The following is a 72,089-nucleotide window of genomic DNA, read 5'->3' on the forward strand; positions in this document are numbered from 1 at the left end:
TCTACATCTTGGTTAGAGAATTTTCTTGAACAAACTCCCAACAAAATTGAATCTATTAAGTAAGGGAGCCGATGTTACAAATGTTAGGTGTGTGTTCTGTAACGAAAAAGATGAAACAACCAAGCATATTTTCCTAAACTGCAAATTTACATGTTCTGTGAGGAAGATGTGTGATAGGTGGGTGAATTTAACCTCTATAAATCACAACCAAATCATAGAAAGCTACCAACACTTTTACCTTATATGTCAAAATGCAAAGCAAAATGAGGCATGGAAGGGGGTTTGGTTAGTAATAGGGTGGGAAATTTGGAAACATAAGAATAATATTATCTTTAGGCAAGAGAAGGTAGATATGGATGAAGTTTGATGTTTATCTCAATTAAGAGTGTGGTTGTGGATTAAACACAAGATGAGAAATGTGAACTTCTCCTTCCTTGACTGGTGCATATGTCGTATTAGTTGTCTTAAATCCATTTGATTATTATGAATTTATTATCCTGTGGTAATGCTTGGTTATGTTTGTTGAATCAAGTGTGATCAAAAGCTTTGAAGAATCCAAATCCTACCGTTTGATGGAAGGCTGAAGTTGCTTGAAGTTGCTGTTGTGTTTTAGAGTAGGATCTGGGTAGTTTATCTTTGTAATCCATTCTTTGTTGAATCTAAAGCTTAAGTGTTTTCAAATCTTTTAAGTTTAAAGTGTTTTTCAAACTAAGTGAAAAACAACCTGTTGTTTTGTCAAAACAACCGATTGTTTTACACTTAGATGTTTTTGAAAAGGTTGAAAACTGTTTTTGTTGGTTGACTTGCTGTCAAACCAAAACAACCAATTGATTCGCACTTTCAATCGATTGTTTGTTTGAAAATCCTAACAGAAACTGTTTTGTTAGTTAAGTGAGCTTTAAATGATTTTATAACTGAATACGCTCCTGCTTTAAATGCTTTGACCATTCTTTGAATGCTATAAATAGTTTGTTTAAGTTTTATAACAAACAAGAAGATAGAAAAACAAATTTGAGTTTTTCACATATTGCTTTTCAAATATTTGAGTTTTCACCTTTGAGCTTTGGTTTATCAAGAGAGAGTGGAATAGGATTACATCTGTATTGATTACAGTTCATTCTATAACAAGTGTAATTCGTTCTGAATAGTTTGTACATTTTGGTGTTGTAAAGCCAAGAAGGGTTGTGTGCTCTTGAGGTTGTCAAGATCAACATTCTTGGTGTGTGTGCTGAGCCAAAGGAAGTGTGTGTCTTGAGGGGATCAAGGTCACTTCTTTGGCGGTGTGTGTATGTAATCTGGTTTTGATTATTTAGTGGATTCCCCAGTGGTTTCTGGGAAACTGGATGTAGCTCTTGGTTTAAGAGTGAACCGGTATAAACTGTTTGTGCATCTCTCTCTTCCTTAAACTCTTTAATTTCAGTTGTTGTGATTTTTTAACTGGTATAAACAACCGATTGTTTTTCTGGTACTGTGTTGAATTGTGTTGTGTTCTTGCCTAACTGAATTTCCAATCTGGTTTCTTGCAAAGAATTTCGTTCTAGCTTAAAAAGTTTGCGAAAACCTCTTTAAACAATTCACCCCCCCCCCCCCCCCCCCCTCTCATTTAAAGGCATACATTCTAACAATTGGCATCAAGAGCTTGGTACTTGAAAAATACTCAAGTTTGATCCCAAAACCTTTTTTCAATGGCTGAAAAACTACCTTTTGGAGATGGTGCTTCAATCAACAAACCACCTCTATTTTGTGGTTTGAATTATCAATTCTGGAAAGTTAGAACGAAAATCTTTGTTGAATCTCTTGACAAGGGAATTTGGGATGCAATTGAAAATGGCCCTTTTATTCCAAAATTTGAAAAAGATGGATCTTTCATTGAAAAACCTTGGTCTCAATGGACTGATTCTGAAAACAAGAAAGCCAAATTTGATTGTATTGCTAAGAACATCATAACATCTGCCTTGAATTCGAATGAATTTTTCAGGATTTCTCAATGCTCATCGGCCAAGGAGATGTGGGACACTTTGGAGGTGACTCATGAAGGAACCAATGATGTGAAGAGAGCTAGAAAGCATACTCTAATTCAGGAATATGAAATGTTTAGAATGCTTAAGGGTGAGTCAATCGCTGAAGTACAAAAGAGGTTCACCCACATCATCAACCACCTTATGAGCCTTGCGAAAACCTTTGATAAAGAATAACTAAACATCAAGATCCTCAAGTGTCTTGATAGATCATGGCAACGTAAGGTGACAACAATTTATGAATCAAAAGATTTGACATCCTTGACAACGGCTTCATTGCTTTGTAAGCTTAGAGAACATGAGTTAGAAATGAATAGACTCAATGTTCAAGAAAGTTAAGACAAGCATGTGAGAAGCATTGCCTTGAAAGTTGCTAAGCACAAAAGCATGCAAGAGTCAAGTGATGAAAGTGAAGAAGAAAATCTTAGTTTGCTGTCCAAGAAGTTTAGTAGATTCTTGAAAAGAAATTGCAACAAAGAAGCCAACAAAGAAAGGTATGGCAACAAGGAAACTAGTGATTTCAATTCTAACAATTATACTTGCTTTGGTTGTGGTGAACAAGGGCACATAAAAGTTGATTCCCCAAACAAAGAAATCAATGAAAAGAAATTAAGCCACAAGGAGAAAAAGGGGAAATCAAGAAGAGCATATATTGCTTGGGATGAAAATGAAGTCTCCTCATCAAGCTCCTCATCAAGTGAAGATGAAAAAAGCAAACATATGCTTGATTGCAGAAGGAGATGATGAGTCATGTAGCACAAGCAATGTAAGTTCATGTGCTTCCCTAATGGCTGAAGATTGTAGTAAATTGTTTCAAGCTTTTCAAGAAACTCATGAAGAAGCTAACCGATTGGTTCTCTCAAATAACTGATTGAAAGGGCTTAACAACTGGCTTGAAAAGAGGGTTAAGACACTTGAAGAAGAGCTGGAAAAATCAAAAATTGATTTTGAAAAGCTTGAAAAACATTGCAAAAACTCTTCTCATGTGTGTGACTCTCTTGTTTGTGAAAATTGTGAAAATCTTGAAAAGAAAGTTCATTATCTTGTTAGAACTGTGGATAAGCTTTCAAAGGGAAAATTCAACTTTGAGAATGTCTTGGCATCTCAAAATTGTGTTTTTGAAAGAGTTGGATTAGGTTTTAATCCACAGAACAAGCAAGATAATTTTTCAAAGAAATTTTCAAAACTGCCAGTAAAACAACCGATTGTTAAGTCGAAACGACCGGTTGTTACATGCTTTTATTGCATGAAAAGAGGTCATTCTGTCAGATTCTGCAAAATAAGGAAATATTATGTTCCCGGAGGCTTTATGAAATGGATTCCCAAAGGTTGTGAGGTTTCAAACAACAAAAATAAATCAAATGGACCCACATTTGTAAGGGGACCAAATCTTGCTGCTTGAATTCATTTTAATGCAGGGAAACTAGAAGTACATGAAACTCTGAGTCATCTGATCAGGTTCTTGGAAGAAAAGGATTGTGACTAATACTGAGGTAAGAGTGTGTACCAATCCAAGCCTTTTCAAAAGTAAAAAAAAAAACTCCTTGATCACAAACAAATGACTCATTGAAGGGACTTCATAAAAGGATAAGACCTTCCTTATCTCTGTCTTTAATTCTTTTAATTGCTGATTCATGCTTATTTTCTTCTTGTTAAATGATCAATTACATCTATCTTAAACCTTTCTCTACTTATTCTCAAAATTTCAAATTCTGTTTTATTGTTGTAGAAAAACAACCGATTGTTTGTTCTCTGATAGCACTGTGAAAGAATTGAATTAATGCCTATATTCTTTTTGTCTATTGCAGATCTCAATAATGAAAGGATCTTGAGTCAATAAAGCAGTCTTGAAAGCCTGATTGTGTTTTGGAGGAAGTTACAACATGTCATAAAGGAATATATTTCATATCTTGAAATTCAAGAGCCTTTATGTCTAGTCAAAGATCACATGTGATGACCATGTGATTTTCTGCTCTTTTTTGACATTTTTTGTGCAGGTCTTGGTCCAGTCTTTTCTTCTTGAAGAATGAAACCCACTAATACCAATTGATCACTGTAGGGTTATGTTCTGTTATAAAATCTGGTACTACAGTAATCATTTACAAAAACAACCAATTGAGCCATCTCTTGCAACATCTCTTTCTCTCTTTGTGTGTGAGCCTTTGCCTATTTTTTCTGCTATCATGGAGTCCACTCCACCTACATCAAAGAGGATCAAAACAAGGGCTGTAAGGTCTGGAGGGAGGCTTGAGGGCTGGTTTTCAGGGGATAATGAGCTTATTGAGAGGTATCGCTTTGAGACAAGCACAAAAGTGATCAACAATCCAAAAGTTGTCTCTTTTGATTGGTTGAAAAGCCAAAAGCTGGACAATGTTAGAAAGCTTCTCAGGGATCAGTTGCTGAGAAGATTCTTGGAGATGAAGGGAAACATATATCCAGATTTGATTTGGGTATTCTACACAAACCTAAAGTTTGAAGGAAACAACCTTGTTTCACATGTTAAAGGTATAAACATGAAGATTACCCATAATGTATGGGCTGCTGTAACTGGATTGAAATATGTTGGTCTTAGAATCAATAAAGGTAATCTTGGAGTTGTGGAAGATTTCAACAAAGTCCAATACTACAAAAGTTGCTTGAAGAATCAACAAGCACAAGTGAGAACTTGTTCTGTTGGAGGGTTAAAGTTAGATGAAAGGGTGTTAGCTCTCATTGTCACTTGGATCCTAACTCTAAGGGGGAGCAACCATTCTGTTTTAACAGAAGAAGATCTTGTTTATATCTACTGCATCATGAAGAAGATCAAGATAAATTGGATCCATATCATCAAAGAACATATGCAAAAATCCATGAGGTTAAGTGACTACCACTATCCCTATGTTGTTTTAATCTCTAAATTCTTGCTCTATTTTGAAGTGAATCTTGAAGATGAGACCTCTGAGTTGGTTAAATCAACACAAGAAATGAACAATGGTTCACTAAGCAAGATGGGATTCACCAAGATAAATGGAAGATGGGTGAGCAAAGATGGTGATCATGGTGGTTCATCAAGTGCTGCAGTTGTTGATTTTAATGAAGAAGATCAAGCTGTTGAAATGGATATCCACAATGAAGAACAACCTGCAACTAACTTTGATGCTGGAACAAGTGCAGGACATCAAGCGAATGAGATTCCTTCTATGTCTTCTTTTGAAAGATACATGGTGGATAGGCTTAATGGCTTTGCTGAAAATCAAAGAAATCTCCATGATCTTTGTGTGACCAATTTCCAGAGCATTGACAACAGATTCCAGAGCATGGACACTCGCTTTCTGACCCTGGATGAACAGATTGAAGTTGTTCAGAACCAGATCTTTGAGCTGCAATATGCCAAGGATGACTGAATAAAAACAACTGGTTGAATGCTCGAATTAACCGATTGTTTTTGCTTTGTACCAGTTTAAGTGCTATTTCTTTTAAATTTTCTTTTATCTGGAACAATTTCTGTTTTATCTCTTCTTATAGTCTATTTGTGAAGACAAATAGGGGGAGATTTTATGCTGTGTTGTCTTTAATTCTGCAAACTCTATCTGTTTATGTGATTAATGTTTCTGTTGTTTGCTGCTGCTGATGCTTTATGGTGTGCTGGTTTTCCTGCTGTTTTGGTTAAACAAAACACAAGCTATATGTGTTATTCTAACCTGCTGCCGTAGATGTTGTATATTGCTTAAACTTTGTTTTGCAGGAACTGCTTCAGATTCAAACAAGTCCAACACAAGAAACCAGGGATTTGTCTTCATCAAATAGGGGGAGATTGGTGAATCTAGCGTGATCAAAAGTTTTGAAGAATCCAAATCCTACCGTTTGATGGAAGGCTGAAGTTGCTACTGTGTTTTAGAGTAGGATCTGGGTTGTTTATCTTTGTAATCCATTCTTTGTTGAATCTAAAGCTTAAGTGTTTTCAAATCTTTTAAGTTTAAAGTGCTTTTCAAACTAAGTGAAAAACAACCTGTTGTTTTGTCAAAACAACCGATTGTTTTACACTTAGGTGTTTTTGAAAAGGTTGAAAAATGTTTTGGTTGGTTGACTTGTTGTCAAACCAAAACAACCAATTGATTCGCACTTTCAATCGATTGTTTGTTTGAAAATCCTAACAGAAATTGTTTTGTTAGTTAAGTGAGCTTTAAATGATTTTATAACTGAATACGCTCCTGCTTTAAATGCTTTGACCATTCTTTGAATGCTATAAATAGTTTGTTTAAGTTTTATAACAAACAAGAAGACAGAAAAACAAATTTGAGTTTTGCACAGATTTCTTTTCAAATATTTGAGTTTTCACCTTTGAGCTTTGGTTTATCAAGAGAGTGGAATAGGATTACATCTGTATTGATTTCAGTTCATTCTGTAACAAGTGTAATTCGTTCTGAATAGTTTGTACATTTTGGTGTTGTAAAGCCAAGAAGGGTTGTGTGCTCTTGAGGTTGTCAAGATCAACATTTTTGGTGTGTGTGCTAAGCCAAAGGAAGTGTGTTTCTTGAGGGGATCAAGGTCACTTCTTTGGAGGTGTGTGTATGCAATCTGGTTTTGATTACTTAGTGGATTCCCCAGTGGTTTCTGGGAAACTGGATGTAGCTCTTGGTTTAAGAGTGAACCAGTATAAACTGTTTGTGCATCTCTCTCTTCCTTAAACTCTTTAATTTCAGTTGTTGTGATTTTTTAACTGTATAAACAACCGATTGTTTCTTCGAAACAACCGATTGTTTTTCTGGTGCTATGTTGAATTGTGTTGTGTTCTTGGCTAACTGAATTTCTAATCTGGTTTCTTGCAAAGAATTTCATTCTAGCTTAAAAAGTTTTTGAAAACCTCTTTAAGCAATTCACACCCCCCCCCCCTCTCATTTAAAGCCATACATTCTAACAATGTCTATCTATGTTCGTTAAGGACCCAAAAATGTATGACTTAATGTTGCGCAAGGTATATATGTTATTTGGTGGAGATTTTCTATTATGATAGGAATCCAAATCTATGTTGGGGATCACAATTTCTTGGCTGTCTCAGGGTTCCCTCACCTATCTATTTTTGATCAGAGGAACTGCAGTGCGGTGGTTCCGGATAACCGAAAGGAGTAGGGGAATGGATCTTATGCTTTGGATTCTTTAATTATTATTCAGACTCATGCACAACAAATTGTTTCTCACATTTGAATTCTTCAACAACACTTGCTTAAATTTCTTTCTTATGCTCTATAACTGTAAGAATAATACAATCTAATAGTGAATAAATCTCAACGGTATGGTTTCCAACTTGTGTTGTTTGTGAACATATTAGTCATAGGTTAGAGTGTGATGACAATTTTATGGCAAGTGCATCGAGTTAAAAGTAATAAATTGTCCCTAAGGACAAATATCGAACTCACAAGGAACAATTCTAAAATCTTAAGTATAATATTCACTAAATACAAGACAATATGTAAAAGTTTGTTTGAAAGGTTGTTTGTATCATGAATTTCTAAGAAATTAAATAAAATCAAAGTAAATGATTTGGGTGAGTCAATTTGGAAAATTAAGATTTGGGTTCATCCTTCCCACTCAATTGTATTTTCAATCAATAAAAACATATAACATTCCATCATGATTGACATTAATGCACATATAAAAATCATTCATATTGACTATTCTAATACAAATTATTAAGAATGTTTCCTAAACAATACAAGAAAAACAATATATTTTGTTGGCCAAAAATGGACAGAATGAACCAAACCAAAGAATAAACGTCAGATTTGCGTCGGCCAACCATCGGACGAAAAAGTCGTAGAAGGGAAGTTATATTTTCATCGGCTAGCACGAGTGACGCATATTCGTGGGCCAAGTTGACCAAAAAGGGACGCAAATGTCGTCGACTAGGCCGACGTAAAAGCAACATAATATCGTCGGCTTATGCGTGGGCCAAATCAACGCAAATGTATAAAAAACGCATATGCTTTAGTTTGGCCGACAAAGAAGATAAAAAAATTTGACATCAATTTTTGCGTCAGCCCAGCCGACACATAACTTATGAAAAAATAATTAAAAAAAACGTGCATGGGCTTGACCGACGCATAAATTGTAGTGAGAAAAAAATTAAAAATTGTTTGCGTGGGCTTTGCCGACGCTTTAATGGTTTAAAAAGAAACATTTTGTTTTTTGTTCTGACCATTTTTGCCTGTAGCAGCTACAGAATAACAATTCAAAATAATAAATCCCCATCATTCACACCACATTCACAATAGTAAAATCATCCAAATAGTTAAACAAAGTCAATTAGATAATTTCATCCATCCAAATCATTCAAACTGAATATTAATACGTAACATAGAATTTAGAATTAAAATAAACCTTAAAATAAAATTCTACTTTAAAAATTAATTAAAAGTACTAAAACTTTAAATGTTCGATAATACAATTACATAAAAAGAGTGCAAATGAAAATATAAAACGCATCCCATGAAGTAGAAATAGCAGTGATGTGATCTGTAAAACCCTGTAAAAAAAATACAAACAATGTGAATAGCTAAATATAAATAACTAAAATATTTAGTATATAGTAAAAATGTGAATTAATCATTCATCCTCAATGTATTAGAACATAAGTCTTTAAAGAATCGACTTAAGTTAGCAAGGACACTCCATAAAAATTCTAGTAATGACCGAAAACATATTGGGAGTAAACACTCCATGAAAACGTGACAGACATGACTTTTCATGCCATGCATACTTCCCTTGTCTTCATTTGCACACCTTGCAATGTTAGATACATAACCATTGGCCTAGCATCTTTCATTGAGAATGTGTAGTTGGCATTTGGCTTTGCTACCTTTCCATTTAGTAATTGAACCAACTCCAGGTCTCCAAGGACACACAATTCAGCAACATTCATTCTCGCCTTTTAATAATCCTTCATTTTGTTCTTAACGTCCATTAAACTGTTGAAGACATTATCAAAAAAGTTTTCTTATGTGCCTAATATCAAGGTTGTGCATTAACAAATTATCCTTCCTATATTGTACACTAGTACAAAAAGGTAAATTAACAACGATTAAAAAAAGCATATAAAAATGGTTCTGAAACCGTCGTTATTGCGGGCGTCATTATAAAGTGATGATTTTTAATGATGGTTCAATAACCGTTTTTATAAACAAGTGTTATAACGACGGTTGTGTTAATCGACTTTAAGTGGGTACTAACTTACTTTTTTAAAAAAATTTAAAAGTCTTTTAAAGACGGTTCCTGTACCGCCCTGGTGGTCGGGAGTGATGACGTGGCATCCTGCTACAGCATAGGCGTGTTGACAAGGCGCCAGGTTGGCAGAAGGGAAGGAAGTCGGGGGGCTCGTGTAGTCGCCAGTTGTTATATTGGCGTGTTCCGATTTCCAGCTTACCAGAATCGGCGATCACCAGGTTAAAGATGAAGTCGCCAGATGTAGACCCAGGCGACCAAGCAGTCGGAGATCGCCAGAGCGAGCACATCGCCGAAGATGAAGGAGAAGCAGATTATGAAGGCGGCCGGCGAGACCACAGGGAAGGTGTATGAGGACCCCTAACTCGCCAGTTCCAGTAGAGATCGCACTCCCAAGTTAGCTATGCACTGGGCAGTACCATGCATAAGTAACTTAGCCAAAATGAGAGTAGAAGCAGCGCCAAGTCAGGGAGCCTCCAGATGATGGCACGTGTACAGTTGGATGCGAGCCACGTGTCCAAGTCTGTAACTGCCAGGAGAGAGAAAGCTACCAGGTATATAAGAGTTCTTAACAAACTTTCTGAGGTACGCACGTTCAGTTTATACACTTTACGCTTGCGAGTGATAGAGCTGACTGTGAGAGAGGATTTGCACGGTTCTTGTTCTCTTAGTATTTGGTGATACCGTCACTGACTTGAGCGTTGGAGTGCGATCGGCCGCAGCGGCGCCGTACTGTTTCTTTGCAGGTTCTTGAGGTAGATCCCGAAGAGGAACGGAGGTGAGAAGCGGTGCGCACGTCGATCCTTTGACGAGGCAGTTTCCAGCGTTCCGGTCAACAGGCAGGATCAGTTCCCATGGGAACCGTCGTTGTATGTATGGCTCTTTTAAAGACCGTTCCACGTGGAACCGTCGTTATATGTAGGTTTTTTTAAACAAAAAAAATTTGTTTTAATAAACCTCAAACCTTCATAAAATATCCAATTCCAGAAAATCAAAACATTTAAAATCATAATTTAAATATGAAAAATACATACAACAAATTATAACATTCTACAAAAATTTTGCTAATATATGAAAAAGTATGTCATTCTAATGATTTATCTATCCTAAGGTGTTAGAAAAAACGATAACTGGGGAAGAAAGGCGCCAAATCGTCCGGGAAGAGGCCGAAAAGTTATTGAAAGCAACTTTCATCCGAAAAGTTCACTATACAACGTGGCTAGCCAACGTCGTAATGGTCCAAAAATCCAATGGTAAGTGGTGAATATGCATAGACTACACCAATCTCAACAAAGCGTGCCCCAAAGACTCATACCCCTTACTGACCATCGATTGACTAGTTGATGGGGTCGTTAGCTATAATATCTTAAGCTTTCTATATGCCTATTCAGGATACAATTAAATCCAGATGCATCCGAGCGACAAGGAAAAGACAAATTTCAAGACTGACTCAGACAACTTTTATTACATAGTCATGCCAACGGCTGATGGATAATGTTTTCTACGGCATGATCAAAAGAAGTGTCGAAGTCTAAGTGGACGACATCGTCGTCATGTCTGACTCGTTCGAGCAACACATTCAGAATTTGCAGGAAGTATTTCAAGCACTACGCCGCTATCAAATACGTGTCAATCCCGATAAATGTGCTTTTGGAGTAGAAGGACGGAAGTTTTTGGGCTTTATCCTCACGCATCGAGGTATAAAAGTCAATCTAGAGAAGTGTAAGGAAATCACCGAAATGCGCAGCCCCATGGTGGGCGGCAAATGTACCTGTGAGGTTAGTGAGGGGCCCAGACAGTACTTATACTTGTTGGTGAGTGGCTATGTGTCGGTAACCTTCCTTCAATCTCCTTCTTTTAATGTTAACGCTCGGTCGGCTGGGGGTACCTGCGATTGCACTTCGACGCTCAAGTCAATGTTTCGTTTCAAGTGTGCTATATTGGGATATGAAAACGTACCTTCCTCTTTTGTCTAGCCCCCCTTTATACGAGTGTCATTCCTCTCTCTTATTATTACCATTGGGGACATTCTCCTTGATTCATTCAATGCCAATTATTCTTATTAATGACACTTCATGACTACTAATGACAGTCATTAATTATTTAGTGTTAATGGTAACTATTAGTAACAATGATTATTTATTGTGCTCACCTTGATCGGTCAGTCCCTGATCGTCCGGTACCGACCAGTACCGACCACTACAGTAAGTTACTTAAAAAATAAGTATCTAAATCTAAATAACAATGACTAAAAATTTAAGTCTCTAATAATATAATAATTAGAAACAAAAAAACATAGCCTTTAAAGTAGATTAAAAGTACCTAAAAAAATATTTCTAACTACATCTAGACAAAAAAAATAAAAAATAATCTCTAAATAAACAAATATTTTTTAATTACTAATTATTACAAATATTATATTTAATTATATTATAAATTTTTATTATTAATATAAACTATTTTAAACATCAATAATTTTTAATTTATAAAATAATATCTAATTTAATTAATATAATAATTAATTATTTTTTAACATGCATGCACGATTACAGAGGAAACTGTGTACTTGGGATATGATGAATAAAATGGACATGATCAATAAAGGCTTCTTCTTACTCTCAAGTCTTCTTGTCAACCATTATCTCTTCCTATAGTCAACTTTCCCATGTCTTCCACTCCCTCCAATCTCATTCATTTCTTGGTGAACCAAGCCAATGGAGTAAAGGGTCTTGCTGATCTCAACCTCCCAACTGTTCCTCCCCAATACATTCAGCCTCTCCAAGCTAGATTAGATCACACCAAAATTGTCCCTCGGGAATCAATTCCCATCATTGATTTCACCAACTGGGAAGACCCACATGTCCAAAATTCCATTTTTGATGCTGCAGTCGAGTGGGGCTTCTTCCAAATTATCAACCATGGGATACCCTTTAAGGTTATTGGTGATCTCAAGGCTTCTGTGCACAGATTCTTTGAGTTGCCAGCTCAGGAAAAGAAGAGCATCAAAGAGAACTCACCCCCCGAAGTTGTCAGATTGGCCACTAGTTTCTGCCCCCATGCTGAGTTGGTCTTGGAGTGGAAAGATTATCTGCAACTTGTGTATGCCTCAGAGGAAAAAATTCATGCTCATTGGCCTGCTATATGCAAGTAAGTGATAGTTCTTAACAACTGTGAGTTGGTTGAGAAATGCCACCAAAACACTATGAAACACATTCTGTATCATCGATTGAAGTTTACAAAAAAGTATTGATCTTTTATGAACTCAGTTGTGGTTTTACAGTTTTCAAAACATTAATAAATAATTTGTTAATGAGTACGTTACTAAAAATCCTTGTCTTTTGGTTTGTTAATTATTTGCTTAGCGCATCTCTTGATTTTATAAATTCTATGGTCTGTTAGATGCAATGTGGAGATTTCATAACTCATGTAACTAGCATCATCTAGAAGGAAAAGACTATAGTTTCTGTAATCGTAAGCTTTATAACATTTAATTTTAATTCACATATTGGAATGAAATGTTATTTCTAGGAATACAGGATGACAAGAAAAATTGACTTTTAATTTTATTTTATGCAATGTTGTAGACAAGAGAAAGGAATGTGTTATAAAAGAAAATTGAGTTCTTCTTGAATCATGAAAGGTAGTCTCAAAGCTATTGTGTGATTGTAGGTTGTGGGATAAAATTGGTATGCTTAAGTACATGGTTTAGTTAGTTGGAAGTATTGTGTCTCACATAATATAAATCCATCATGAACTACGTGTTGATGAGCACAAGAGAGAAGAGAAATCATGTGCAATTTGAATTGTTGCTCCTTTATTATGATACAAGTGTTTGTTTTTTTGTCATAAATATGTGGTCCCTTTACTGCTGCCTTTCATGCAGGGATCAAGCAGTGGAATATATGAAGTATTGTGAAGTTTTAGTTAGAAAATTGCTAAAGGTGCTTCTTAAGAAAGTGAATGTGAGGGAGTTAGATAAAGCAGGAGAAGACACTTTAATGGGTGCAATGACATTGGGTTTCAATTACTACCCAGCTTGCCCTGAGCCTGAAGTTGTATCAGGGGTAGCCCCTCATTCTGATATATCATTAATTACTGTTCTTCTACAAGATGATATTGGAGGGCTCTATGTTAGAGGCAGTGATGGAGGAGACAGTTGGATCTATGTTCCTCCTGTTGAAGGAGCATTGGTAATCAATATTGGGGATGTGCTACAGATAATGAGCAATGAAAGATACAAAAGCATAGAGCATAGAGTGGTTGCAAATAAAAGGAGGACCAGAATCTCCATTCCAATATTTGTCAGCCCAGCACCTGATGCTGTTATTGGTCCTTTGTCAGAAGTGCTGGAAAATGGTGACAAACCGAAATATAAACAGATTTTATACTCCGACTATTTCAAGTATTTCTTCAGCAAGGCTCATGATGGGAAGAAAACTATTGAATTTGCCATGATATGATTGTATGAACTTGAAGGTGTTGGAAGTGCAGCTGCTGATCTTTTTTAAGGTGTTTGAAGCAGAAAATGCAATAACTTGGATGTGATGTGATCAGACAGAAAAAGTTTTAGCAGATTATGTTATAGCTTTATTGTAATCATAAACTATGGCTTCTACTCCAGTGACCTCCGACACAGATAATGTGGGAAATGAATAAGACTTCTTCTGCATAAAAGAACTTGAAAGAGAGAAAAATATTAAGAGTTTTAAAAGATGAACTTCAAAAAATAAGTAGCAAACTACTTTGATCCTAAAGTAATGAACAAGATTAAGAGTTTAATACCGGAATTTTGAAAATGAAGTAGGAAACTATTTTCATCCTAGTACACATAGACAATAAAATATTTTATATTTTAAATTTAGGACTTTAACTACACTACAAAAATTAATTTTAAAAATAATAAATAATTTTAAATTGATATATAATTAGTTACCAAAATTTTAGTTACCAACTTTAAAATTTAAATAATTGATGGATAAAAACTTAATGGCTAACTAAATACCAATTTAAAAATAATTTATCAATAATAAAAACTAATTTAAATATCAATAATTTTTTTAGTTTATAAATTAGTATTTAATTTTGTTAATATAATAACTAATTTTTTTTTAAAATTAATTTTTATTTAATGATTTTTTAGTAATGACAAAATATAATTAAATTTTTAAAATTTCTAAATTAATATAGTGATATTAATATATATTTAAGTTTTCAAAATTGTTAAGAGAGACAAGTAGAAGTTGTTATTTTTTAGCTCATGTAAAGTTTTTGTCGACCTAATCTACTGTAATTATAAAATATATTTAAATTTTAAAATTAAGAGTTAGTGTTTGTTTCACTTTAATAAAGTTAAATACTATTTTTTAACTCTTTTTTTTGTTAAAAGTTGATCAAATTTTTATTAACATCGACTCGAAAAGATTTGATAATCTTTGAGAAATTTTGTTAGCCAGTATTGATCGAAAAGTTAATTAAAAATAACCTCAATAACAATGTTGAAAAAATAACATTAAGTCATGAGTCAAAATAATTGTAACTGATATTATCCAAAATAGTCTTAACTTATTATATCATTCAAGAAAAGTTGTTTTCAATATCAAGTCAAAAATCTTGATGGACTCTATCTAAAAAATAACATCGAGAACGGATTGTTTTGAATTATTATAGGTTTTCAATGTTAAAATAATTTGAGTGACCACTTAAAGATTTTATCTGCATAAGGAAATTAAAATTTAATAAATTTCGAATTCTTGATTGAAACAAATATTTAAAAATAAAATAATTTAAATTGAAAGGAATTAAATAAAATAGTGATTCAACCGCTTTTATATGCAGTTATCAGATTTATATAGTAGTTGAATTTATATTTTGACAACCCTAGATACAATAATAACATCATTTTCAAACCATGTACCCTAAAACCTTAGGTTTATTATCAACCACATGAAGCCAATGTGAAGCCCTTGGGAGATGTACTTTAATTGTGGCATCTCTCCTTGTTCTTTTCTCTATTTTTCACAAGCACATCTAGGGGAGGTTTCTAGGCACATATATAAGACACTTATTTTGTTTGTCTTTGATTCTTTACCATAACAATGTTGAATCGTGTGCAATTTGAGCTCTACCTGTACTGTTCATTTGGTCTGCTATGGAAGTCAATAATTGAGATTTATTTGGCATCTATCTAAACTCCAAATACACATAATCAAATTATCACTACAAGAAAAAATGGTTTTAACGAGGGTTTATTTTTACATTATCCAGGGTTAAAACCTCCATTAAGTCATTTACCCAGGGTTGTAGTTTCCCCCGCTAAATCATCTCTGGGGAATGTGTTCCCCAGGGTTTTTTTAAACCTCAGGAAAAGCCTTTCAAAATACCATGGGTTTCAAAACCTCCGTAAAATACCATGGGTTTCAAAACCTCCGTAAAATACCATGGATTTCAAATCCTCCGTAAAATACCATGGGTTTCAAAACCTCCGTAAAATACCATGAGTTTCAAAACCTCCGTAAAATACCATGGGTTTCAAAACCTCCGTAAAATACCATGGGTTTCAAAACCTCCGTAAAATACCATAGGTTTTAAAACCTCCGTAAAATACCATAGGTTTCAAAACCTCCGTAAAATACCATGGGTTTCAAAACGTCCATAAAATGTTTTAGAACCTCCTTAAAAAATACCATAGGTTTCAAAATTATGAAATTTGTTTTTTTTTTTATTCATTTACCATTTAGGCATTCATGTGTTTTTTAAACCACAATTATTTACATCTATTGTATTTATTTATCTATGTTTGTTAAAGTATTTTTTTTTTCAATAAATAAAAGAAATAATTGGGACCAAGTTTTATCTTCAACAATATCTTAGGATGAAGATTAAGCAAAGATAAATTAGTGTTTAGCAAGCACTAAGGAAATGACTTTTCTATGTAAATTAGTACAATAAATAGTTATAATTGTTATAACATTTACAACTTTTAATTATAACTGAAAAAAATAGTTATAACTAAAACTTAAAAATATTATATTGTTTTTGTATAAAACTGAAAAGAAGATTGCGGCTGAGATAAATTCTTAAGGAATGAATTCTGTGAATTGTAAAATTGTGCAGGATTGGAATGCTAATAGAAATGGTAAGGTTGAGCAATATAAAAAAAAATAAAAAATAAAAGACAATAAAGAAATGCCTTGAAAACTGGTTCAACTTGTTTCTAAATAAAAAAAATTACAGCAGATAGCTTCTCCAATATTAAATACAAAAAGATAACTGAGTGGTTGATGCTATAGAAGTTGGAGAAGGCATAGAGAAACTATGAAGCTACGAAAAATTGAGAAAAAGTAGAAGAGATACATGAATTTTCAAGCTCTGGATACCATGATAAAATTAAAATAAAAAGAGTACATGTTTACAACCATTTCATAAAAAGAGTAGAAGGATAAAAAAAAATGATCCTCACTTTTGAGAAAGAACTGGCCCAGATTTCATGCATCCAATGTACACCCGTTGTTTTGATCGGTGTCTCACTAGAGTTTGTCCTAGTGTTGCTGAAAAAGGAGTGAATAGTATAAAACAAGAATCCATGTGGAACAGTTTAAAGAATCCTACAATATTAATCACAAACACCTCAAGCAAGGTTAGTTTATGAGAAATTGAGAAAGCTTAAATACCTATATTTACATGAACATCGTCATCAACTTTGATATAGAAGTCAGCATCCCATAAGTTAACAGCAGTAGCAAAGTAGGTCTTTGTCTTTGCTGACAATTCAAGGTATCCTTCAACATGATCCTGCAGAATCAAAGCACTCAGATTTGTTGCATTTCTTTTAATTTTACCTTTAAATAAATGAATTCATGCTATTTTGTCAAGTGATTATTCAAGTAGAGACCAAATAAGTGAAGGGAGATTGGGGCAAAAATGCAGTAAGACAAATAGGACCATTACCAGTCTCAGAAAATCTCCATGCTTCTTATCTTCTGCTTCAATAGCTCTGTCTAGGATACCCCCTGATGTGGCACTGGTGAAAGAAAGGAAAAACCAAAAAGCTCAAGTTACAATTAATTCAATATATGACTAACGGATGAACCGCACGTTATTTCTATCAATTAATATATGATACAAGTTGGATGCATAAAGACAATAAAACGATGGTATTTATGCTATATAATCGTTGAAAAAGAGTTGAGGTATGCACCTATGACCAATTACAAATCGGATGATAATGCCCTTCTCTTCCTCTAGCTTCTTTCTTTTCTCACCTATTTACCGTTTTATCACAAGAACACATTATAAGAAAAAGTACTAACAAAAAATAACTGGGAAGAAAGAAAGGATGAAAAATAATGCAATTATGAACTTTGTGGCATCCATGTCTCACGAATTGAGTCTCTTCTTTTTCTGTTGCTGAAAGCAGTGTTGATTCCTACTACCATTAGGTACCTACTCCTACCAGATGATTCACTCATCTTGATATCTTCTGGTACTGGAGCACCACTTCGTATAGACTCCTGAGCTGCCTTTGCAGCTGCTAATTCCAACTCCAAGTTTGAAATTGTCTAATCAAGGGTTCTACATTCCATTCCATGCAGTTACACATTTTTAGTATAAAAGCAACAACAAAATAAAATTACTACAAATGGTAAGATAAGTATAACTTACTGTATGGCATTTTGTGTCTTGAAAGCCTCTTTATAGATGCCTTTAGTTTCACGTTTCACTTCCTTCTCTTGCAACTAAGGGAGACAAGCACACAAACACAGGAATTTCAAAGGATGATTTACATCATAGCCGAAACATTTAATTGAAACTATGTAGTGCCTTTGATAACTACCACGTAATTATTAAAACTGATCAAGCAGGGAGGAAATGTAACAAATGCTTAGAATTCTTGAATTACAATCCTCTGAAACTACATTCAATTTTTCAGCTTCCACAGCTGTTGTCCTTCCAAGTCCTTTAGGTTCAGGAATAGTCCATATCCAGCTATACATTTAAATTTCTTATAAGCAAAGCACCACAATAACTGTGTAACAAAGTACCGCAGTAGGTACATAAACATGATGCATTATTGTCAAATCAGAATCTGAAAAGAAATTAATGTCAAGTTGTTATAGAAACTATGAACGTTGAATTAAATTTCTTTAGTGACCACACTTTCATTGATCCTTCATGAGTCTATTATGATGTGCAAATAGATGCAATTAAAAATACTAAAGCACCCCCAAATATGTTGGACCATCGCTATTTAATAACAAGGCAGATCCCAAAATAAAAGGTCCATTTCCACCAACTTGTAAATATAAAAATAAGTGCTTCAGTTGCAACTACCCAGTCTCTTTTTCATAACCATGCTCTTCTCCCTGTTTAATTTAAAAGAATTATGGCCTAAATCATAGAAAAGTTAATACCAGTTGCTACTTTGCCCTCAAACTACCAGTTAGAATTTTTCGTATGACAACTGAACAGGCACACATATGCTGTGAACTGTAATAAAAGACCATTATTTTCAGCGTATCTGTAAATTAACAAAGGCATGTTACCACAATGAACCAAAGCATAATTTCTTTTCAAGAGCTGAAACATGTTGGAAGGGTTCTGAAACTTAGGGGGTAATGGTTTCCAAGCATGCAGGCATTCACAAGGCATGTTAAAACCGGTATAATTTTCTTATGTAGTTAAGAAGGGATAAAAAAGTGCATAAGATGCCATAAATTTCATACACTTCCACACAAAAGTCAGGTACCACACCACATACATGATTTCTGAATGAATAATGATGTGCATGGAAATTAAACTGAATTAGATAAAACCTAGAACTGAAGCGGAGAACCAGGCAGGGTCACGTTCGCGGGCGGCGCGGAGGTTGGTGATAGCTGCTGACCGGAGGGAGGAATCAGAGGAGAATGCGTTGAGGAAGAGGTCGCAAGAGCGGCATTGACGACGGAGGTTGCGATATTTTCGGCGAGGAGAAGCTCCGGCTATGACTTGGCGTCAACGACGAGGAGAAAGAACGAGAATGTGAAAAGACAAAGATGTAGATGAGATAAAATGAGAAGGTTGAGAGTTTCTCCAAGAACCGATTCTGTGGTGGAGCAAAGGCGGAAAGAGCTTCTCTGGAGCAGCAAATGAAGAATGGGTTTTGTGACTTTTTTTATGGAAGTGTGGCTTAGCAGATGTAGTGAGTATGTGGTGGAAAACTAAGTGTATAAGGAAGATAAAAAAAATTAATTATATTTATTTAGGGATATTTAGGGATATTTAGGGAGGTTTTAGAAAACCTCAGGTATTTTACTGAGGTTTTAGAAACCTCAGGTATTTTACTGAGGTTTGTACGAAAAACCTTAGTAATTTAACAATTAAAAAATATTTATTTATTAAATTTATATTTGAATTATATTAATATTTTTCTAAATAATTTTTGTTAAAATAATATTTTTAGTGATAAAAATACTAGTTTTTCTTATAGTAAATTTTTAAGAAAAATATCTATATAAAATAAATAAATAATTAATTAATTTTAATAAACTTATTTTGCAGAATTTTTAAAATAAATTTTTGTAAATATTAACTAAGATTAAAAAAATCTCTCTTATTTTACGGAAGTTTTAAAATAAACTTTAGAAATTAATGAAGGTTAAAAAAACCTCCGTTATCTTTGTGGAGGTTTTAAAATAAACCTTTGTAAATTAACGAAGGTTAAAAAAACTTTCGTTAATTTGCGAAGGTTTTAAAATAAACCTTTGAAAATTAACGAAGGTTAAAAAAATCTCCGTTATTTTGTTGAGGTTTTAGAATAAACCTTTGGAATTTAACTAAGGTTAAAAAACCTCCATTATTTTGTTGAGGTTTTAGAAAAAAACCTCCATTAGTTAAATCAATTCCTAAGGTTATATTAACCTCCGCTAAATAACCTCCATTAAAACCTTTTTTTCTTGTAGTGTATGAAGGTTTACAATGCAACCAAACTTATGCAAAACTCTCATGATAGACTAGTGTACATGCATGCGTGAACCAAAATGTAGAAAAGTGTTTTGCATGCATAGAAAACTCTTCTTTCTATATTATTTTCCCTTTTTATTACATCATATTATCCTCTTTTCTCCATTCCTTTTTAATTAGGAGGGTTGATTTATTGAATCGAAGAATATCTAGTATGGAGATTTAGATAGTTTTAAAAGACTTACCACGGCTACTAATTGTTGTCTATCAAATTGTCATTAAAAAATAATAATTATACACAACAATTTTAACTGTTATTTATATTTTTTGTATATAAAGGACGATTCATAATAGATGTCGTCGTTTGTATCCAAAAAATATAGATGAAATTTTCGTTCAAACTCTCATTTTAATTGTGAATTAGTCAAAAAAAAATTCAGAAAGATATATGACAATTAGGGTTAAAATCATTGTCTATTAGCACACAAACGATGTTTGTGGCTTTAACTATTATTTATATGAGACATAGAAGACGGTGTTGGTTTGAATCATCGTTTATGTTGTGATTCCTTTTAGGTCACTTGGTTTGTTAAATTTTACCTTCTTTATTAACCTGTATAGAGTAAATCTCAACCAAACTGAACAATAAAGTACAAAAACGTATAAAACATACAAAACAATAAGTAATACATCAAATCAAATTGTAAATTAATGTAATGTCAAAATTTTCTAAAACTAAAAGCATATTAACTAAAACTAATATTAAGAAACATAAGAAGAATAAATAAAACAACAAATGAAATTGAAAAAGAAAAAAAATAAAATAAATCTAATGTCATTTATCCTATAGTGTTGTAAAAGTTGATATAGTATGTCGTCCAAGTTATCCTTACATAATCAAGTGATTTGGAATTGAGTGGTTGACTATCCATAAAATACTACAACACAAAATAAGTTAATATTAGATGATAAAGTAGACATAGTTTGTGATATAAATAATTAGTTAAACATTTACCTAGTCCCAACCTCTTTCAGAACCGGCTCATACAATGGATATCATCCATTGCATTACATGATAGTCACACTCATACCCTCTTGTTTGTTTATTGCACAACAATTCAATATCAATTACCAACTTAATTAAGATATTTATATTACAAACAAAACACTACAACAAATATTACTTTAGGCAACAACATAAAATCGTGGCCTAAAGTTTAGGCAACGCTTTGTTAGTCGTGGTCTAGGTAAGTGTGGTCATTTGTAATAGGCAACAATTTTTATAAAGACGATAATTTTAAATCATTGCCTAAAGTACTGATAACAACCACAATTTTAAAAGCGTTGCTCAAAGTATTGACCAAATTTGCAATAATTTTTTTTTAACTTTACAAGAATTACTCATACAAAAGTTCAAGATGGAAAGAATAAGTATTGTTATTTATGTGTCTTTAAACCACAGCATTACATAACTAAGGCCACATATCTCCAAGTGAGAATATCACTTTATACAACATATATAGACCAAAATAAATATAATTGAATCCATAATTTGTGTAGAAACTATAAATAGTGAAGATAGTAATATGAAGTAAAGGATGATTTAGTGAGAAATTGGTCCATGGAAATAGTGGGCTGCAGATAATGCACCATCAAGCACACAACAACACACAAAGATCCTTAAGGAGAGAGAAAATCTAACACAATAACAATACAAGGGCTATGTATAGTAGTAGCCTAACAAGAATTCTCACATGTTTCAATGGATATGTTCAAACTACATAATCAAAAAATTTATCTTGAAGGATAATGATAAAATTAGTTAAAAAAACATAATTTATTGTTTCTTTACTACACATCAATAAGTTCATTATTCTTCACAATTGTCTTCATTGCCTTCAATATGCAAAAAATACAAAAATATATAGTAATTAAGTTTAAGTCAAACCAAATAAATATAACAACTATCAAGATATAATCACTAGTACAAAATATGTAATTGATGACTCCTTATAAATATGGTTCGTAAAGAACAATTGTCATAAGCAAGGCGGGGGCAGTTTCGTTATTTTTTTTCAAATTTTCGGCATTTATCACGACGGTTCTCTTTAGAACCGTCTTTATATGTATGGCGTGTGTGTTTACAAAGACGATTCTCCTTGGAACCGTCCTTATATGTTAGTGTCAAATTCCTGCACCCTAGCTTCCCTCACTCACATTTCACTCTGATTTTCTATTTTCACTCACTCACCACTACTGCACTTTCCCTCTCACTATTCCCCTCACCCACAACCGCGTCTCCTCACCCACAACCACTGACTTTGCGCCGCCCTTCTCACTCACCGCTGCCACGAATTTCTTCGGTTGAGAAGCTTCTCAAAGGGTGTAGTGATGGGAAAACAAGTAGGAAGCGATGGAGGGATGGATATGAACAATAAACTCAGTTTTATGCTCGTGTCTATCGCATGTTCTTAAATGAAGAATATGAATCTGCTAACAACTTGCAATCTTTGGAATGTACTTGGATTGGTTTTGATTCAATTGGATAAGGCTAAGGTGGTACACGATCAAGAAGAATGCATGCCTAGAAGATATGCTACTGGATTTGGTTGCAAGGATTTTTTCTTGGGGCTGTAAACACATTTATGCAGTGACCTTGCATCACAATTCAGTTTTTTTTTTTTTTTTTGCAAACATGGTTGTAGATGGAGCATTTAGTTTTAAAAGTCATGCAACTTTGGAGGTGGAAGCTGGGTGCTGCAGGAGCTGTTGGTATGGGGTAGCATTCAGAAGGATTATTTTTTTGGAAGCATGGTTGTAGCTTTTAGAATGGGGTGGAGTTTTGAATTATGAAGGGAAAGCTAATGCAATTTTAGAGAGCTTAAGTGAGTCAAAGGTGTGCTAGATTTGAGGTGGTGACGGGGTCACTGGCAATGCAAGAATGGTCAAGAGGGCTAAGGGTTGTGGAAAGCGTGAAAAAAGGCTTGTGTAGGTGCCAAAATTCATTGGTTTTGGTACTATCTTGAGTAGAAGCCATGAGGTTTGGTTGAAATCACAGTGGTGCAGATCTGAGGCAGCCGAATATTTGATGCGGGAGTTTATTATTGAGTTTTGTGAGATTCTGTTACTCTGTTTTTCTATTTTAACAGAGCCTATATATACCTTGTGTTCCTTTCTCATTATACATATGAATATAATACAATTTTTCTTCCATCTTATCCTTTACCCCTTTTCTCTTTTCCACCGCATAATCTAATGCGTCCACCGCACAATCATAATTCAATACATGTGTCATCTGTCACACACGATTAAGCAACAAGGAAGATCATTGTGCTGCATAGTGTGGGTCATGGAGACCATATTCCAATATGGTATCAGAGCGGGTTAAAGTCCCGCTCTGCTTTCGCTATTTCTTCTGTTCTTGTTTTTGGTTCTTGTGTTTTCTTTACATTTTTCTTCTTGTATTTTTGTGTGTGATTCGTGATGGAAGCTAACACTAGCCACAGTAAAGATCCCACCCAGAATCCAAGCATTACTCAAGATCCCCTCATAATCCAAGCAGTCCTTACTATCTGCATGCTAGATAAAACCCAGGAATCGTTTTGATCAATCTTCAGCTTAACGACAACAATTATCATCCATGGAGTAGGGTTGTGCGTCATGCACTTCTTTCAAAGAACAAACACAAATTCATTGATGGCACTCTGCCCACTCCAGAAACAGGTACTTCTCTTCAAGAAACGTGGGAACGGTGCAACATGATGGTTATATCATGGGTAACACGAACCCTCAGTGAACAGATTGCGCAGAGTGTGGTTTACATAGAGGATGCAAGGGAACTCTGGGAAGATTTATGTGAACGTTTTTCAAAAGGAGATCTTTTCAGGATTTCAGATCTTCTTCAAGAAATACATTCCATGAGGCAAGGTGAACGAACAGTGACTGAATTTTACACTGATTTGAAAATCTTATGGGAAGAGCTTGAAGCACTACGACCAACTCTTGATTGCGAGTGCAAGATCAAATGCAGTTGTGCATTAACCAAACACATCTGAGTACGCCTTGTGTTTATTAAAAGGTCTTAATGATACTTATCTTACTGTTAAGACACAAATCTTGCTAATGGAGCCTTTACCCAGTATAAATCGTATTTTTTCCCTCATCCAACAAGAACGGCAACTGCCAGGCAATGAGATGGTGAATAAAGGTAATGTGAAGATGAATAGCAAAGCCCTATTTAATTTTTCAGACAATCAAGGAAATTGGAAGACGTTTCGCAGCAACACTAGTAGATCTCAAGGAAGAGGAAAATTCAGGTATCAAAACAATGGTAAGCAGTGTACACATTGTCATAGACTGAATCATACCATAGATGAATGTTATTTCAAGTATGGGTTTCCCCCTTGGTATAAACAAAAAGGTGAAAAGAATGAAAGAGTTACAAACAATGCTGTGATGGATAAGAATATGAAAGTTGAAGAGGAGCAAGCAAATAAGTCAGACGCATATAACAGGAATCAATTCACACAAGGTCAGATATATCAAATCATGCAATTATTCTATAAATAATTTTTTGACTTTTCGCAGAATAAATCCTATTCGTATTAGTTTTCCAAATGGTTCACATGTTGTTGCTTACTATGATGGAACAATAGCATTATTTGAAATTTTTTTCCTATATAACGTATTATATGTACTATAATTTTCTTTTAATCTTGTTTCTGTGCAAAAACTGGTTAAAAATCATAACTGTAAACTCACTATTACTTCTGAGTTTTGTCAGATTCAAAATGCGGAATCATTAAAGATGATTGGATGTGCTAGCCTGAACAAAGGAATAATATCTTATAGATACATCAAAGCATGAAGTCACTATCAATACTACAGGAAATTTGAACCATCCAGACCAAAGTGTTACGAAGAATAGTTGGCATCAGAGGCTGGGACATCCATCTGATAGAGTTTTACAGCATATGAGTAACATTTTTCCTTATATTAGTTTCTATGAAAATAAACCGTGTGATGTATGTCATTATGCTAAGCAACACAAACTTTCTTTCACTCATAATAGTACTCGTACTAAAAACATGTTGGATATGATTCGTGTGGATATATGAGGCCCTTTTGGGACTGCTTCTATGCCAGGTCACAATTTTTTTCTTACCATAGTGGATGATCACAGTAGGTTCACTTGGGTTTATCCTATGATAGCAAAATCTGAAACTAGGGATGCCTTAAGTAGATTCATTACTCATATATAATCAGTTTAATATTGTCATAAAGGCCATTCGTTATGATAATGGAAATGAGTTTGCTTGTGCCACGTTGTATGAAAGTTTGGGTATCCTACATCAAATTAGTTGTGTGGAAACACCACAACAAAACTCTATTGTTGAGAGAAAACATCAGCACATTTTGAATGTTACACGTAGTCTTTTATTTCAGTCTAATTTTCCTGTTGTTTTTTGGTCCTATGTTGTGACGTATGCCACAAATCTAATAAATAAAATACCTACTGATGTTCTCGAGATGCAAACACCTTATGATTTGTTATATAAAGAACAACCCAATCTTCAAAATTTAATGGTTTTTGGATATTTATGTTTTGCTTCAAGTTTGCAAAGAAATACATCTAAGCTAGATCCAAGAGCAAGAAAATGTATTTTTCTTAGATATAAAACCGGTATGAAGGGTTATGTTGTGTTTGATGTTCATAATAAGGAGATTTTTGTGTCAAGAAATGTAAACTTCTATGAATATGTTTTTCCCTATACTGAAAATAATAATTGTAACAAAGAAAATGGTAATCAGCAAATTGATGCTTTTGATTTTAATTTTGAACCTGTTGACACGAATGAGAGTTATCATATTGATCAAACCGAGGAGAATACTACTGATGAAAACAGCTTGCGAAGGTCTTATAGACATAGGAGATCTCCTAGCTATCTCAAGGACTATCATTGCCAACTTTCTAGTCACATTGACACCAAACGACTAAATCATTCTAGTAAAGTCCTTCATTCCCTATCTACATATCTTGATTATGGCAATCTAACTACTAAAAACCTTAACTATGTTTTAGCTATATCTTCTAATGAAGAACCACATAATTACAATGAAGCTATACAAAAACATGAATGGTGTGAAGCCATGAAAAAAGAAATTAAAGCCTTGGAAGAAAATGAAACATGGATTATCACTGACCTTCCCCACGGTAAGCAACCCACTGGATGTAAGTGGATGTACAAGATAAAATACAATGCGAAGGGTGACATAGAAAGGTACAATGCAAGACTTGTCGCGAAAGGGTATACACAACTAGAAGGAATAGATTACCTGGAGACTTACAACTATAAGAATGCTCCTTGCCATTGCTGCCACAGAGAACTGGCACCTTAAGCAACTAGATGTGAACAATGTGTTTATGCATGAGGATCTAAATGAGGAAGTCTACATGCTACCTCCACCTGGCATCAAGGTGGACAGGTTTGCAAGCTAGTAAAATCATTATATGGTTTGAAACAAGCAAGTCAACAATGGTTTGCTAAGCTTACTTCTTCTCTTAACAAAATTGGTTTCACTCAATCTGTTTATGATCATTCATTATTCATAAGAAACTCTTAAAACAATTTTACTATATTACTGGTATATGTGGATGACATTATTCTTGCAAGAAAATCTATATCAGATATAGAACAAGTTACACGATTTGAAGTTCTTTCTTGGTCTCGAGATAGCCAGATCTAATAAGGGCATTCATGTTTCCTAAAGGAAATATGCTCTAGACATCATCAACAATGTTGGTCTACTTGCTGCTAAACCTTGTGCCACACCTATGATGAAGGATACAAAGAACATGTTTCAAGAAGGACTTCCCATAAAAGATGTTACTACTTATCAAAGACTCATTGGGAGGCTACTATATCTTACAAATACCAGGCCCGACATAAGCTATTGTGTCCAGTTTTTAAGTCAATTCGTGCGGGCACCAACTTCAGAACATCACAGTGTTGCACACCGAGTTCTACGTTACATTAAGGGAACTTCTGGACAAGAGCTTTTCTTCTCGGCCAGTTCTGATCTCCAACTTAAAGGTTACTGTGATTCAGATTGGGCAAGTTGTCCACAAACTAGGCGATCAACAACCGGTTTTTGTGTTTTTCTGGGCTCTTCGCTGATTAGCTAGAAATCCAAGAAGCAGTCTACTGTGTCGCGATCATCATCCGAAGCAGAATATTGTGCCCTCGCTACTTTAACCTGTGAGATTCAATGGCTAAAGTATTTGATCGATGAGTTCAAGATAAAGGTCCAAACCCCAGCTGTTGTCTATTGTGATAATCAATTCGCAAGGTATATAGCTCACAATCCAAGCTTCCATGAAAGAACGAAGCACGTAGAGATAGATTGCCATGTTGTACGTCAAAAACTACAATCCAAACTCTTCCAGCTGCTGTCAATCTCCTCCAACCATCAAACTGTTGATGTTCTCACAAAACCACTTGAACGTGGTGATTTTATTTCTGCTATTTCCAAGCTTGGGTTGATCAACATCTACCACTAAGCTTGAGGGGGGATATTGAGTTTTGTGAGATTTTGTTACTCTGTTTTTCTGTTTTAACAGAGCCTATATATACCTTGTATTCCTTTCTCATTATACATATGAATATAATACAATTTTTCTTCCATCTTATCCTTTACCCCTTTTCTCTTTTCCACCGCATAATCTAATGCGTCCACCGCACAATCATAATTCAATACATGTGCCATCTGTCACACATGATTAAGCAACAAGGAAGATCACTGTGCTGCATAGTGTGGGTCATGGAGACCATATTCCAATATTTATGACCAATTATGCATAATGGTGATTAGAAATCTGAGAGGATTTGGTGCTGGTGCTGATAAGCCTACAAGTTTACTTCCAAGAGTGATTTGCAGTTGAAGCCTGTGGGTATATTAGAAGTAAAACTTGTGCAAGCAAAGGAATTAACAAACAAGGATATCATTGGAAAATCATATCCATATGCTGTAGTATACATACGGCCTCTATTTGACAGAATGAAGAAAAGCAAGACAATTAACAATGATTTGAATCCAATTTGGAATGAACACTTTGAATTTGTTGTTGAAGACTTGACCACTCAACACAAAAATGTTAAAGTTTAAGATTCTGAGGGATTACGATCATCTGAATATTGCTGATAAAAAAGAAAAACGATCATCTGAATTGATTGGTTGTGGTTAGCTACGACTTGATGAACTTCAACCTGGCAAAGTGAAGGATGTTTGGTTGAAGTTGGTCAAGGATCAGGAGATCCAAAGGGATAATAAGAACAGAAGGTAGGTGTGGTGTGGTGGAAATCCTTGCTTATAGGAGGTGCAAGGGAACAAACGGTGAAGATGGAATTGGCTGTCATGTGAGGGGAACAAACTGGTGTATAATATCCTACTGCATAACATGGGGGCGGCATCTAAGTGGAGGGGAATCATTAAAAACGAAGCTACAGAGGTTGGCTATGGTATCCTGTTCTCAAAGGAGAATAACATTAAGAATTCAATAGGGGAGTTTGGTGTGGAGAATGGGAGATGGAGGAAGAGTGAGTTATCTAAGGTGCAAAATCAATAGGAGTTTACTATGGAGTAATCGTTGAACATCCACCTTTAAGGCAAGAAATTGTTGAATTGTACAAAAGCAATGGCAGAGGGATAGAGTTGATCATAGACGTGGCTAGGGGCTTTCCTGAAACTACGAAAGATCAAAATGCGGCCACAGTTTGAATCAACATATCTTCAAGGTCAAATCAAGGTATGGAGATTGAAAGTTGAAGGAAGAGTGAATGCATGGATACAAAGGCCCAGAACCGTTCTTTTCATTGCCATCAAATGTTGAGGCAATGTTGCAACTCAGGTTTATAGAATCTGAAGCCTTTTAGGATGTAGGAGGCAAGGGTGTTCTGTTTCTGAGCTCTTTTCCACTACAGAGTTTTGTTTATCAATACAAACCTTAACACGGACATTGATACGACACGGACACGAAGATATGTATAATCTTTAAAATGTAAGATACGGGGACACGAATCTATATATTATATAATTATGAATTATATAAATTGACAATAAAAATTTATGTACACAAGTATGTTCTAGATTATTTTTTGGAATAGAAGGATGTTTTTAACAATTGATTCAAAAAGTATTTGTTTCTTATTTTTATAATCATAATAAAAATTTATACAAAATTTGAGTTTAAAGTTTGAGTTTTTAGAAAATTAATGTATTTTTCCTTTTTAAAATTATCTTAGAATTGGACTAGAATTTTCAGAAATCCAATAAATACTTTTTGAATTGGACATTTCACGGATACGTGTCTTACAAGTGTCATACGAGTGTCGATGTCCGATACGAGTATCCGACACCGACACACTATTTAAAAGAAGTGTCTGAGCTTCATAACTGCTAGAGATGATTTTAGGCAGGTCTATTTTTTTTTTTTTTTTAGTAATTTAACAATTTTGAATTACATGGTGTTTTACATAGTATGTTTTAAATTGTGGACATCTTGAAGTAAAAGAGAAGTTTGTGTATAAGAGTTAAAACATTCTTAAAGTCTTTTCTATTAATTTATTAATTTATTGTTAAAGTGTCTCATATTAATTTATTAATTTATTGTTGATAAAAAAAATTATATAAAACTACAACTTTCCAAATATCAACTTTTTCCATTTCTGTATAAAACCACACTATTAAATATGAAGTTAATGTAAATAATTTCCTCCTTTTATGTGTCCAATATTATTTTAATTTTATATATAATCTTTATTTTATTCATTAAATTCAATTAAATACATTTAATAAAATAAAATTCATAACCATATAATATTATTTTTATTCAAAAAATATAGCGTTATTTCAGTTACTTATCACTTACCTGATTCATTTTAAGATGAAGGTTGTTCTATAAGAATAATAGGTATTAAAAAATTTATTTGAATAAATTAAAAAAAAAATTATAGAATAATAGATATTAAACTTTTTTTATTAAATTGTAAATATTTATTAAAATTATTGATTAAAATAAATGATGATACAAAATAATAGAAATAGGTTTTATAATTCGACATTTTTTTAGATAATTGGTAAAAAAGAAATTTAGGGATTTATATTTTTATCTTTAATGAATTTTAAACTTCTAAATATTTAAATACAGACTGACTATTTTAATTAATTTTTTTACTTTCAATTTATCACGTTTTGTATTCTACGACTTATATTAGATTATACCTGTAATGAATAAAACTTAAAAACTAAAATAAAAGTATTTTACTCCTAAAATTTTAGGAGTGTTTGTGATTTTAAATTAGATTAGTTCCATTTATAAGAAGAAGAAAAAACAACTCTCTCTTAACCAATTTAATAGTAAAATATTAATTTTTTAGTATAATATTTCTTATACACGATCTTTTACTATTTTTCATGTAAAAATAATTTTCTTTTGTATTTGCAAAGAATACTTGAAAAATAAAATTTTAAATAGTTAAATTTAATTTCAATCTCTAGAGACTTGAACACTTCCCTTAAATGTTGTGTTTACACACGTATTAGACACTGACACTCATAGAATACATATCGTTGATGTGTTCAATTCAAAAAGTATTTGTTGGATTTCTGACAATTTTAACATTGGTTCTAACATAATTTTAAAAGGAAAAATACATTAATTTTCTAAAAACTCAAACTTATTATATAAACCTTTAGTATGATTATAAAATTAAGGAATAAATCATTTTAAATCAATTAAGAAAAACATCTTTCTGCTCAAAAAAACAAAACTGAAATATACTTGTGTACATAAATTTTTATTGTCAATTTATAAATTCATAATTATATAATATATAGATTTGTGTCCCAATGTTTGATATTTTAGAGATTATACGTATCTCATTATCCTGTCTCTGTATCGTATAAGTGTTCGTGTCCGTGTCTGTGCTACATAGCTAACACTTTAACTAGTGTTCTTATTTTTTAAAAATATTTTTGAATGAAATTTATGTTTTGAAACATAAATGAGATCTCTTATATGTTTTTCTAAAATAAGATTTTAACTGTAACTTATTTATCATATATTTTCTTTCTATGTGATCCGGTCGGTCATCGGTCTAGGGTGACGTCAGCGACTGATGGCCACGTGGGCCGTTCTTAGTGGGCCATGTGGGATGGGGAAGCTGATGTGCCTTGAAGAGGGTCACCTGCAGGGTGATCGATGATCAAGCGGAGATAGGTGATCAGAGGGCGATCGGTCGTCGTATCACACGCAGTTAAGCTAGGAACGAGAAGGGATTCCCGGCAAGAGCGTTGCATACGAGTCTTGGGTGGCAGAGTATCAGAGATCAGAGAGGTTAGGCGCTTTGCAGTACCATGCATGAGAGTGGTCTAAGGGAGCTAGCAGTCGGTCGATGATTGGTGCTCTCTTAGCCCATAACGTGCATGGGGCAAAACAGGGGTGATCGTTCACGCGTTAGATGAGGCCTGGTATGTGCGCTTGTCCAAGTCGCACTTGGTACTCACGCTGAGGCTGCCCGAGACGCCCAATGAATGAAACACGCTAAGTTACTTCATACACGAATAACTTGGGCGCGCGACAGGGTATATAAAGGCATTCCACGCTCATTACGAAGGTACGTTTTTTCATACTGACAAGTGACTAGTTTTCGCACAGAGGGGAGAGAGAGAATCACATAGTGCACGAGTCTCACTGAGATTCAGAGTACACGATTCTTTGGTGGTCTTGTTTGACTGACTTGAGCGTCGGAGTGCAATTGGCCGCTAGAGGCACCGTTTGTAGTGTTTTCGCAGGTTCGCTCGGACTAATTGGAACGTATTTGCGAAAGACGGAGTTTGACGTGGCGAGACCTTCAGCGATCAAGTCACCGGCAAGATCATTTGGCACCCACCGTGGGACCCGTGTGAAATTGTGATCCCATCCACTGTGCTGCCAGATTTCGTGTGTTCTTAAGATTCTTTGCTGCAAGAATGAGAAAGACAAGGCAAACTTCACCCGCGCCATCCGTCGAAGAAGGAGCTGTGACGATGGCGCAAGTCTTGGAGATAATGCGCGCGCTACAAGACGATGTGGCGGCGTCAAGAATGGCGCAAGAAAGGATGCAAGCGAACTTGGTTGCATCGCAAGGCAGGAACGATAATTTGAACCGGGTTAATGAAGAACTGCGCAAGTCTTTACAGGCGCAGAAAGAGGGGGTGGCGGAGGAAGGAGTGGCGCCACCACCATCTCCCCCCAGGACCTTCCCCATGCCATTCTCATCTGAAATAATGGGTGCAGTGGTGCCACCAGGTTTGGTGGGGGTGAAGGCCTCGTTCACGGGGGTAGAGGATCCAGAAGCGCACCTGACGGCGTTCCACACCCAGATGATGCTTTCTGGAGGCTCAGATGTCGTATACTGCAAGCTATTCATGAGCACCCTGAGCGGGATTGCGCTAGAGTGGTTCGTGAGCCTGCCAGACGGCCACATCACTTCGTTTCAACAATTCTCAAAGTTGTTCATGGAGCAGTATATCGTGAACAAGGCACCCCCAGTGGTGTCGTACGATCTCTTCGATGTGCACCAGAACCAAGGTGAGTCCCTCTGGGATTACCTTAGCCGTTTTGGGGCGCAGGTGGTGAGGCTGCCCAGCAAAGATGAAGATATGCTGGTGCATGCGTTCAAGAAAGGGGTTCTTGCAGGCCCCTTTAGTGAATCTCTGATCAGGCATCGTCCCAGCACTTTCGCGGAGATTAGGCGTCGTGTTGTGGCGCACATCACTTCAGAAACAGCGGTTTCTGAGAAAAGGGAAAGCGCGATCCCTAACAAGTCGCGCGCAGGACCAAGCAGGACTCAGCAGCCGATGAGGGTGCACGAGGCCAAAGAGGGAAAGAGGGCTCAGGGAAAACCACGCCCTTACGAGCCTCGAAGGGACCAGAATTGGGGGCGCACGAGGGAGAGCAACGCACCCCCAAGGTTTGATTTTGTGGTGGAGCTGGCAGAGCTGATCGCCATTCCAGCCATAGCAGCAAGGCTGCGAGCACGGGAGAAGACCGACAGGGAGCTGGGGCGAAAGAAAGACGTATGGTGTGAGTTCCATCAGGCTTATGGCCACCCACTCCGCACGTGCTTGGCGTTGGGACACCAACTCGCGGAGTTGGTGAAAAGTGGTTTTTTGAACGATTACTTGCGAGAGCCGCAAGGTGATCAGGCATCGGGGGCCCCAGCGGGGGATCCACAGCACGAAGTACCGGTGCACGGGTAGGTGCACACGATCGCGGGAGGTTTCTCTGGGGGAGGATGTACGGCCTCTCAGAGAAAGAAGTACGCGCGGTCGGTGATGGCAGTCGACTCGGCGGAGGAGGATCACTCCCCCGACGTTGACATCGTCTTTACCAAAGCCGATCTCCGGGACGTTATGCCTCACGACAACGACCCAATAGTTATCTCCCTTGTCACGGCAGGGAGGAAGGTGCACAGGGTCCTCGTGGACCAAGGAAGCTCGGCAGACGTGATGTTCTAGCCGACGTTCAGCAAGCTGCAGTTGTCCCCTGACCATCTGAAGCCATACCCGGGGTGTTTGTATGGTTTCGCAGGGGACCAGGTAGAGGTGCGGGGCTATGTGGAGCTGAGGACCACATTCACGGATGGTGCCACAGCCCGCACTGAGAAAATTAAGTACTTGGTGGTCAATGCTCCGTCCGCTTACAACATACTGTTGGGAAGACCGACGCTCAACAGGTTAGGAGTCGTACCATCGACAAGGCACATGAAGCTAAAGATGCCTTCGATGGAGGGGGTAGTGGTTACCATAAAATCGGACGAAAAGGAAGCCCGCCGCTGCTACGAAAACAGTCTCAAGTAGCGGAGAAGCGTGTGCCATGTTACCACGACGCCGCCACCAAGGTTGGACGAAGGAAGAGCGGAAGTCGCGACGTTGGTAAGAGGCACGCACGGCGACGTGGAGATGGAAGAAGCAATGCTTGGGGGCTCAGGAAGTGCCCAGGATGAAGCCGAGAGGGCGAGAGAGGTCGCGCCTCGCGAGTCTGGGATAGCGAGGGCGGTCATCGCCAGAGAGAGAAGACCCCACCCGACTGAGGGTTGGGTGGAGGCGTTGGAGAACGCCGCTTATCGGCTGGAGACCTTGGAAGGAGGGGCGATCCCCCGGACATGGAACGCCACGCACTTGAAACTCTACTTTAGTTAAAATATTGTAGTGAAGTCGCGCTTTCGCGCCAGGGCAAACAATGTGAACAAGTTCAAGGGGATGCCCTTTTCCTAGGAATAAAACGAGGTTATCAGTATAAAATTTGCAAGTTTTGAATTTGAAATCCTCCTCGCCCCAGGCGCGAGCGCAGGTGATCGGTTAGGCCTCCCTCGCCCCAGGCGCAAGGGTAGGCAACCGGTTCAAGGTCCTCCTCACCCCAGGTGTGAGTGCAGGCAACTAAGGTTCGAAACGCCAGGGGCGCTAGTAAGCCCAAAGAAGGGAAAGGAAGGATTCGAGAAACACCTTTACCCAAGTGGCATAGCGTCAATATTGGCTCGGTAGAACTCTTAGTCAAACCCCTTCTCACCCAAGGAGTGAGAAGGTGGGAGTACCACCCGAAGTTCTGAGGGTCGATGGCCTTGGGGCAGGCAAGAGGGTTTGTCGAGAAACACTCTTCCTCCCAAAGCAAGGCATCATCCTAGACCTATCGGTGTGGAAGTCCTCTATGCATTTAGCGTTGGAGCGACGAGAAATCCATAAAGGTATAAGGAGGGAAAGCAGAGCAGGATGACCGGTCCCTGGTCGGCTATCGGCGAATGGGGCATTGCTTAAGAAGTTTTAGAAGAAGTTCCTACGCGATAGACCTAAGCGGGCAGGCCCAAGCCAAGAACAGTCGTCGAGCGTTGTTAGAAGCGATTAAAGACAGAAGTAGAAAGTGTGAGGGAAATCGCGCTAAGTAAACAACTATAAACATACATAGCAAGAGACGAAAAAGATACCCCGCAGAAGGAAGAAAGAAGGCATTGAATATATGCAGTAAAAAGTCCTTTACATTAGAAAGTTTGAAGAAAAGAGAAAGTAAAACAGCAGGTGGTCAGGGACGAACGACCTTGCCGTCCACCACCTCAAATTCTATAGATAGTTGGGAACAGTCGACCTTTGGGAAGGCACACTTGAGTTGCTCGAGAGCGAAGTCAAAACCCTCAGCGAAGGTGTCGGTCGCCTCTTCCCATAGCTTGGCCTTCTCGGCCTCGAACCCAACCTTGTCGGTCTCAAGCACAACCTTCTCGGTGGTCAGGGTGGCAATGGCCGACTCGGCTTCTTTAAGCTTCTGATCACTCGCGGCGAGAGCCTCCGCCAAATTCGCATTCTGTTGGCGCATATAGACGTTCTCAGCCTCGAGTTGGATGGTCTTACCAGTGGTCTCCAGCAGCTCGGAATCAAGGGCAGCGACAGCATCCCCCATCAGCATCTCAGTTTTTATGGTCTCTTGGACTTGTTGGACACGCGCCAATTTGGTTTCCTCTAGCATGTCTTTCAGCATGCCATTGGTGTCTTGCAAAGCCTCATAGTCACTTTGCAGCGACTCCTGTTGGCCAAGCAGCTCCTTTACCTTGCCCTCTAGCTTTTCGAGGCGGCGATGTTGCGTGGAGAATTCTAAAGAAAGCACCATCTGACGGGCCAGATGGAGGTCCACCTCGTTGGAGCTCCACTTGACCAGCTCTTGATTCTGGAGCAATTGTTTAGTCAGGCGGAGAACCTTAGGGAGCCCCTCAGAGCTGGGGCCCGTTGCTTGGAAGGAACTCTCACCACCGCCCTCAGTTGAGGTGGCAGAGTCTTGGGGGCGCGGTGATGGCGGGGGGCGAGGTGTTCCCTCCGAGCGCACGACCCCGCTCCCAGCTGCTTGAGTTGGTCGGGGTGACTTTGCTGGGGGTGGGGAGGAAAGGGGGGCTGGTGATGGAGGGCGCTCAGGGGAGGCCTGTGCCTGAGGGATCAGGTTGACATCACCCTCAGGGCCCTCGGTTCCCCTCCTTTTTCGTTGGACCAAGGGGGATCCAGAGCTCTCCTCTTCAACAGTTATAACGGTGGTGGGGGCCTTCATCAACCGTTTTCTCTTCTTGTCACCCCTGGTCTCACGCCCTTCAGCTGGCGCGACCGAGATGGGGGAAGCGCGAATAGGTGCGGCGATCGCCTCCCCTTCAGAAGGTGCCTGAGCAGCCCGTCGACTCCTGGCTAGAGCAAGCAGCCTTTGCCACCTTTCCTTATCAGAAGTCATATCTGCATCAATCCGACATAACGAAGGGTTAGCATACCAAGGCTCAAGAAAGCAATCCAAGCACATAAAGGTAGTTAGCAAATGCATGCATGAGGGGCATGTTGGGAAAAAGCGAAGTTGCATGCCCAGGAGAGTGCCAAGTAGAAGAGGAAAAGAGGAGACAAACCGATGTATTTTTCGAGCTTTTCAGCATCGAACTCGTGCTTAATAAGGGTGGAAGAACCGAATTTGGCGCCCAAGCTTGAGAGGAGGCCGCACAGCTCGCGCTCGTATGGGGCCATGGTCCAAGCCTCGGGGTTTCCTAAACTCCACTTTAGGGACCCAGTAGAGAGGAAAGCCCTCGAGAAGGGCGGGGCTGTGTCTGTTGGAGGTGATCATGTAGAATTTGCCTTTCCAATCCTTGAAGGACTGCTGGTACAGACCCAAGATCACCCTCCTTGTCACTCCATTTAAGCTGACCCACGACCTATCACCCGGGTTCTTAGCCTCGAAGAAGTAGAGGAAGACGTCGGTCGATGGAGGGTGCCCAAAATGGTTGCATAAGATTTCAAACGCCCGGATGAAGCCCCAAGCATTCGGATGGAGTTGGCAAGGGGCGACGTTTAGCTCAGTAAGGAGTTCCTTCACGAAGAAGGTGAAGGGAAGGTGGAGGCGCAGCCTCTTAAAGATTGCTGAGTAGATGAAAGTAAAGGGCACCCCGTTGGTGGCCCTGTCATCTACGCAAATGGGCATGCCTTGGGGGGGGATGCGCACACCCAGGTTTCGGTCGTCCTCCCCGTCGATGGCGCATGAAGGCTCATCTGCAGCACCCTTCAGCAAGGTGGCGAGGTGATCGGCTGGGAGTTGGTTGGATGTTTCGGCGAGTAGGTGGAGGGGAGCCCACTTGTACGTTTGCGCGTAGCCTTGTGGAGGGAGCGTCGCCCTGGGTTGCGTACTCGCCGAGGGAGTCGCGCTCATCGAGGGCGATGAAGGTGCACTGGCGGAAGGCTGTGCACCAGAAGATGAGGCAAGGCGCGCAGTGGTTTTTGTGCGAGCCATTGTCCGTCACTACAATGGAGAAGCAAAAGGTGAGGAATCAGTAAAAAACTAGAAAAAGACGAAGGGAGCAAATGCTATGGTTCGAAGGGGTAGAGAAATGACGGCGATGAAGAGGAAGAAGAAGCGGAACATAGAAAAACCAGAAGGGGTCTCGGTACAGTGCAGAAGAGGAAAAAGTGACCCATGATGCATGTACGATGCGGTTTTTGAGCAATGCAATCGGTAGAAAATATTCAAATACGCCATAGATGAAGAAAGGGAGTACCTTTTTGTGATCGCGAACGATTTCTGGAAGCCTAGGAATGGAGAAGATGAATCGCAGAAGGAGGGTTTGAGAGTTGCAGAGAAACGTGTTGGGGAAGATAATGAAACAGTAGAGGCGCGTAAGTTTTTGAATAAGGGAACTGCAAACGACGTTTCACGCTAGCCATTGATGCGCACACGTGTCGCAAGATTAGGGAAGGAAAGCGTAACGTCACTTAAAGCACAACACGTGATGTGGCACGTGACGTGGCGTCACTTACCACGTGGCCACCGAGAACGAGCACTTAGTCTCTTCGCTGAGAACAGGTGCGCAGCTCGAGACTGGGGGACTTGTGATCCGGTCGGTCATCGGTCTAGGGTGACGTCAGCGACTGATGGCCACGTGGGCCGTTCTTAGTGGGCCATGTGGGCCGGGGAAGCTGATGTGCCTTGAAGAGGGTCACCTGCAGGGTGATTGATGATCAGGCGGAGATCGGTGATCAGAGGGCGATCGGTCGTCGTATCACACGCAGTTAAGCTAGGAACGAGAAGGGATTCCCGGCAAGAGCGTTGCATACGAGTCTTGGGTGGCAGAGTATCAGAGATCAGAGAGGTTAGGCGCTTTGCAGTACCATGCATGAGAGTGGTCTAAGGGAGCTAGCAGTCGGTCGGTGATTGGTGCTCTCTTAGCCCATAACGTGCATGGGGCAAAACAGGGGTGATCGTTCACGCGTTAGATGAGGCCTGGTATGTGCGCTTGTCCAAGTCGCACTTGGTACTCACGCTGAGGCTGCCCGAGACGCCCAATGAATGAAACACGCTAAGTTACTTCATACACGAATAACTTGGGCGCGCGGCAGGGTATATAAAGGCATTCCACACTCATTACGAAGGTACGTTTTTTCATACTGACAAGTGACTAGTTTTCGCACAGAGGGGAGAGAGAGAATCACATAGTGCACGAGTCTCACTGAGATTCAGAGTACACGATTCTTTGGTGGTCTTGTTTGACTGACTTGAGCGTCGGAGTGCAATCGGCCGCTAGAGGCGCCGTTTGTAGTGTTTTCGCAGGTTCGCTCGGACTAATTGGAACGTATTTGCGGAAGACGGAGTTTGACGTGGCGAGACCTTCAGCGATCAAGTCACCGACAAGATCACTATGTTTCTCAAAATTTTAGTCATGATTGAATGAGTTCAAATATCTCAATGAACATAGGACCATGCTTTAAATATGTATGATTTTTAATTGTTTTAATTATATTAAATTATTTAAATCATTTTTTCTTATTAGTGAAAATTTTGAATATATTATTTTTGACTTCTCAAACTTATTCATCAACATCCACTATTGCTAATTCTTATTTATTTTATAAACTTGATGTTAGACATCTCTATCGTACATAAGAAAATAAGAAAGAACTTCAAAACATGGGATTTTAAAACCTTTTAAGAAAGAATCCAAAAAATATGGAGCAAACAAAAGAACCAAAATATCACCTATATATAAAGATTCCAAAATTGGTATAATAGGTTTCTATCTAGTTTGTTCTTATAATTCTTTATGGGTAGATATAGTCTATCTATGTATTGTTTTTATTAACATATGATTTTTGGTCTAGTCCCCCATTTTTTATTTTTTTAATAATAATTTATTTATATGATTACAGATGATTGTTGTTGTTTAAAGTGTCAGTCTAATTAAGACGTCAAATTGCATATTAATGCCTAACATAAAAGCTTTCATGTAAAACTAAATAAATACAAATTTCCAAAAACCAAGAACTCTCATTTATCCTTAGCAGACATCTCATAACTTTTCTAGAACGTTCAAATCTCTTAATAATTTAAACATCTTCTCTATTATCGCTAAAAAATTTCAAATACTTATAGTAACAATTTCACATTCTTTCTTTCAGAAAGTAAATTATGTACTGAATATTTTCAAATAATTTGTTTGCAAGTATTTTATCGTAATTTTATTCGGAAAGATATTTTTTTATTATATTTATTAATATATATATATAGTTAAAAATTTGAAAAATTACACTAATTAAGTTTTATGTGAATTAAATATATATATAACGATCAGTTTTAAATATTAACTCAGAAAATATTAAATAAATATTTAATGCTATTTAATAGAAATATAAATTATATTAAATATGTACGTTACTATATATCAAATAGTATAATTTATTTATTTGTATAATATATAAATTACATAATGCAATAAAATTTGATATTATTACCTATCAAAGTTTTAGCTACTAATATTTTAGATTCTAAATTATTAATTTACAAAGTACTTTATAAATTTTTATTAATAATAGAAACTATTTTGATATCAATAATTTTTTAGTTTATAAAATGGTTTCTAATTTAATCGTCACTAATTATTTTAGTTTTTAAACTTAATTTTTATTTAATGATTTTTTTTAATTGAGAGTTGACTTGAATTCTTTTGTTTTTTAGTCTCTTTGAAATTTTTTATTTTTTTATTTTTTTGTTATTGAGGTTGGCACTATATAAGAGACACCAAGGTTAACCTTCATTCCTCAATCAAATCTTCTCTAACATTGCTTTATTCTACACATTAGAATGGTTGTGAAGGTGTATGGTCCAGACTATGGTAGCACTAAGGGAGTGTTATTGTGTCTGATTGAGAAGGAAGTTGAGTTTGAAACTGTGCATGTTGATGGCTTTAAGGGAGAGCACAAACAGCCTGAGTACCTCAAGATGCAGGTTCTTTTTCTTTCTTTCTTGCTGTATTTTTAGGTTTCCATTTCATCCCTCAACAAGAACATATATGTAACATAAACTTCAGGTCCTTAATGCTTGTTTGTTCTTGTTTGCAGCCCTTTGGATTGTTTCCTGTTGTTCAAGATGGTGATTATGTTCTTTATGGTTAGTCCCTTAACCTATTTTCAGATTTTGTTTTATATACCTTGTAAAATATAACATAAAATCACCTTGATTGTGCAGAATCACGGGCAATACTTAGGTATTTTGCAGAAAAATACAAAAATCAAGGGACAGATTTGCTGGGGAAGACCGTAGAAGATAGAGGTCTTGTGGAGCAATGGCTTGATGTTGAAGCACATAACTTTACTCCACCAATCTACAGCTTGGTCAAAATTTATTTTGCTTCTGTACTAGAGGGTGTTCCAGCAGACCCAAAGGCTATTAAAGAGAATGAAGAAAAGATTGAAAAATATCTTGACATTTATGAGAAAAGGCTATCCCAGACAAAGTACTTGGCAGGGGATTTCTTCAGTCTTGCTGATCTTAACCATCTTCCATTTACTTCTTATTTGATGAATGAAATGGAAAAAGGGTTTATGGTTAGAGAAAGGAAGCATGTCAGTGCTTGGTGGGATGATATTAGCAGCAGACCATCTTGGAAGAAGGTTCTCCAGGACTACAAAAACCCTTATGATGTGCTTAAAGAGATGAATTTAGTCAATTAGGTTGTTCTATCATCTCAGAATAAAATGTTCTCTTTTCTTCTTAATTAGTAGTACTTGACCATATCCTAAGAGTTTGATTGTGTATCAAAGCTATGTAAAAGGCTTTCAGGGTCAAAATAAAAATAAAATGTCATTTTAATAGTTTATTATGTTTCTTCATATATCACACCTTACTCTACTATACTGAATTATGATATTTTAAGCCTATTTTGTCAATAGTTGGAATTTGGAAAACTTACCTAAAATTTAAAAAATTAATAAATTCTGTGTAGATAAGAGTTTGTGGTTAATAAATAAGTTAAAGTATTATATTTAATAAATATAACAATTAATACTAATTAATATTGATAGAATACTACGTTAATATCACTAAATATATATAGAAAAAACGATTTTAATATTGGGAGTAGTTTTCTTGCTAAATCATTTCTAAAAACATAATAAAATTCTATTAAAAATCTCGATTTAATATTATGAATTTCAAAATTTCTATAATTTAAAAACTTTTAATTCTATTTTTCATTATCTTTAACGATCCTCTTATATTAATTAATATATTAAATAATTTATTTATTATATTATATTTAATAATATTAATATTGATAGAATATTACATTAATGACTGCTAAAAAAATACTTAACAACGATTAAAAAAAACTATATAAAAACAATTTTAAAATCGTCGTTAATTATTTGAATGTCGTAAAAAATCAACTCTTTATAACAATTATTTTAAAACCATCATTATAAAAATATATTCGACGCGTATAAAAATCTTGTTATTTTAAAATTTAAATAGAAAAGAAAACTTTAATTTTAAAGATGATTTCAAAAAACCGTCGTGTTATAAATGGTATCATTCAAAAAAAGTCTCCCGACCTCGATGATATTCGCAGTGTAAATTTCAATTAAAAAAAGTCATATAGAATTTTAATCACGGACATAACCATAATAAAATCTTATCTTTTATTTAAACACAGACAAAACTTTCCTTAAAAGATAAAATTGTCCTTTTAACTCTATCAACGTATTTTTATTATTTTAGATATATTCAATCATATATTAAATATTTTATTCATTTTCACACTAATTGAAACGCATAAATTATAGTAAATCATATCATTGCATTAATTAATTATAAATTGATATAAACAGGGATGAATATGTTGATTAATAAAAGAAATGCCTTAAATGTTAATCTGGCGGTGCATAAAAGTTAAATTTAATTATTGTTAAGTATTTAAAATCAATATCTTATCTTAGTTAAATTAAAACTACTTAAGATAAATTATTCTACGCAGTGTTCTTTGTTGATATAAAAGTTGTAAAAAACAATAATATAATTACAAACTAAATTTCAAGTACTTAGGTTCAGTATATATAATACATATTCATTGAGTTTGGATAACAATACCAATGATAAATTTTCTTTATAACTGAATCAAACCCTATTCAATCCAATCATCTTTTATGTTACTACTTTATTAATTAAATATATATTTTTATTATCTCACCAAAGTCAAGATCCAACCTTACTAAATGGAAAGTAATATAAATCCAAACAACCCAAAGCTAGTTAAGATGTTATTGACAGCGCGGGTGTTGCGACGTTGGTGTAGGAGGGGAAGGAGGAGAAACATTGGAAGAAAAGAGGAAGAAGAAAACAAGAAAAAAGATCAAGAAGTGTTGGTGTAGCAAAACAAAACCGGATTAACTCATTTCGATACCTTACTAGAATCCATGATTCAATCAAGAAGAAATAAAGAAGATGACGAACAATAAAAGAAAGAGAAAATGATTATCATGTTAATGTTAGAAGCTATTGTGAAGAGAAAGAATTTTATTTGATATTTGTTATTGATACAAGAGTGTATATATATATATAATTGCATATATGTAGAGGCATGCATACATAATTATCTAATATCTCCTTCTTAATGTTATGGTTTATCAGTAACCGTAAGTTTACTACGAAAACTAGTGAAAAAAAGTTCCAAAACACTGGTTTTGTTAAAACATCCGCCACTTTAAATCTAGCTATGAATTAACTTAACGTGTTTGTTTTTTAATGTAATCCCTAACGAAGTGGATATCTAATTCAAAGTGTTTTGTACAAGAATACATTATTGCATTTGCATTATTGTGTAGTTCATGAAGAAGAGATTGAAGCCAAATAACCTCAGTTAGAAACACCTCAGTGTTGCTCCTTGAAATTACCTTTTGTTTATGTGAAGACCAAGCTATGATGTTTGATCCAAGGTAAACATAATAGCCGGTGGTAGATTTTTTGTCATCACTGTCACTACCCTAGTATGCATCGCTGAAGGCAAGAATATATGTATAGGTGCTCCATTTGATGAGTAAAACATACGTTTTTGTTCTAGCAAGATACCGTAAGATACGTTTAACTACTTTCCACTGGTGTTCCTGTCGATTTTGCCTGAATTGACAAGCTTTGATAACGACATGTTAGAGCTTGGGGATGTGTAATGAGAATGTATTGTAGTGCACCGACTACAGAGCGATATAAAGTGGAGTCTTGAACAGCAGGTGAAACATCCTTTTGGAGGAGAAGAGTGGATTGCACGGGAGTTAGAATAGGGTTAGCTTCCTGCATTTCTATTCTTCGTAGAAGATCAATGATGTATTTTGTTTGAGACAGAAGAAGAATTCCACCATTGAGATGACTTCAATGCCAAGAAAGTAATGAACATGTCCCAAGTCTTTTATAGCAAAGAGGAGCCCAGTTTTTGTATCAGAGCTTGAATCTCGTGAGCAGAAGACCCTATAATTATGATGTCATCTACATAGATTAAAATGAAAATAGTATAAGAATTGTGAAACTTAACAAATAGGGAGTTATCACTCTTTGTGAAATGAAAGCCAAAAGTTTCTAGAGTAGAACTTAGATTTTGAAACCATGATCGTTGTGCCTGCTTCAAGCCATGTATAGCCTTTTGAAGCTTGCAAACAAGTTGGGGAGATGAAGACTCGAAACCTGGAGGTTGATGCATATATACATCTTCTTGAAGCTAGCGGTTGAGAAAAGCATTGTTGACATCGATTTGGTGTATTGGCCATGCAGCAGAGACAATGTGTAGAAAGGACAACATGAATGGTGGATGCCTTTACAACAGGTTTTGTTGTAGTTGCATCCTACAATTTGACTGAAGCCTTTTGCGACAAGATGTGCCTTGTTCCTTTGAAAAGATTCGTCAACATTATATTTATTTTTTAATATCCGGAGGGAGGAGGAGTAAGGAACCATGTCTTGTTCCGGATAAGGGCACCATATTCTTTTGTCATCGCTCTAAACCAATTGGGATAGTGAAGTGCCTCTTTGATAGTAGCAGGTATAGAGGAATTCAAAACAATATTAGTAATAAAAGTTTTTGGTTTAAAAACACCTGCTTTGGATCGTGTTATCATAGGGTGATTGTTTTTGGTATTAGCAGTGGTGTAAGCATTAAGAGAATAATCAAAAAGAGTAGATGGCATGTTATCAAAAGAATTATTAGCGAAATTATTATTTGTGGAAGGAGAGATAGGTAAGTTATTACTGCGATCATAGGATGATGGTTTAGATAAAACTAAAAGCATTTTATTAAGATATTTAGTAATGATGTCGTGGGAATCATTCTTTGTTGACCAAGATGTTTTGATGTCTCCAAATCTATGTAGAAAACTTGAAAACCTTGTTGATGTATGTGTGTGTGTTGTCTAGTAGTTTTTAACTTGTTAATTCACTTCTTGAAATGATCCAAGCTCATTTGAATCTTTATCTCTTTTGAAAGAAGTGTTTTCTTAAAAGATGAGAAATTTTTATTCAGTTGTTTTTCAATTCAACCAGTTGACAAAAGCTGTTACTCGAGGATTTGAGACTAAGGCAAGTTTTTCAACCTGTTGAATTGTCGAAAAAACCTGTTGTTTGACACTTAGTGGTTTTCAAAATGATTTGAAAAAACCGTGCTTATTTTGTCTTTGTTGTCAAACAGAAACAATCGGTTATTTGGATAAAACAACTGTTTTTTTTTATGAAAACCTAAACAGGAAAATTATTTCAATCGATTGTTTTGGAAAACAACTTCTTGTTTTCATAACAGAATTTTGTTAAGTGGTTTGAACTGATTTTAAATGATTCCAACTACTTCTGGTTTTTGTTCTAATAGTTTTGACCACTTGATTGAGTTTATATAAAAGTTTTTGACATTCTTTTCAAGACTTTAAGAAAGAGAGATTATCAAAAATGTTTTCCAAGAGCTTTGGATCATCTCAAGTGTGTGGAATAGGATTGAGTTGTGTATACTTATGAACTATAGCTTTGTAGTACACAAGTGTATCCTATTCTCTTCTCTTTAAACATTGTAGTTCTGTGTGTATTTGTATAAGGCAGATTGAGAAAGGGTTTTTGAAAATTGTGGTGTTGCCAAGGAGTGGTATGTGTTCTTGAGGATATCATCACTCTTGGTGTGTGTTTTGTAATCTAGGTTTGATTACATAGTGAATTCTTAGTGGTTAGCTGAGGACTGGATGTAGCTCTTGGTTAAGAGTGAACCAATATAAACCTCTTGTGTGATTCTCTCTATCTTTACTCTTATAAACTATTTTAACTTGGTTTCATATTCAGCTGGTATAAACAACCGCTTGTTTCGTGAAAACAACAGGTTGATCTTCTGGAAATAACCTTAAAATAGAAATTTTATTGAGTTGAATTGAAAATCAATTGGTTGACTTTTTAGAACTTTTCACTCTAGCTTTAAACTTTGCCAAAATCTTGTGAAAACAATTCACCCACTCTTTTTTAAGCCACTAATTCTAACATTCTTAACAAAATTGTATTGAGTTATATTGTAAGGGAAAAGTTCTTCTTGAAAAAGAACGTGACGAGATATAAAAACCTTACCAGAAGAATAAAGACATATATAACCTTGATTATGTATATTGTATCCAAGAAAAATGCAACCGGAAGAACGAAAATCAAGTTTGTTTGTATTATGGATAAGTGCCTAATTTCAGTAATATTTCATATTAAAATATAGACACTTATGAGGATTTATTGCTAATTTACATATAAAATAATCCTTAATTTATGAATTTATACCTTTTTACACATTTTATGATCTTTATTTGAATAAGAGCATTTTATTCCCAAATTTGGTGTTAATTACAGGTTTCTAAAGAAAGATTGAAGATTTTGAATAAAGAGGAATGATTTGAGCTAAAAAGAGTAAGTTGGAAGGTCCCAGAATGGAAAAAAAAAGTATTGAAAAACCAATTTTGCAACAGGAGATTCTCGCTCAAGTGAGAATGTTCTAGGATTGTTTTTGGAAATTAACGCCTTTCTCGCTCAAGCGAGAATTCTTCGCTTGAGCCAGAATGCGTCAGACAGATTGGGTTTTTTTAGGGATGGCAAAGCGGACCAACCCACCCCGCACTTGGCCCGCCCCACGTAATGGATGCAGGCTAGATTTTCTGTCCCGCCCCGCATAAGGGCCAGCCAGCAGGTTTGCTGACCAGCCCACATTCAAATTTGTTTTGCTGGGGCGGAACGGAAGCAGCGACGCGAAGGGCGACAACAGTGACAACAATGACGCAAAGGAAGACAACGACGCGAAGCGGCAGCAATGATGCGAAGGGCAACAGCAGTGGCGCAAAGCGGCAACGCGAAGTTGCATATTGGAATGAGGGAAACGGCGTTGGAGAAAACCTAGCGTTGGCGTTTTGGTTTTTGGATGGATTGAAAACCTATTTTCATTTTTGCAATGCACTCCTCTCTTCTCTTCCACTGCCAGCACATTTTTTTTGTTTTGTGGGTTAGCGGGTCAGCCCGCCCTACCCCGCTTCTGGCCCGTGCAGGATGCAGGTTATGCGGGGCGGGCTAAAACGGGTTTGCGGGTTGAAAAGGTGAGCTTGCCTCGCTTTTTTTACTAGCGGGCCGCGGGCCGGCCCGCACGGGCTGCCCTGCTTTGCCATCCCTAGTTTTTTTTTATGTTTTATCACTTATCCCATCAACGCGACACAGGAAGCAACCTAACCCTAGAAAATTAGGTTAAAAAAGGGTCTAGAGGCTCAATCCTAGTGTGCCAAATTGAGAGGAAAACACCATAGAGTGAATTGTAACCAAATTGAGAGAATGGAAGGTGTTAGAAGTATGCGTGGCTAATTTTACCCTTTGAGATTGGGAGTAATCTGCTCGAACTCTTATGTATTGAGATTATATCTTATATTAAAATATTCATGTTTTGATTGATTATTGGTATTTTTGTTTTACTTTTAATTTTCCCTGATAAATTGAGAATCTTAAATTTGTCTGGAAAGTATTTTTAGGGTTCTGACCTAAACAACAATACTTAACATAATTGAGTGCTAGGAATAGACTTGAAATGTTAATTGTTATTAATGTTTGAGCTTCATTCTAAGTTGTTCTTATAATTATACGAGGGATCGATAGTTAGGGAACATTCTTAAGGATTTTATATGTGAGGAATCGATATAAATGATTTTTATATAGGCATCAATTTCAATCAAAGAACTAAATATTAACATGCTAATCAAAATACATGAGAGTGAGAGAGAGGAAACCCAATCCTTATTTTTCTAATTGAAGCAACAACTCTTTGAATTGTTTTCTTGTTAATTCTTGCCATCATAACAATCCTCAAACCTACTTTTATTATTTTGTTTTTATATAAAGCGAGTATTATACTTGATAATTCATTGTTCCTTGTGGGATCCAAATATTACTTCTGACAACGGGGTGCACTTGTCGTAAAAAGCCATCAATTATATGGGCGTAAAATAGGGTAGCATGCACACCCAAAACTTTTTAAAGTGGTGTACTCTAGAGCATGTTTAAATAATATTTCATGAGGGGATTTGTTACCAATAATAGGGGAAGGGTGTTGATAACATGAACAACAGTCATGAAGACTTCTGCCCAGAATTTAATAGGTAATAAAGCTGAAGAAAGAAGGGTAAGTCCCATGTTTGTGACATGCTTGTTCTTTCGTTCTATTGAGTCATTTTGATTGTGAGTATGAGGACAAATGAGACGACGATGAATTCCAAAATCATTAGTAAATTGTTTGAAACATAAGAACTCTTTTGCATTGTTAGTTTGTATTGCTTTTAGTTTATATCCAGTTTGAGTTTTAGCAAAAAAATTGAACTGTGGTAAAGCAGTATAAGCTTGAGATTTATTATGAATAAAAAATAGCCATGTATATCTAATATAGGAATCCATAATAGATATATAATATTTTGAACCATTTGAAGCACAAACAGAAGATGATCCCAAATATCAATGAAAACCAACGGTAAAGGCACAATATATTGTGTATCAGAAGCGTGAAAGGGGTTGTTGTGACTTTCCTATCACACATGCAGTGCAATATTGTTTCTTAAAATTGTATGGGATATTATAGAATTTTAAAACTCTTTGAACAACAGGAAAAATATTGTGTCCAAGTCTACTATGCCATAATTGTAAATGAAGAACATTAGGTTTATAGCAGGTATAGTTAGCACTGTAAGATAAAGAATCATTGGATGAAGGGAAGACATATAGACCGTCTTTAACTACTCCTTGAAGTAAGATCTTATGGGTGTCCTAATATTTAACGAAACATGAGTGAGGCAAAAATTCAAAATAAATATGATTATCTTTCGCAAATTGAGTAATGTTAATCAAGTTCTTTGTAATATTTGGAACATGCAACATATTACGCAGAATAAACTTTTTATGTGTGTCTGGTGTAGTGTAAAAGGAAAAACTCGTATGCTTGATGTTCATACCTTGACCATTTCCAATCTTTAAAGATTTTGATCCATGGTAAGGCAGTTTGTTATAAAAAAAACAGATGAGTCTTTAGTGACATGATGGGTGACTCCACTATCGAGGTACCAAAGTGGATCTTCAGTGGTTGAAGGAGCACCCAAAATGGAGGGTGTGGAGGCTTCATCGACTGAGAATGAATATTGAGACACATTAGTAGCAAAAGAATGAGTGTTAGGTGGATCAAACCTATGCCAACAGGTATCAACAGTGTGTCCAGGTTTATGAGAAATTTGACAAAAATGTTTGATGTTATGCCAAGGTGCAGGTGGACAGTAGGGTGAACGAGTGGTGGGTCTTGATCCAAGGAAAGAAGTTGTAGTTTTGGGATGCAGAGCATGTGTTTGTGTGCGACTATCGCGAAACCCTTTATTGTGAAAATTGGATTTGTTCTTGTTTGGACAAGTAGAGAACCACGGTGTAGTAACATTATTTGCTTGAATAATGGAACTTTGCAGAACTTTATGTTTTTCAAACCTTTCTTCTTTAGCAAGGAGTAAAGAATCAATCTCGTCAACAGAGTAGGGATTAGATCATGAGACAATAGAGGTGAAGAAACCATTGTAGTCCTCCAATAAGCCATTCAAGATTGCATCTATGTGTTCAGTAGTAGAAATGGAAGCACCTACGTGCCTTTCATCCGAATTTCATTCTTGCTTAAATTTTTGGAGGACTTGGTAGAAGCTAATGGAGGAAGTGGATTAAGGAGAGTTCCAATGAAGTTATGGTTTCCTTGTAGGTGCATGAAGAGTAGGGAGAGTGGTTGATTGGGCCATATCACTTGAAGAGATGAAGAAGAAGACCAAAGGTGTCTATCCTAAAGAGGTTTAGACAAGGGAGTGAATAAGCAAGCAACTTGGCAGGATAACACTCATAAATTGATCTTTGAAAAGTTAAGTCAAGCACCTTAATTTATAGCAGAGAGAGTTGAACATTTTGGAGCCAAAATTTGAAAATTCAAAATAAAACTCTCCAATGAGAAGGTACCATGTGGACACATGCTTTCCATGTTTAGCTCACACCTTCCATGCTAAATTCTCTCCATTCCTAGGCTGCCATGTAGGCGTCCATGTGCTCCATGTCAAGGTAATTTTTGTCCTCTATCATACCTTAGGTGTTTTAGCATTATATTGGGCTCAAAGAAACCCAATTGTTACCCTAACTAGTCACTTTTAACCCTAACTATACCTATTTTACTATTAGTTCAAATACAAGCCTAAAAACCTATGTTACTTTGCCCAAATATTTGGTCCAATTATTTTATGCTACTAGGCCCAATACATGGCCCATGAAATTCTAAACAACTTTATACAATTTATTTAAACTAAAGCTTGGCCCAAAAATAATGTTGACCAGTCAGACGAAACTCAGTCTTTTTGTGTTTTCCTAGACCAATATTTGCAAATAAATCCATAAACAGACTCTAGGTCTTCATCCTCCTTATTATGTGGTTATGTGGCTGAGGGCCCTATCATCACCTATGGCAGAGAGTGAATCGACAGTCATCTTGATGTCAAGTAGATAGTTGACAACGAATCTTTCATTCTTTGATGAGCGTAGAAGAAAAGGAAGCTTTTTTTATAGTTTCCCACGCGTGTGATGCGTAATAAGTGGATAAACTATTCCAAATAGCAGCAAAGGATTCAAGACCAACCATTTTGGTGAAGATGGAAAAGGACATTAATGCAAGCAACCACGCTACAAATTGTTAGAAATGATGGCTTAAACAAGAGGGGGGGAGGGGATTGTTTATGAAAGTTTTTCGCAAATAAAGATTAAGAATGGAGTTCTTTAATGAATTACAGAAAGAATAACCAGAGAAGCCAAAAGCAATGAACAATTAAAACTATTATCAGTAAAATAATCGATTAATATTTCGATATAACCGATTGTTTATATTACAGAGATAAAAGCAAGTATAAGTAGTTTATAAGGCAAGAATATTAACCGGTTGAAATATGAAATAACCGGTTGATTATGACAACAAATCAAATATCAAACATATTATAATAGAGAGAGAGATAGAGAGATTCACACAATCAGATTATACTGCTTCACTCAACCCTGAGCTACATCTAGTCCTCGGAACAACCTCTGAGTATTCCACTAGTAATCAAAACCAGATTACAACACACACCACAGAGAGGTGACTTTGAATCCCACAAAACCTACTCACCCTCTTTGCACCAGCACACACTCTAGTCAGAATCTCACTGACTTTACAAGATTTTACCAACACTTACACAAGTTTATCAAAGTACAATTACAGGAAACTAAGCAAGAATAGAAAACACCTGGAATTATAAAACCAGAAGTCCTATGATCAGTTCTTGCACCAGAGCAAAGCTTTAATAGCAATCTTGCTAAACTTTGAAAAACTTCTTTCAAAAGCAAATCTTAATACTCTCTCTTGATTCCACAATACTGGTGTTAAACTTGTATATAAAACATTTGAAAGAAGACTATATTTATAGCTTTTGAAATCTAGCCGTTTAAGGCAACATAACAGAGTCAAATCAGTTTTGTTCTCATTTAAAACAGTTGAAAAAAGTTTTAAAAAAACTGTTAGCAAAGCATTCATTTCACCGGTTGAAACCACGATTTAACCGATTGAATGGGTCAGGTAGTTACATAACCAATTCCAAAAACAGTTTCAAAACTTCTAGCTAGCTAAGTGACAAACAACCAATTATTTCGAAAAATCAACTGGTCGTTTTCCCTTTGCTTGGAAAAACACTTAGTTTCTTAAAACAGATTTAATCAAGCTTTGTGTAGGCTTCAAGGACTGATCTTAACAAAGATTCTAAACAGCTTAATCTAAACCCAAACCTAGAAAGCAGCACAACTTCAGGCTTCATGTGGATTTGATACATCAAAGCTCCGATCTTCAACAATCTCCCCCTATTTGATGGAGACAAATCCTTTGGATGCTTTTAGGAATGTTCTTTGTTTAGAATCTGTTGAATCCTGCATTCATTGAGCAAACACAGGGTAATCTAATCCAAAACAGATAAGCACCAGAAACTAGTTCTCACTAGGTGATTTCCAAAAGGAACATCAGCCAAATCAGATGAGTGCAAATTTTGTAAACCAAAAATAACAGTTTAACATACTTCAAATTTAAACCAGTTAAAGTAGTTCATAGCAACAATGTTCAAACCAAAATAAGTGTTAAACATTACAAAACATTTCAGACCAATACTAATAACTGATCTTGTTTGTCATAGTGCAAGTATGCAGTGTTGATTGTGGGTTCTTGATTCTCAGTTTGGAGGAACCTTGACGACACATTGTCTCCTTCCAAGAAATGCATCAGGTTGAGCCCTCACAGAGTAGCAAAGATATGTTGTTTCCAAACAAAAAAGTTCTCATTGTTTAACTTGAGTGTGATTGGAATGGAGAAATGATACAAAGGTGGTGGCGCAATGATTGAAAAGATGGACTGAGAAAGATCAGAGGAAGAAGAAGCAGAAGATATCATAAGAGAAAAATAGCTCTAAATACCATGTTATAAACTATTATGAAGAGAAAGAATTATATTTGATATTTGTTATTGATACAAAGGATAGAAAGAGTATATATATATATATATATATATATATATATATATATATATATATATATAATTTTAGACATGCATACCCATGTATGCAGAAGCATGCAGACGTAACTATCTAATAGTTAATGAAAGTGAAATTATATTTTTTGAGTTTACGAAAAAGAACGAATAAAAACTATATCTTCATTACAGGAAAAAGAAGTAGGTCAAAACATGTTAAAAAAAAGCAAAAACTATCCAAAAAGAACTTAATAAAGGAATTAAGCTTAACAGATAAGTTCATTATATTTAAGATGGTAAATATACTCTTCACAAAAAGGTAAGCCTTTAATTAGTTTATTATTTTCTCTTGTTTTTCCTTTGTAGTTGATAATTGGTGATTTTCAGCTTTTGATCTTCCTCATGTCGAGCCCTTATCAAAGTCGGATCAAACTTTTGATATTAATATGTTATTTGAATTGTGAAATTTTCAATACAATTAAATTCAATAGAAAAAGGTTGAATGCTTGCTTCCCCAAATTTGTCTTATTTGCTAATTGGAAATGTATAGCATAATCAATTTTCATAATAGTATGCTAATTTTAAACCATTTTTCCATAATATTGTGTAATGATTAGACACTTTGTAGAGAATTATATTGAGCAAGGGCTGAATTGATGAGAAAGAAAATAGAAGGGACTTAAATTAGTTAATATCATTTTATTCTAATATAATTCTTCTAGGTTGATAATACTAAATAATTCTGCCAAAATATTTCAAAGACTTAAATTAAATAAATATTCCATTTAATTTTTTTAAATATTATTAAATATTTAAAATAAAAATGTATAATGTGTCAAACTTTTTAAACCTTAAAAAATCATTATTTTCTTTAATTTCTGAGGGGTCTAACTGCGTGTTCTCTTTCTTTTTCTTTCTTGCAGCTACTTTAATACGTTGGGCTCAGTCCATGCCCATAATCTTTTTAAGGGTTTTATTTTTGGAGAATTTCATTTTGCACCCCATGGTTTCTCCTACATCCCATGTGGTTGTTTAAAAGACAAAATTAACCTTCCACATTCCTATTTGTATGTCTTCTCTCCACTCTTTTCTTTATTACATAATAATAAATAAATATAAGATATTATAAGGATATCTGAACCCTATTATAAAATAATAGGTTATGTATGTGCATAAAAAAAAACAACAATCATTGTAGTTGTTATTCTATTGGTGTTGTCCCTAACATTGATTGTGTTATTGTATCCTCTCTTCTCAATTTGTTCACATTTCTTCTCTGCTTTAAAAAAATTACTCCCTCCATAAAGTAGATTTTTCACTTTATTCTTGTACATACAATTAAAATTATAGAAAATAAATTTAGAAAGTGTTAATTCCAGAAAACTGGTTTCCCAAACATACTTTCGAGAGGTCCATGTCTAAAGAATTTGGTGTATGAATAAATTAAAAAATATATATCAACATTCTTGTCCAAGTAGTAATATGTTTCTAAGACATGAAAGCATTGAAGATAAGAAAAAACATTTCCTTTTTAGTATAAACGATGAGTATCTTTCGTCATATGGAATCAAACTAGATAGGACTATTATAAATATGTAAAATTGAAGATTGGATTCAAGTCACGAAATTGTTTAAAATTTGAAGACTAAAATTACAGAGAAAAAGAGACTAAAGTGGTCAATCAAGAAAGAATTTAAAGAAAGCGAAAATTAAAAATTAGCTAATTATTTTTTGTTTTGTATATATAAACATACATTTCTATTTCTGTGAAGGATATTTTTTTGTAAAAGGTAGATATATGTTTGGTAAAAAAAAGGGTGTGTTTTTAATCATGTCTTTAGCCCATAGGAGAAAAACTCTGAATGTTTAGTCACTTTCAAAGTAGCCTAATTTTTTTCATTATCAATAATTTTCTAAAATCATCAACAGTATTCCAAAAAATTGAAAAGTATGTAATAAGACAATTAGTGAAGAGCATCAAACCTCAACTTGACTTAGACAAACAAAACTTAGACTCAAAAATGGTGGTGAAGGTGTTTGGTCCAACTTATGGATGCCCCAAAAGGGTGGTTGTGTGTCTGATTGAGAAGGAAATCGAGTTTGAAACAGTGGATGTTGATCTCTTCAAGGGAGAGCATAAGGAACCTGAGTTCCTTAAGTTGCAGGTTCAATTTTTCTTTTGCAACTTATTTTTTTACCCACATAAGCTGCACCTTCACTTGGTTTCAGGATGTTTGTAATATTTGCTTTTTTTTTCATGTTTAATTATACCTGTGTCTAATTATTCTGCAGCCATTTGGATCAGTTCCTGTTATTCAAGATGGTGATTATACTCTCTATGGTAAACCACAAAGCCCCTTTATAATTTTCTGCCTTTCTATTGTTTCTTATGCCATATAGTTAAGGGATGGTGGTTCAATTTTTTATCTTTCCATTTGGATGTTTTTCACCTTGTGTTAACCCTTATTTATGTGAGGTTGTTAAAACTTTTTATGAAGAATGTTGTTTGAGTTGTGAGCCTGCACTTTTGCCTTTCCTAATTGCTATTCCTTTGTTTTTAAAAGGAGGCATGGGGGTTATAAATCTATTACTCCATGAAATTGGTGTTTATAGTTGTTTTTGATAGACATATGTTGTGGTTTGATCATTGATGCTTCACTACAGTGAACCTTAATGGGGTGGTATGAATTGGTTTTTATTGTTTGAATTTTCAATGTAGGATAATCCAAAAGGTTGAATGCTTACTTCCCCAAAATACATTTTATCTGCTCTATGCAAAATGTAGGATACTTTATAATCCATTCTAATACACTGATTTTCAACCAATGTTGCAGAATCTCGTGCAATAATCAGATACTTTGCAGAGAAGTATAAAGAGCAAGGAACTGAGTTGTTGGGAAAGACAATAGAAGAAAAGGGTCTAGTGGAACAATGGCTTGAAGTGGAAGCTCATAACTTTCACCCACCACTCTACGACTTGGTTATGAATGTTCTGTTTGCCCCATTAAAGGGTGCTCCTTCAGACCAAAAAGTGATAGAAGAGAGTGATAAAAAGCTTGAGAAGGTGCTAGATGTTTATGAGGAAAGGCTCTCAAATAGCAAGTACTTGGCTGGTGATTTCTTCAGCCTTGCTGATCTTAGCCATCTCCCATTTGGTCATTATTTGGTGAACCAAACTGGAAGAGGGAATTTAGTAAGAGAGAGGAAACATGTGAATGCTTGGTGGGATGATATCAGCAACAGACCATCTTGGAAGAAGGTGCTTCAGCTATACAAATACGCTGTCTAGATGCTTCATTAGCTCTACCCTTGTATCATGATGGTTTGAGATATGTGTTTTCTAATACCTGCTTGAGAATAAAAGAGTACTAAATGTGTTTTTTTTTTAATAAAGTAAGGTAATTTTATAAATTAACTGTCAAAATAATAAAGTTTTAAAAAATTATCAAAATAGATAAATTATAAAAAATCATCCAGTTGAGTCAAATAACACGACTTAAGTTTAACTACATTTCAATTCATTTCAGGTCACTTTAGTAAAACTTTAGTATTAATTAAAGTCTAATTATATTGAAATCGTGTTAAAGTAACACGATTTATCTATTTTAATAATTTTTAAAAAATTTATTTTACTAATTAATTTATAAAATTATCCTCTCTTTTTTAAAATATAATTGTGATGTGGTTTTTGTGGTTAGTTTTTGAATTTAAACCTTTTTCTCTTTAATAGTAGCACAAAATTTCAGATTGTGGAGTTTATTATTAGTTGTTGGTCAATTAGTCATAACTTATAATCAAAGAACTTTCGTTATTTACATCTAATAAGTTTGGTTGGATCTTGACACTACTGCAAGAATTATCATATACACACATTGATGACTGAACAAGACCATTTGATTACTATTTTCTTGCTTTTGGTGCACTGCTATTGGATAATTTTCCCAATTTTCATAATCTCAATTTTTCTGAAGTGAATCCCAAATCACTTGGGAGATAAAAAAAAAAAAAAAAAAAAGTATCAGCTTGCGAATTATAAAATTGTTAAACTTGATGGAAAAAAAATCAGATTCTTCAAAGGATCATAAATATATTATTGACAATTATTTTACAAAATTAGTAAAAGCAGTTTCTTTGAAAGAATTTTAACAAAATGATCCAACAGATTTTATTGAAGAGTATATTGTTTATCTATTTGGAATTTCAAAGTCGATTATGACATATAGAGATATAGTTTTCAATGGACAAAAAGACACTTCAATATATCAAATTTAAAAGCATCAAATTGTTAAAAAATTGTTAACTTCAACTCCTTATTACCATCAAGCGAATGGTATAATAAAATTGGTATGAACCCTTAATACAAATTTTATATTAAAATTCTCTAAAAAAATATGGACACAACGCTGTGCTACCATCAAAATTAATTGACAATAAGTTAAGTTGCAAAGAAAAAATAAATTATTAAGATTATTAAAGCATAAAGTTCAATGAAGTTGATTAGTCTCGATGGAAAGAGAATAATGACTTTAAAAAGTATAGTTTGTTCCACAAAAAAGAGAAAATTGCTCAAATTTATATTAAAAATTGAACAAAAGTCTTTTGATGAAAGTAATAAAATGCAAAAGCTTATATTTCTCATGGATAAGAAATAAAAAAAAATGTGAAAAAAGCTCACCTACTTAGAATGCACGTTACAAAATTGTTAAAATACTATCTAATAATACTTGTTTATTGAGATAAAATGATTATGTCAATAAAGAAAAATAAACCATAGATATACCATATTCCAATTCTTAATAAATAAACTTTGCAAAAAGCTTTCAAAGATTTATTTTTTATTTAATTTTCACAAAATATTTTAATATATAATTTCAAAATTCTATTTTTAATTTTTTTAACTTACTTTTATGGATAGATTGACATCAATCTAATAAAAAAATTATTAATAAATAGACTGAATTAAATTTCTATAAATGATCAACCCAGATTTTTATTGAATTTTTGATGGATCAAAATAAATTAATAAATTTTTTATCTAACGTATTATACTATGAAATAAAATTTGTCGGACTCGTCAAATTTCTCAGGCCTAATTTAGATGCTTTGTACATGTTTAGAAATCTTTTCTTTACTAAGTTAATACGGATAGCAGTTTTCCCAAGATGACCAAATTTCATAATCATTATTTTGATTCGATCCCTTACTTGTACACTAAAAATGGGATGGATTAAGCTATATGAACTAAAATTGGTAATACTATCCATTTTTGTAATTTATTTATTTAATTGTAGTTATTGATATCATTTTTAAAACAAGAAAAACAATAAAATTTAATCAAATTTCAGTATTCTAAAAAATAAAATATAATGTTTAACAAAATAAATTAAATATTAACAATATTTTAATAAATTAAATTATGTATAAAAAAAATTAATGTAAATAAATTTTTGTATAAAACATTCTCCATCATCAATTTTAATTTCAAAATCATGAGATCCCTCTTTAAAATGTCAAAAATAAAGAAGAACGAACTAACACGCTAGTTCGCCCCATCTGTTACCCACCGAGTTGACGGATTAAGTAGATGGACCAATACGAACTAGGAAGTTCAAAAAATTCACTCACTACAACCAAATGATAGAGGCTTGGCAGGTCAATCTTTCAAGTCTGACCCACTTTTACATACATGGAAGATGGCTTATATTAACCAGACTCAAATACAATTAATTTCGAATAATTTTTTCCATCTTTCTTCCAATTTTGAATCACTGCAAGATCCACTGATACCAGATGTTTTGGCAAACAAATTGGAATGCCTAATCTGTAGGCTGCTTGATATTGTCCTTCCACTTGTGACTAATGTTTAAAACAAATTGATGTGATTCCACTAGCCATATAGAGAATGATTCTTGACATTCTTAGGAATCATCTTGAGCTGGACATTATTGAGGCACTTTTCTTAGAGTTGGATCATTGTTCTAAGACAAGAACTCACCAAAAACTAGTACCAAATCCCAAACTCATTTGGATGTTCCACATATTGTCAAATTGAACCAAAAGAGATGGAGGAAAGGCAAAAACACTAATTAACAACACAAAACAGTAAGGAACCGAATCAAATTGCTGGAATTGAAGAAGAAAAGATGAAAAACAGCCAAGAACACAAATGAACCATAGCTACACAAAACAAGCTGAAATTGCCGAACCAAAACAACTAGAAAACAAGCTAAGACAAGGAAATTAACAAGATAAGAAAGGAAGGAGAAGAGAATGCTCTTGAGGATGGAAGAATGGTTGGATGATCACGCCACTAGAAGTATGGATGCTCCTAGATGAGTGTGCAAGCCGCCACTTGAGGAAACCATGATCCTTCAAGATAAGACTAGAGAAGAAGGCTCAAAAGCTCTCCAAATGCTCACTCCAATTTTGAGTATAGTTTCTTTAGATCAATTCAAATATGAAAAATACAAGGGCTGCACCTTAATTTATAGCCTAAGGTGCTGAAATGTAAGCTACACAAATTCAAAAAAAACTCCCTCCTAAAAGCTTCTAGAATTGGCGCCTAAAACAATGCATGGGGAATGTGTGATCCCTTCTCTCACTTTGGCACCTCCTTATTTACTCCTACACCTATATACTAACACACCCCCCCTAAAACTCCTAACTAAAGACTAAAAGATGCTTTAACAATAGAGGTTTCTAATGTTTCCCTCTAAGCACCTTCAACAATATTCTTTATTATTTAATACTTGGCCTTGCCCTTCATGAGATGAACTTGGGCTTTTTGGGCTTTGGCCTTCTTGGGCTTGGGCTTGGGCTTTGGGCCTCATCTTTTGCAAAGAATAATAAGAAGAACTTTAAATGTGAGGGCGAATGATCTTGTCCTTCATTATTAAAAGCCTTCTTTATTTGATTCGCATCACAAATAGTTGTGTTTTACTGTTTTTTTCCAATAACTATATACCCTTTGAGAGTACTTTCTGCAAAATACTTCATCATCTCATAGAATAAGGTTGAAACCATCAAGTTATTGTTGGCTCCAAGTTGGTAAAATATACATTGGCCTATTTGTTGAACGAGATGCTTTTATGCTTTCAAATCAACTTTAAAGACTTGAAGAACCTGTTATTGTGTTTGTGTGTGTTGTTTGGTAGGTTTTGATTTCTCAATTCACATCTAGTATTGATCCAAGCTCACTTGATTATTTATCTCTTTTGAAAGAAGTGTTTTCTAAAAATCTATGTAAATTTTAGTCAGTTGTTTTGAGATTTCAATCAGTTGAAAAAAAATTGTTGTTCAAGGTCTTGTGACTATAACAAGTTTTTTATCCACTTGATTGGCACTTGGTGTTTTTCAAAGGTTTTTAAAAAGCTTTGCTTTATTTTGTCTTTTTTGTAAGGCAAAAACATTCAGTTATTTCGATAAATGAACTTATTATTTCATGCAAAATTATTAATAGAAAAATACATCAATTAGTTGTTTTTTTTTGTTAGAACTAATGGCCTAAACAAAAGGAGTGTGAATTGTTTGACAAAATATTTCACAAAGATTAGCTAAGAATGAAGTTTTATCAACAATCACACAAGGAGAAATCAAGGAAGCCAAACAATCAAAGCAATTAAAATTGTTTGCATAAAAATAATCGGTTCAAATTTTGTTTTAATTGGTTGTTTATAGCAGGAGAGACAAAAATCAAATCAAACAGTTTATAATGAGTGAGAGAGAGAGAGAGAGATTACACAATCAATTTATACTGGTTCACTCAATCCTGAGCTACATCCAGTCCCCATAACAACCACTAAGTATTCCACTAGCAATCAATCACAGATTACAAACACTCAAAGCCACAAAGAGGTGATCTTGATAACACAAGAACACTCACCCTTTTTGCCTTTCACACAACCACAGTCACAACACCCTGATCGCCGATATGTGTGTAGTCGGAGGGTGCTGAAGTTTTACAAGGACAACATGAACGCCGGTCAATCAACGGGCGATCTCCATGTGTGTGGAGTCGGTGGTCGTCGAAAAAGGCGTTCTCCATGCGTGCGTAGTCGGTGGTCGCCGAAGGTATGCAAAGGCCAACATGATCGCCGGTTAATGAAGCGGCGTTCTGTCAACATGATCGCCGATCGAAGAAGCGGCGTTCTCCATATGTGTGTAGTTGGAGGGTGCTGAAGTTTTAAAAGTACAACATGATCGCCGGTCGATCTCCATGTGCGTGGTCGGTGGTCGCCGGAGGTATGCAAAGATCAACATGATCGCCTAGTCGGAGGGTGCTGAAGTTTTACAAGGACAACATGAACGCCGGTCGATCAACGAGCGGTCTCCATGTGTGCAGAGTCGGTGGTCGTCGAAAAAGGCGTTCTCCATGTGTGCGTAGTCGGTGGTCGCCATGACCGTCGATCGATGAAGCGGCGTCCACTATATGTGTAATCGGTGGTCGCCGGTGTTGGTTATTTTTTGCTGCTGAGGTGCCAAAGCTGGGTTCAGTAATTGTTGGTTTGAACCTTGGTTCTATCGTGAAAAGTGAGCTTGTACGTGGAGCTGATTTCAATTCTTGTGTGCTACTTAAAGCTGTGAAATCTTAAGAGGTAAGTGCCGAAGCAGGGAAGTCTTGAAGGAGTGAATTGGAAAGGAGAGAATTGTATTTGAAGTTTGGAGCTGTACCAAACTTGATACTAGCAGTGCAGCAGCTGGTCCTTGATGGTTTGAAGGTGGTGGTTTGGTGTGATGTCCGGGGTAGGATGAGACTATCTCATGTAATACGGGATGGTTCAAGGTGCCAAGGTATGAGAAGAGTCGACCCCGTATGGTGGTTGTGGAGAAGTGGGATTGTATTCCATGCTGCTGTGGTGAGAAAGTGGGCATATGTTTCTGCTCTTTAATACGTGTTGTGTCCCCCTTTTTTTTCACATAGAAGCTTATGCTTGGGTAGTTGTTTTATAGGGTCTTATGTGTTTTTTCTCTACCCTGCTTTTCTAAAGCTTTTGTAGGCTAGATTGTGGTGGTTTGTATAAGGGTTGGGATACCCCTGAAGTATCCCCTTTAATTTATTTAATTCTTTGCTGATCAAAAAAAAAAAAAAAAATAGTCACAACACCCTCTGACCTTACAGGTTTACAAAAATTACAAGTATAGGAAAGAAACAATTACAAGAATAAAAAAGGAACATATTACACCTGGTATTTCAGAAATCACATAGCTCTTAAGATCAGTTCTTGAACCAATGCACAACCTTTAGGCAATCTTGCAAAACTTTGAATCAAAACTCTTCTAAAAAACATTTTCAATCTCACTTTTTGTGTTTTTTTTTAATACAAAGAGAAACCATATTTATAGCTCTTAAATCTAGCCGTTTTAGGCAGTTAATCATGAGCCAAATCAGTTTTAATTCAACTGAAAACATATTTGACAGGTTTTTGAAAATTTGTTAAGAAATGTGACAATCAACCGGTTGAAATGTCATTTTAACCAGTTGAATTGGTTTTAACAGTTAGTCAACCAAGTTAAAAACAGTTTTGAAAACCTTCAAACAAGCTAACTGTAAAACAACTGATTATATCGTGAATTCAACCGGTTGTTTTTCTCTTTGCTTAGAATAACATTTTTCTCTTTTAAAATAGATTGATTCAGTTTGTGCATAGGATTAAGAATGATCTTTACAAAAATTCTAAACACCCTAGAACTAAGCCTCAATTAAAGTAGTAAAGCATCAAGCCTTTCATCACAGATTTGGTTCATCAAAGGTTCCATGTTCTACATTTTTAACAAAATTCTATTATGAATTCCAAACTGTTTTTAAATGTTTCTAACTGTTTTTGATTAATGATCTAACAATTTTAACCACTTCTTTGAGTCTATATAAAGACTAATTTGTGATCATTTCAAAAGAACAAGAAAGAGATAGAAGGTCAAGATATTTTGGATCATTGCTTGTGTGTGAAGTAGAAAATGGGTTTTCTATTCATTTGTACTACTTCTTTGTAAAGCCCTTGTGTATTTTATTTCCTTCTTTGAATACTGTAATTTTGCGTAAGTCAATTTCAGAAAGGGTTTCTAGAAACTGTGGTGTTTCAAGGAGTGTTGTGTGTTATTGAGGGGTTCAAGATGAACATTCTTCACAACAAGAAAAAAAGGGTTTTAACGGAGGTTATTTAGCGGAGGTTGGTATAACCCTAGGAATTGATTTAATTAACGAAGGTTTTTTAACCTTCATTAAATTCCAAAGGTTATTCAAAAATCTCAACAAAATACCGAAGGTTTTTTTAACCTTCGTTAAATTTCAAAGGTTTATTTTAAAACCTCAACAAAATAACAGAGGTTTTTTAACTTTCGTTAAATTCCAAAAGTTTATTCTAAAACTTCAGCAAAATAACGGAGGTCTTTTTAACCTTCGTTAAATTCCAAATTTTTATTTTAAAACCTTAGCAAAATAACGAAGGTTCTTTTAACATTCATTAAATTCCAAAGGTTTTTTTCTAAAACCTTAGCAAAATAACGGAGGTTTTTTTAACCTTCGTTAGATTTCAAAGATTTATTCTAGAACCTCAATAAAATACTCCATATTGTTCAAACTTCAATAAATAAATATAATTAAATCTATTTATAAATAAATAATTAAAAACTACATAGTTTTAATATATTTATATATTTATAACTAAATTCTCTAAAATTTTGAAAGTGTAACTTTATATTAGAAATAAGTTTTCTATAGTTTCAAAAAATTATTTTAAAAACTCAGCAAAATAACCTTGGATAATAAGTATATCAACAACTAATATTGGATAATAAGTATTTCAACAGTATTTGCATATTTTTTATGATTTATGGTAGTTGGTTTATATAATTCCTAGTTTTTTTGTTACGAGCTTATACTTAAAAACACTTGACTTATTTTGTTTTAACTTTTAATGTACATATATTTTATGTGCAATTTTAGTTTTAGTTATAATTGTTAATATTTAATTCTCATAATTTTGAAATATTTTAAATTAAGGTCCTTATTTTAAAATACATCTAATAATTAATTCATTGTGAAAGTGAGAAGTGATAAAGTTAATGTCTCCTTGCAATATGTTCTTGCAATCGTTAGTCAAAAACACACATGGCTTTAAAGGCCACATCTAATAGATAATGCAATTGCTTAGGATATATGAAGCAGTGATAAACACCAGTTGTTGTCGAGTTAAGTAACAGTGGCTTGTGACCCAAGTTAGGGCAGTAAGGTGATGGAATGAACAATATTGGAGTAAGAAAATGATAGTGCCTTATTTAGTGTTTCTTCTCCTTTGATATAATAGACATAAGTGTGGTTGAATTTTGATTCCTTGTTATGACTGCCGTCAACGGGCATTGAGCCTGTGCTGGATAGTAGTATGTTTACGGTAGAAGAGAGAAGTCAGGAGGGTCGTTAAAGAGGTGGAAAATGGGGTTGAAGGTTATTTTAAATGGCAAGTCCTTTTACGAAAAATTTGAAACTTATGGTATTTTACAGAGGTTCTTAAACCCATGGTATTTTACAGAGGCTTTAAACCCATGGTATTTAATGGAGGTTTTTGAAACCCATGATATTTTACAGAGGTTCTTAAACCCATGGTATTTTACAGATGTTCTTAAACCCATGGTATTTAATAGGGGTTATGAAAGACTTTTCCTGAAGTTTAAAAAAATCTCGGGGAACACGTTCCCCATGGATGGTTTAGTGGAGGAAACTACAACCCTAGGTAAATGACTTAATAGAGATTTTAACACTGGATAATGTAAAAATAAACCCCGTTAAAGCCATTTTTTCTTCTAGTCCTTGGTGTGTGTTTTGTAATGTAGTTTTGATTGCATAGTGAATTCTCAGCTGTTAGCTGACTCTTGGTTAAGAGTGAACCAATATAAATCTTTCTTTGTGATTCTCTCTTTCCCTTCTCTTATACATTGCTTTGTAATTTGTTCTTTGTTTTCTGGTATAAATGATTAGTTGTTTCAACTAGTTATTTTTCATAAAAGAACTGTAAATTTGATATTTTATCCAGTTGAACAGAAAAGCAACTGATTGATTTTACTGAACTTTTTACTTTACTTCAATCTTTGCGAAAATCTTGTGAAAACAATTCAACCCTTCTTGTTTTGGCCACACACTCTAACAATTGGCATCAAGAGTTGAGTTCTTGAAAGTTACTCAAGTTTCAATCCTAAATCTTTTTGAAAATGGTTGAAAAACTACCCTTTGGGGAGGGTGCTTCTATAAACAAATTACCTTTGTTTTGTGGGTTGAACTATAAATTCTAGAATGTAAGAATGAAATTTTTTGTTGAATCAATTGATAAAGGAATCTGTGATGCTATCACAAATGGTCCTTTTATACCTAAACTTGAAAAGGATGATATTTTTATTGAAAAACATTGATCCCAATGGACTGAGAGTGAAGGTAAAAGGACTCAATATGATTGCATTACCAAGAACATTATAACTTCTGCTTTGAATTCAGATGAATTTTTAAGGGTCTTTCAATATGGATTAGCAAAGGAGATGTGGGACATCCTTGAAGTAACCCATGAGACCACAACAATTGCGAACAGAGAAAGGAAGCATGCCTTGATCCAAGAGTATGAAATTTTTAGGATGTTGAAAGGGGAAACTATCTCTGATGTGCAGAAGAGATTTACTCACATTGTAAATCATCTCATTGGTCTTGGAAAAGTCTTTGAAAGAGAGGAGCTAAACATCAAGATCCTCAAATGTTTGGATAGAGAGCATGGCAGCCAAAGGTCATTGCCATTTCAAAATCAAAGGATTTGACTACATTGACCATTGCATCTTTGTTTGGAAATTAAACAGCAAAGCAACATAAAAACAATCGGTTGTTTCTTCGAAACAATCGGTTGTTTATACTAGTAAAGCTAAAAACAAAAATTAAATAAGTTCAGAGTAAGAGAGATACACCAACAGTTTATACTGGTTCACTTTTAAGCCAAAAGCTACATCCAATCCCAAAAAAACCAAACTAAGCAATCAAACCAGATTACAACACACAAACCACCAAAGTAGTGACCTTGAACCCTTCAAGAAACACACTTTCTTTGGCAAAACACACCAAGAGTATTGATCTTGACCACCTCAAGAACACACAACACTCTTTGGCCACAACACACCATAAATAGAGAAGGTTTAGAAGGGATTACACAGTGCAAACTGAAATCAATACAATTGCAATCCTATTCCACTCTCTTTGAAAAACCAAAGCTTGATGTGAATGTTCAAATCTTAGAAACAAAATCTCTCAAACTGAAAACTCAAACTGTTTCTTCTTGTTGTTTAAAAACATAAACAAACCATTTATACTTTCAAAACATTGGTCAAAGCAATTAATGAGGGAGCGTATTTAGTTGAAAAACATTTAAAGCAGATTCAACATTCAAAACAAAATTTTGTTAGGGTTTTCAAAGAAACAATCGGTTGAAACCTCAAAACAACCGATTGTTTGGCTTGACAGTTAAGTCAACCAAACGAAAACAGTTTTCAACCTTTTCAAATCTCCTAAGAGTAAAACAACTGGTTGATTCGACAAAACAACATGTTATTTTTCACTTAGTTGGAAAAACACTTGATTTCAAAAAGGTTTTAAATCACATCAGGTTTAGATTCAACAAAAGAGTGGATCACATTCTATTCTACCCAGATTCCACCCACGCACAACAGCAACACCAACCTTTCATCAAACACTTTGGATTTGGATTCTTCAAAGCACTTGATCACTTTTGATCAACAATCTCCCCTATTTGATGAAGACAAATCCCTGGTTGCTTGTGTTGATCTTGATTGAATTTGGAACTACACCTGCAAAACAAAGACTATGCAATCTAGAGCATCTTTCATAGCAGGTTATGATCATACATCAACTAGTTTTCTGCATAAATCAAAAGGCCGAAAAACTAGCCAATACAAAACAAAAAAACAACTTCATACATCTCCATACAAACCAATAATGCAACAGAAACTAAAAACAAAGATATATCAGAGTTAAAACAGTTTGTAGGACAACACAAACCATATTTTCCCCCTATTTGTCTTCACAAATAGACTCTAGGAAGAAATAAACAAAATAGTCCAAAATAAGGCAATACAAATATAGAAAGAACAATAAAAACTTGATTTCCAAGATTCACAATCGGTTGTTTCGAGAAATCAACCGATTGTTTTTCTTCAATCTTCTTTTCCATACTGCAACTCAAAGATCTGATTCTGAACAGCTTCAATCTGTTCATCAAGGGTCTGAAAACGTGTATCCATGCTTTAAAATCTATTGTCAAAGTTCTGAAAGTTTGTTACACAAAGATCATGAAGATTCCTTTGGATTTGCTTGATATCTTGCACAAAGACACACGACAAACATTATATCCGGTCTACTTGCTGTGATATAGAGTAAAGAACCAATTAAACCTCTATATCTTGTTTGATCTACCCCTTTTCCAGCAGCATCTGCATCCATATAGCAGCTTGAAGGCATAGGTGTACTAGCTTATTTGCAACTCTCCATCTCAAATTTCTTGAGGATTTCTTTGCAATACTTTGATTGGTGTAGGAAAATCCCATCCTTTGATTGCTCAACCTGCAGTCCAAGAAAGAATGAAAGCTCTCCCATCATGGACATTTCAAACTCACCTTGCATGACAACTACAAACTCCTTACATAAACTATCTTTGGTAGCACCAAAAATGATGTCATTAACATAGATTTAGACCAAAATAATTTCAGAATTTGCTTTCTTGATGAAAAAAGTGTTGTCAACCTTCCTTCTTTCATAGCCATGAGATAAAAGGAAGTTACTAAGCCTCTCATACCATTGCCTTGGAGCTTGCTTAAGCCCATACAGTGCCTTTTTCAACTTAAAAACATGATTGGGATGTTGATGATTCTCAAAGCCCGGTGGTTGCTCAACATACACTTCTTCATTGATGATTCCATTGAGGAAAGTGTTAGATTTAATAGTGTCAAAGTTCAAGAGGGGGGGAGGGTGAATTGACCTTTCAAAAGCTTCTCGCAGAAACAGTGTTTAACAAGTTTACAAAAAATAAATCGATTTAAATGGAAATGAACAGATTTATTTTGACACTGTTTGTGTGTTTGAAAAAGTTTTATACAGCAAGGTTAATCACGAGATTATGCAGATGGATTTTTCAGATGCACACACACTGATATAAGAACGAAAAACAGTGAATCACCAAAACAGCAACCTTCAATTTCAAGCAAGTGATTAAGGTTCAATTAATGGCTTGACAGTTTATTGAGTGATCTATTACAATCAACCTGTTCTAATGGCTTTTAACAGATTATAAGTGTTCTTATTGAAATCAACCAGTTTTCCAGAAATTAAGAACAATATGAACCGTGCCCAGAAAGAACAGATTTATTTTTAATTGAACAGATTTATTTCTTTGCTGTTTTATCAATTATGCAGAAACTTAATTGCAGAGATTGAGATAGAATGAACACAAGGCAGTTATACTGGTTCACTCAACTGAGCTACATCCAGTCTTCACCTAAACCAAGGTGAAATTCACTAAATCACAATACAAACAAACACAATTCCCACTATTCTTGAAACCTACAAGAACTTAGGTACTTTTTCTTCAAGAAAACCTATCAAGAAGAGTGTTCAACCAAACTATTACAAGAAATGAAAAGTGAAACGACTACACCTGATTGAGGATACAAAGATTTGCCTTAAACCAGTACACAAGATTGCTAGAACAGTAGCAACACCTCACACCAAGCTTTTGGAACCAAACCAAGAACAAGCACTTTGTGATTTTCGAAATCTTTGAAGAACAAATGCTAATCCTTTGTAAACTCTTAATTCTCTGCTGTAAAACTTGTTTTCTCAAATGTGTGAACGATGTTTAAACTCAGAAACAAGTTTTCATTTTATAGAAAACAAACTTATAACAGAATTTTGAAAAACAGTTAAAGCTGTTATAAAATGAACAGATTTATTTTCAAAAAGCAGTTAGAGAATCTGTTAAGAGAGGAGACTTAGTCAACCATTCTGGTGCTGAGATAAAACTGAAAAACGTTTAAGCTAGACATGGCACCAGAGACAAAATGAATCAATTCATTTACAGATGAACAAATTTATTTTTCAAAACGAAAACAGAAACAACTTAACTATTTAAAACTCATTCGTTTTGAAAGGTGGAAGACTTAGTCAAAATACATGATGCACAAAATCTAATTTTCACAAGACTTAGCCAAGGCATCAGATTAAAAAAGAATTTTTTTATTTAGAAAAGAACAAATTTATTTTTATGCAGTAAACGTGTTTTTTGTAAAACATGTGAAAAACAGTTTAAGAAACCTTATGCTTGTTCTTATCACATGGCCAGTGGTTATGAGGTGAGTTACTCAGCAAAAAGCCCACTCTTAAACAACCTCTAAGCACTACCTAAGACACACTTAAAGCAAAGTAAAATACATATGAAAAGCACATATAAGTCTTCATCAAACACATGTCTTGAAGGGGCAGCAACCATCTTCAACAGAAAGCACTCTTGACATCCATTTGAAATAATTTGAATCCACTCATACAAGCAAAGGCCAGCAGCAACCTTACAGCTTCTAATCTTGCAACTGGAGCAAAGGTTTCACCATAATCTATGCCTTCTTCTTGATTATAACCTTTAGCCACAAGCCTTGCCTTGTTCCATGTAATTACACCAGATTCATCCAGCTTGTTTCTGAATACCCATTTAGATACAATGATGTTCATCTCATCTGTCTTGGGGACAAGAAATCATACATCATTCCTAGCAAACTGATTCCTCTCTTCATGCATTGCATCCACCCATTTTTCATCTTTAAGAAGCTTCTTCAATTGACTTTGGTTCAACTTGAGAGACAAAAGCAGTGTGCCTGCAGAAGTTTGAGATAGAACTACGTGTAGAAACACCCTCGTTTATCTGCCCAATGATGTTCTCCACTGACAGATCTCTTGGAATTATCCATTCTTTAGGCAACTCATCCTGCTGTAAAATTTCAACCGGTTGTTTCGATGAATCAATCAGTTGTTTTTCTGGACAATAATCCAGTTTTTGCATAATGATGTTTTGTTCATCCTCTTCAGTGCTTTTCTTTGAGGGTTTTAAGACATTGTGATCAACTTCATCAAATACCACATGAACAAATTCTTCCACAATCATGAGCCTTTTATTGTAGACTCTATAAGCATGACTATTTAAGGAATATCCAATGAAAATGCCATTTTCCTCTTTTTCATCAAACTTTTCTAGATTTTCTTTCTCATTATTCAGAAAAAAACAGCAGCATCCAAACACTTTTTAAGTGGCTAATGTTTGGTTTCCTTTCATTGAAGAGTTCATAGAGAGTTTTCTTCAAAATTGGCCTTATTAGCACTTTATTCATCACATAGCAATAAGTGCTAACAGCATCAGCCCAAAAATACTTGGGTAGGGAGGATTCACTTAGCATGGTTCTTGCTAACTCCTCAAGAGATATGTTCTTTCTCTCCACTACACCATTCTGTTGAGGAGTTCTTGGTGCAGAAAAATTGTGCAAGATCCCTGTCTTCTCACAGAATTTGCTGAATTTCTCATTTTGAAATTCCCTTCCATGATCACTTCTTATTGAGCCAATATTATTGTTTCTTGTGTTTTGTAAACCTCTAGCAAGCTTTTTGAAGGCAGAGAAAGCATCATTCTTTGATTCCAAGAAGAGTGTCCATGTGTACCTAGAAAAATCATCCACAATAACAAGAGCATAATAGTTTCCACCAAGACTCATGGTTCTTGAAGGACCAAAACAAATCCATGTGAAGCAGCTAAAGGGGTCTAGAAGATAAAACAATATTTTTAAGTTTGAAAGAATTTTTAACTTGTTTCCCTTTTTGAAATGCTTCACATATGTGGTCCTTCTCAAACTTAAGTTTGGGCAACCCTATCACAAGATCTTTTGAGATTAATTTGTTTAAGTGATTCATGTGAATGTGAGTTATTCTTCTATGCCATAACCAAGACTCATCATGTTTATAAAGAAGACAACCAATGGAACAAGGAGAAGAGATATCTAAGAGATAGACATTGTTGATTCTTTTACCAATCAACATTACCTCCTTTGAGTGGGGAAGGTAGATTTCACAAGAGTTTGACTTAAAGATGACTTGATAGCCTTTGTCACATAGTTGTGTTTTAGTTCTTCCACATACAAGACATCATAAATTAGCAATATACTCTTGTCTCCTATAGAGCCTCTTCCAAGAATCCTTCCTTTGTTGTTGCCTTCATATGTCACATGCCTTTCTTGTTTGGGGATGATGTTCACAAACTTAGATCTATCTCCAGTCATGTGTTTTGAACAACCACTGTCCAGGTACCACAACTACATGTTTTCCATCAATTTTCCCTACAAAATACAAGTTCAAGTGCAAATATTTGGTCCCCTTACAAATGTGGGTCCTTTTGATTTACATTCATCACTGGGAACTACAGAATTTTTGGGAATTCAGCTCATAATACCTTTAGGAACAAAATATTTCCTAATTTTACAAAACCTAACCGAGTGGCCTCTTTTCATACAGTAAAAACATGTAACAACCGATTGTTTCGAATTTTCAATCGGTTGCTTTTCTGACATTTTTAAAATAGAGTTTGAAAACTTGTTCTGTGGATTAAAACCCAATCCAGCTTTTCCAAAAACACAGTTTTGAGATGCCAAGACACTCTCAAAGTTGGATTTACCTTTTGAAAACTTATCCACAGTTTTTACAAGGTAGTGCACCTTCTTTTCAAGAGATTCACAATTTTCACAAACAAGAGAGTCACACTTGCAAGAAGAGTTTTTGTAAAGTATTTCAAGATTTTCAAAATCTGTTTTTGAATTTTCCAATTCTTCTTCCAATGCTTTGACTCTGTTTTCAAGCCAGTTGTTCATTCCTTTCAAACGGTTGTTCAAGAGAGTCAATCAGTTAGCTTCTTCATGAGTTTCTTTAAATGCTTGAAGCAATTGACTATAGTTTTCAGCATTTAAGGAGGCACAAGAACTTACATTGTTTGAATTATCTTCCTTTTTAGCTATCAAACAGAGATTGGCTTTTCCAACTTCACTTGAAGAGGTGCTTGATGATTCATTATTGCAAGCTTTTCTTGATTTTCCTTTCTTCTCTTCTTTGTTTAGTCTTTTAGCTTTAGTATATCCATGCTCACCATATTCAAGGTATGCATAATTGTTAGTTTTAACCTTGGTAGAGTTTTTGTTATCATACCTTTTGGATGAGTCCCTTTTGCTGCTTCTTTTCTTCAAGAATTTTCTGAGTTTCTTAAACAGCATCTTAAGCACTTTCTCTTCATTCTCATTTGTCCCTTCATGAATGACTTCTAAAGTGTCCCACATTTCTTTAGCTGATTCACATTACGAGATCCTGAAAAATTCATTTGAGTTCACAGCAGATGTTATGATATTCTTAACAATGCAATCAAATTTGGTCTTT

At 35.2% G+C, this 72,089-nt stretch overlaps 3 protein-coding genes and 1 pseudogene across 4 annotated transcripts; 3 read left to right on the forward strand and 1 right to left on the reverse strand.

Moving 5' to 3' along the window:
- The first annotated feature begins 11,820 nt into the window (after nucleotides 1–11,820).
- LOC137831075 (feruloyl CoA ortho-hydroxylase F6H1-3-like) lies at nucleotides 11,821–13,892 on the forward strand. The gene is made up of 2 exons (XM_090304143.1): nucleotides 11,821–12,362; nucleotides 13,099–13,892. The coding sequence occupies exons 1-2, from the start codon at nucleotides 11,881–11,883 to the stop codon at nucleotides 13,673–13,675; spliced, it is 1,059 nt and encodes a 352-aa protein (XP_090160269.1). The 5' UTR covers nucleotides 11,821–11,880; the 3' UTR covers nucleotides 13,676–13,892.
- A 2,509-nt stretch (nucleotides 13,893–16,401) lies between these two features.
- LOC150027192 (putative beta-1,3-galactosyltransferase 3) lies at nucleotides 16,402–23,818 on the reverse strand (annotated as a pseudogene). The gene is made up of 9 exons (XR_016521744.1): nucleotides 23,726–23,818; nucleotides 23,357–23,451; nucleotides 18,973–19,027; nucleotides 17,877–17,950; nucleotides 17,575–17,786; nucleotides 17,413–17,476; nucleotides 17,163–17,235; nucleotides 16,886–17,006; nucleotides 16,402–16,762 (listed from the first exon to the last, which is right to left on the reverse strand). The product of XR_016521744.1 is annotated as a putative beta-1,3-galactosyltransferase 3 (transcript).
- Nucleotides 23,819–40,294: 16,476 nt separating this feature from the next.
- LOC137833034 (glutathione S-transferase F9) lies at nucleotides 40,295–41,350 on the forward strand. Its single transcript, XM_068641425.1, has 3 exons — nucleotides 40,295–40,479; nucleotides 40,593–40,641; nucleotides 40,720–41,350. Exons 1-3 carry the CDS (start codon nucleotides 40,336–40,338, stop codon nucleotides 41,202–41,204), a joined length of 678 nt encoding a protein of 225 aa, XP_068497526.1. The 5' UTR covers nucleotides 40,295–40,335; the 3' UTR covers nucleotides 41,205–41,350.
- Nucleotides 41,351–54,570: 13,220 nt separating this feature from the next.
- Nucleotides 54,571–55,990, forward strand: LOC137831074 (glutathione S-transferase F10). The gene is made up of 3 exons (XM_068638589.2): nucleotides 54,571–54,762; nucleotides 54,890–54,938; nucleotides 55,432–55,990. Exons 1-3 carry the CDS (start codon nucleotides 54,619–54,621, stop codon nucleotides 55,884–55,886), a joined length of 648 nt encoding a protein of 215 aa, XP_068494690.2. The 5' UTR covers nucleotides 54,571–54,618; the 3' UTR covers nucleotides 55,887–55,990.
- The last annotated feature ends 16,099 nt before the right edge of the window (nucleotides 55,991–72,089 follow it).

Source organism: Phaseolus vulgaris, chromosome 6, assembly GCF_051622355.1.
Source record: "Phaseolus vulgaris cultivar YP4 chromosome 6, ASM5162235v1, whole genome shotgun sequence".
Classification (NCBI taxonomy): Eukaryota; Viridiplantae; Streptophyta; class Magnoliopsida; order Fabales; family Fabaceae; genus Phaseolus; species Phaseolus vulgaris.

What these genes read in the sequence shown, in the direction of transcription:
- LOC137831075 (XM_090304143.1), top strand. Translation starts at nt 11,881, where the DNA reads ATGTCTTCCACTCCCTCCAATCTCATTCATTTCTTGGTGAACCAAGCC. An exon ending in CATTGGCCTGCTATATGCAA is followed by an intron (nt 12,363 to 13,098) that starts GTAAGTGATAGT and finishes CCTTTCATGCAG; the next exon opens with GGATCAAGCAGTGGAATATA.
- LOC137833034 (XM_068641425.1), top strand. Translation starts at nt 40,336, where the DNA reads ATGGTTGTGAAGGTGTATGGTCCAGACTATGGTAGCACTAAGGGAGTG. An exon ending in CTGAGTACCTCAAGATGCAG is followed by an intron (nt 40,480 to 40,592) that starts GTTCTTTTTCTT and finishes TCTTGTTTGCAG; the next exon opens with CCCTTTGGATTGTTTCCTGT. An exon ending in TGGTGATTATGTTCTTTATG is followed by an intron (nt 40,642 to 40,719) that starts GTTAGTCCCTTA and finishes TTGATTGTGCAG; the next exon opens with AATCACGGGCAATACTTAGG.
- LOC137831074 (XM_068638589.2), top strand. Translation starts at nt 54,619, where the DNA reads ATGGTGGTGAAGGTGTTTGGTCCAACTTATGGATGCCCCAAAAGGGTG. An exon ending in CTGAGTTCCTTAAGTTGCAG is followed by an intron (nt 54,763 to 54,889) that starts GTTCAATTTTTC and finishes ATTATTCTGCAG; the next exon opens with CCATTTGGATCAGTTCCTGT. An exon ending in TGGTGATTATACTCTCTATG is followed by an intron (nt 54,939 to 55,431) that starts GTAAACCACAAA and finishes CCAATGTTGCAG; the next exon opens with AATCTCGTGCAATAATCAGA.